At 40.0% G+C, this 72,089-nt stretch overlaps 1 long non-coding RNA gene across 1 annotated transcript; it reads left to right on the top strand.

Moving 5' to 3' along the window:
• The first annotated feature begins 52,717 nt into the window (after positions 1-52,717).
• LOC134168487 (uncharacterized) lies at positions 52,718-56,152 on the top strand. Its single transcript, XR_009966572.1, has 3 exons — positions 52,718-52,812; positions 54,053-54,431; positions 56,066-56,152. It is a non-coding gene; the product is annotated as an uncharacterized LOC134168487 (long non-coding RNA).
• The last annotated feature ends 15,937 nt before the right edge of the window (positions 56,153-72,089 follow it).

Genomic DNA, 72,089 nt, shown 5'->3' with positions numbered 1-72,089 from the left:
TTATTTCTGCTAAAAAGGAGCAACAAGTTGTCCAGCATCACTGATGTTTCAAAATGTCAAACAAAATACAATTTAATCCAGGTTCTGCCTGATTTAGCACCACAAACTCTACAAACTATAGCAAGTTTACCTGACAGAGAAATTAGGATATCATCTTGGGCTTTCTAAATGTGTTCCCTGGAGTGGTTTTTACTGTAATATCTGAAGATACATGTAGGTGCAATGCCAAGCAGTGCTGGAAATAAGCCTCAAACTGCTTTTTGTCTAAAAAGAAAAAAAGACATATCTTGACCTTATTCTGAAATCAGCACCAAACATTGTAGGTTTGCCTCCTTCAACTGAGATTCTTTCTCTTTATGCCACCTCCAATACACCATTAGGCATAAATTTCAGACTGACTTATTGGCTCCCACTATTACAGATAAATAAGAATAGAAAAAATATAATCATACAATCCCTGTTTATAGCCTCTGAATCTTCCTTTTGCTCAGAAATTGAGAGGTCCTGTCCTCCTCATGCACTGCACCTGTCCCACTATTTTTGAGATACTTCTCAAAAGCTTAAAGAAATCTAGTCATATTTTGACTCTTGTCAAATATGCCAAATCTGGATCAGAGAATACAAAGTGAATATCCAAAATCTATAGCTCTCCAGAACATTACAAACAGGAAAAGAAAGGCCAGTGTCACACTCAGGTGTCAATCTCTGGAAGGAAGGTTGACTTGTACTCCCATTACCCACAAGCCCTGCCCAGCCACTCTCAGCAAGCAATTCGGAATTACTTTTTAAGTGTAAGGAGCCTAGAGCATCCCAAGCCCAAGACAAATGCTGCACATGTTGTGTTTCCATGGCCTCCAGGGAAAGAGCACTCCCTCAGCACTGAGAGATGATGTCTGCTGGTAGTTTTAGAATGCAGGTTGACCAGGCTGAGGTCATCAGCTCCTCTGGAGCAGGGCAGTTCATGTTGGAGGGGTCAGGCTGGGGCGGAGGACTTTCCCCAGCGTTGGGAAGCTCTATGGAGAGAGCACCCAAAGGCCAGACTTGAGTCTCTGATGTAGCTGAATGCAGTACACCTATAATAATTCTCTCATACTGGAAGTTACCCAGTGGCCTACTCCAGCAAAAACCAGATGTTTTATTGTTGTATCTTGTCAATGTTAAACTGAACAAGAATGCAGCTGGGAAAACGGCTGGCAGATTGCAATGCCCCCGAGGAATCCTCACTTAAAAGGCTTTTGATGTCAACAATTTGGTGGCTCTTAGGTGTCTCTGCATATCTTTCCTGCAGCACAATAAGCTTTTTGTCTCACAGTACTTACAGGTGGTTTACTTTGCCTTATTTTAGTTTTAATGAAGCTCAGTGTTTCTCATAAGTGCACTGAACTTGGGCAAATATTTTCTTATTCATGAGACAACACTTCATACCCTTCTGCTGCTCTTTCCGACTGTACTTGACAGACATATGGGCATAAACACGTGTCTGTCACATCTTTGCTCCAGAAACAATCTTCAGAATGATCAGAAACTACAATTAGAAAAAATGTATCGCTATAGAAAACATACTACAACTTCTTGATACACACAAACAGCATGATTTCTCTGTGAATGAGGGAATTGTTTTTGAGTTAACCTTTCCAACACCCCTCTTTTCCTTCTGGGTTTGACTTCAACTTCACTCCCAATTTCTCTAATCTTATCCCCAGACAGTGCAGGGGGTACAGGGAATGAGGGCTGCAGTCAGTTCATCATATATTGCACGTGACAGGTTGCAGTCAGTTCATCATATTATATCTTCTGCTCCTTCCTCCTCACTCACTTTCCCTGCTCCAGTGTGGAGTCCCACCCATAGGATACAGTCCTTCATGCACTCTCCATTGTGAGTCCTTCCCTCAGGCTGCAGTTCTTCATGAACTGCCCCAGCATGGGTCCTTTCCATGGGGTTATAGGTCCTGCCAGAAAATCTGTTCCTGCATAGGCTGCTTTCCATGGGTCCGAGTTCCTGACAGGACCTCTCTAAGATGGGCTCTGCATGGGCCGCAGCACCCTTCAGTGCATCTCCACCTGCTGCATGGGGTCCACAATGGACTTCCATGGGTTGCGGGGGAAGAACCTGTGTCGTCGTGGTCTTCACCGTGGTCTGCAGGGAATTCTTTGCTCTGGGGCCTGGAGGACCTCGTCCCCATTTTCCTTCACTGACTTTGCTGTTTTCAGCCAGTATCCCACATACTGCCTTGTTCCAGAATTTGAAAAAGCTTATTTGACTCAACTTGAACACTATTCACTCTAGTTTTCTTTATCTGTATTAATAGTAGTAAGAGTAATGACAAGAAAAGAAAAGAAAGAAAAGAAAAGAGAAGTGAAGAGAAAGAAAAGAAAAGAAAAGAAAAGAAAAGAAAAGAAAAGAAAAGAAAAGAAAAGAAAAGAAAAGAAAAGAAAAGAAAAGAAAAGAAAAGAAAAGAAAAGAAAAGAAAAGAAAAGAAAAGAAAAGAAAAGAAAAGGAAGAAACCAAAAAACAACCCCCCCAAAAAAACCCGAAAACAAAACTAAAACTAAACCTTTCAGTAAACTGAGACAGAAGAAATAGATTTTTGTAAAACTTTCTTCCATGAAAAAAAGAAAGCATCAATGAAAATGTGTGCTACTACCAAAATATGGAAATAGAAATGAAAAATATATGAGAAGAAAATACTAAGAGGAAAAAAAAAAGGAGGTGTATTTTATAAAAACATAGAGTGAGATAACTAATAGAAATATCAACTCTAGCAGCAGATTCAATCAGATGGCACCTGGTCCATCAAAGGAAGAAATTCAGAGTGGCAAACACAAACCAGTGGATTTTGGACAATGCATTGCCTTCCAAAGCAAGCAGATCCAGAACAAATGCTTTGATCTTTCTCCAGCAGTTTTATTGATCTTGTTTGTCAGGATACAACTTCCCAGGTCATACCATCTGTTTAGAAACACAAAATCATAGGATGGTTTGGGCTGGAGGGGACCGTTAAAGATCACTTAGTCCAACCCCTTTACCATAGGCTGGAACACTTTCCACTAGACCAGGCTGTTCAAACCTGTGCCTGAACACTGCCAGGGAAGAGGTAGCCACAGCTTCTCTGGGCAGCCTGTTCCCAGAGGTGGTGTCACACCACCCTCATTGTAAAAAAATTCTTTCCTATGTCAAATCTAAAGACACCTGCTTTCAGCTTAGAACTGTTGCTCCTACTACTGTCACTACAGGCCCTGGTAGAAAGACTAATAATCTTACTCTTTGGGGGATTTTTTCCTTTATCTGCTGTTTTTCTTGCCTTTGTTTAAAGGACATACCAGAGGAGATTCCACCCAGTCTTTCTATTCAAATCTCATTGCAACTATATAGTTTTAATTTTAGAACGGGTTCAGTAGCAATGTTTCATATCTTTTCTAGTCCATGAACTTCATTAATAGTGACCTCTCTTGTTAGTTTCATTAACAGTTATTTTAGTTCATAATGACATACTACCATTCCTGTTTACCTATTTCCTTAACTCAAATCCGTTAACATCATGTTCATTTTGTAGAGTCATAAAACATTTACAACCTGCATTTACAGCACAGAATGTCTTCCATTCTTTATGCTTCCTACTGAATATTTTGGTTTATGCGGAATTCAGAGATAGAAAAATTGCACAAGGAAAGAAAAAAAAGGAAAGAAAATAAAAAACTCCAGTGTCCTGGGTTCAGCAGTACCAGTCACGTTTCTCCTTCGTGGTAGCTGGTGCAGTGCTGTGTTTTGACTTCCAGGCTGGGAACAGTGTTGGTGAAGCCGATGTTTTCGGTTGTTGCTAAGTGATGTTTACCCTGACCAAGGACTCTGTGAGGCTCATGCTCTGCCAGGGAGGAGGGGAAGCCATGAGGAAGCAGAGACGGGGCGCCTGACCCGGGCTAGCCAGGGAGGTATTCCATAGCACAGCACGTCATGCCCGGGGTGGGGGGTAACTGGGAGTTACCCAGAAGGACACGGGCTTCCGGGTGGGACTCGTTTCTTGGCTGGTCGTATCGTATTCTCTTCCCTTGTTACTTTCTCTTATCATTGTTGTCGTTGGCAGTAGCGGTGGTGATTTGTGTTGTACATTGGTTGCTGGACTGTTCTTGTCTCAACCCGTAGGAGTTGCACTCTTTTGATCCTCCTTCCCGTTCCTCCGGGAGCGGGGAAGGGGAGAGCCCCTTTGGGGGAGGGGTGCCTCGATTGCTGTCAGACCAGCACCACTCACTGGGAGTGAGTGAACAAGTTGCCTGACTGGGTTTAAACCACAACATACAGTACTGTGTTTTGACTTTTGGCCTGGAAACAGAGCTGATAACAATGATATTTTGGTTTGGTCAAGGACTTTGTGAGGCTCATGCTCTGCCAGGGAGGAGGGGAAGCTGGGAGAAAGCAGAGACCCAAACTAACCAAAGAGATATTCCATACCACAGCACGTCATGCCCAGGATGTTACTGAGAGTTACCCGGAAGGGCTAGGACAGCAGGGTTGGAGGAGGTATCGGTCAGAGCTTGGTCGGGCTGGGGAGGCAAGTTATTGGGTGGCTGGTGGTGAGGTGATGTATCCTCTTCCCTTGTTATTTCCTTTATCATTATCATTATTGGTGGTAGCAGTAGTGATTTGTGTTATACCTTAGTTACTAAACTGTTCTTATCTCAACCTGTGGGAGTTGCATTCTTTTGATTCTCCTCTCCGTCCCTCCAGGAGTAGGGGGAGGGAAAGAAAAGGGGGGGAGTGGGTGAACGAGTTGTCTGGCTGGGTTTAAATCACGACATCCAGGTACCTGGAGAACATTCTTAACAGTACTAGATAATAATTATCTAATTATCTAATTAGTAATCTGATAGATTACATAAGTATCAGATAAGTATTAGAGAACCAAATTAGATAAAGTTATACAGAAATTGAAAGGGGGGGGAAAAGTCCAATCACAACCCTTGCCCCCCCCACCAAAAACAAGGAAACAAAACCAAAAAATAAACAACAATAAGAAAAAACAACAACAAAACAACAAAAGAAACCACAGTCCCACCAAAAAAAAAAAACAAACCATCACACCAAAATCTTATTCTCAGTACGTATTTATGGCAAACAGGTAACTGTAACCCCAAGACTTAATGAATTAATGTGAGCTAAATGTTAATGGACTAGAATATAACTTTGTTACTGCAAAATATTAAGAATCTGCTGACACTTCATTAAAAACTTTGATGTCCACCACATTCCCACCATGCTACAACATCTAATTAACTGCAACAATCAAGATAAAGCGTGGATAAGCTTATTCATAAAACTCAGCCTTCTGAAAGAATGATTTCTGTTAAAGGCTCAATCAGCTCTTTATTATGAAATTTCTTGCCTCCATCAGTTCCCAGTTCATCCTTAATGCAGGGCCTCATGCTGAATGTCAGTTGTCATGATGAATGTGTATCTTTATTGTGCTTGCTTCAGTTGAACCTGAACTCTGCCTACTCATTTGCTCTACTTTTCTCTTAATTTTCAGATTTCTCAGTCATAACCACAGTGCTACAATACAATGCTCCTGACACTTCCTTCCTTTTTGCCAAGTTTCCGGCATCCTGTCAGAGACCAGTTCTGAAGCTTCATCTTTTTTTGCCCACCAACCGTGGGACAGATTCCACTGGTGTAACAGCGAGAGGCTGCTGCCCCCTGGCAAACAAGAATGGGGGCTCCTGACCTGGAGCACCGGCCGCTGAGCCACTCTCTGGGCTTGGGGCTGCCCTGACTCCTCCCCTAGGGGTCCCCCGGTGGGATGGCGGCAAGCAACTGAAGTTTCTCGTTTAGCTCAAACACCCCTGTCATGGTTCTGTGAGGGCTGGGAGTGGAGACGGGCAGGCCACCTTCTCACTTCGTCGGGCTGGGCGGCGAGCGGCAAGCGGGTGTAAGCTGCCCTGCAGAGGAGGCTGCTCTCTCCTCCCAGCTGGGCCTTGCTGGACCCTGCCTCTGCCTCGGCCTGTGTCTGACATGGTGGCACTAACTCCAATGCACAAAAAACCAACAAGCCCCTTTCTTTCCACATCATATCGTTTGCAGGAGTTAATATGTTTTGGTGTATGTCTTGTTCATGCAAATGTAATACAGCCTAGAAGGCTTACCCAGTAGAAAATTAAGTAAAAGAAAGAAATGTATTAGCTTTATCTATATCTATATATAACCAAGGTAGAGATCCAATGGCTATATACAACAGTAAGAAACATAAAAAACTGTCCTGAGTTCAGCAGTAGCAGTCGTTCTTCTCATTCTTAGTAGCTGGTGCAGTGCTGTGTTTTTGACTTTCACCTGGGAACAGCGCTGATAACACCAATGTTTTTACTTGCTGATCAGTAATGTTTACTCTGACCAAGGACTTTCTGAGTCTCATGTGCTGCCTCATGCTGGAGGAGGGAAAGTCAGGATGAAGCAGAGACAGGACACCTGACCCAAACCAACCAAAGAGGTATTCCATACCACAGCGCATCATGCCCACTACATAACCTGGGGAGAGTTACCTAGAAGACCCAGATTGCTGCTTGGGCGGGCTGGGTATCAGTCAGTGGGTGGTGAGTGATTGTATTCTCTTCCCTTGTTATTTCCCTTATCATTATTATTATTGGTGGTAGCAGCAGTGGTTTGTGTTATACCTTAGTTACTGGACTGTTCTTATCTCAACCTGTGGGAGTTACATTCTTTTGATTCTCCCTCCCATCCCTCCGGGAGCTGGCAGAGGAAGAACGCAGGGGGAGTGAGCGAGCTTCTGCAGGTTTCTGAGTTACTGGCTGGGCTTAAACCATGACAAAGACTTACAATAACAGTTGCACATTGCTATAAGGCAAAATAAGCAGTATGCAGCAAAGAAGCAGTGTTCCAGGAGGGTAAAGTAGTAATTAGACTTGGGGCAAATAAACATTTGTGATACTTTGTAGATAGGACTCATAGTATCACAGGAAAACTTTACAGATTGTGGAGGTCTGCATTATTTAGATACTTTATCCACTTTGATTTTTGGACTCCTAGGTTCTGTCCATACCATTCCCAAAATCTGTTTATCTGACATCACTAAAAGCAATGGAGTTCAGTTGAACTCTATGTGGGGACAACCTGTCATTAGTAATAACCCAAAACAACTCAATATTATTTCTGATTTTATGTTTTTTATTTAGCTCTCTACTTTTTTAATAGTTTTTCTTTAACTGATTCCTTTTTCAGATCATTTTTGCCCTCCTCAAACTTTATTGATTTATCAGTTAAGACTTTTATTCTACTGAAAAGGTAAATGAAAAACAAAACCAAACCCAAACCTACATAAAGCACTTCAATTAAGTTCCCATTTAAATTAAAATATGACATTCTGTGTTCAAGCTTCAAATATAAAGGTCAAAATTTTCAAGGTTGTTGAAAACCTAATATAGACAGCTTGTCTATATACTTGAACACATTCCAGAAAAGTTGTTTCGCCGTCATTACCCATGCATACAAGCAAACATAAATATGTAAGAGACAGCTGTAGTGCAGAAAGAAAATATTCCTCACCACTTTTCCCCTTCCTCCTTCTGTCATGGTTTAAGCCCAGCCAGTAACTCAGAACCATGCAGCCACTCGCTCACTCCCATCCCCCCTTCTTACTTCCCCCACTCCCGAAAGGGTGAGGGAGACAATCGAAAGAATGTAACTCCCACGGGTTGAAATAAGAACAGTCCAGTAACTAAGGTATAACACAAACCACTACTGCTGCCACCAATAATAATAATCATAAAGGAAATAACAAAGGAAGAGAATACAACCACTCACCACCCACCGACCAATACTCAGCCAGACCTGAGCAGCTGGTAGGGCTGTGTTTCCACCCCTGGGGCAGTCGGTTCCAAGTGAACTTGACGCCCCTCCAAGTAAAAGCAAACTCTGGCCTGCACTCTGCTTCCAAACAAATTGAGAAAAATGCATTGGCAATATCAGTTGTGGCATACCACTTGTCTGCCTTTGACTCCAGTTCATACTGAAGTTCTAGCATGTCTGATAGAGCAGCACTCTGTGGTGATGTGACATCATTCAGGCCACGATAGTCTACTGTTAGTCTCCAGTCTCCATTAGACTTTCTCACTGGCCATATGGGGCTATTAAAGGGCGAGCAAGTCCTACCAATCACTCCTTGGCTCTCCAGTCTATGGATCAGCTTATGGATGGGAATCAGGGAGTCTCGGTTGGTGCGATATTGCCGCCGGTGCACTGTTGTGGTTGTGATTGACACTGGTTGTTCGTCGACCTTCGGCAACCCCACAACAGAAGGTTCCTCTGAGAGACCAGGCAATATGGACAGCTGCTTCATTTCCTCTGTCTTCAAAGCAGCAATACCAAAACCCCATCAGTACCCTTTTGGGTCTTTGAAGTACCCTCTCCTGAGGCAGTCTATGCCAAGGTCGCATGGAGCCTCTGGACCTGTCACAATAGGGTGCTTTTGCCACTTTCTCCAGGTCAGGCTGATTTCAGACTCCAGTACAGTCAACTCTTGGGATCCTCCTGTTACTCCAGAAATATGAATGGGTCCCACTCCTTGACAGCTTGATGGCATCAGGGTACACTGTGCACTGGTATCTACTAGAGCCTTATACTTCTGTGGGACTGATGTACCAGGCCATCTGATCAGCACAGTCCAGTAAATCCAATTGTCTCCTACCTCCACCTGGCTGGAGGCAGGGCCTATCTAATAGTCATCACAACGTTGAACACTTAAGTCTTGTAGAAAGGGATTAGTCTTCTTTATCACAGGAGCTGGAGTAAAATCAGCTCTTCCACTCCATCTGGGAACCTGCTCACCAGAGACTGAAGCCACAGCTTTCATGGGATGAGCAGCCTTGACCTCTGTTCTTCAATTCATGCTCCCATTCCTCTAGAGCTGAAGTCAAGTTTTCCATCCCACTTTCTCATGTCTTCTCCGTGATCCTGCAGGTAAAACCATAGGGTGCCCTGTGGTGTATACCTTCTATATCTTCTCTCTCGAGCAGTAGGACACCTTTTGTTAGTAGCTGAGATGTGGGTTGGTACACATGGGGAGCTGGATTGATCAGATAGATCGTCTCTCAATTGTTTGAACTCCTGGGACAGTTTTTCCACAGCTGAAATGATAGAAGGGGTGAGATTGTCTTTGAACTCTTGGAGATGACAAATCATTTCATCCACTGTTGGTGGTACTGTGTCATTCCAGGTTATTGCTGCCAATGAGTGAGCATATGATGATGGTGCATTCTGTGTAAATTTCCACTACATGTGTAGTGTACATTCAACTTCATCTGGATCTGTGGATGCAGTCCCAGCATCTGGCCTGTGATAGATCAGGGGACGTTTAGGTTGAATATAAGAAGAAAATTCTTTCCTGTTAGGGTGGTGGGGCACTGGAATAGGTTGCCCAAGGAGGTTGTGAATGCTCCATCCCTGGCAGTGTTCAAGGCCAGGTTGAACTAGGCCTTGGGTGATATGATTTAGCATCAGGTGTCCCTGCCCACGGCAGGGGGGTTGGAACTGGATGATCTTAAGGTCCTTTCCAACCCTAACGATTCTATGATTCTATGATTTCCTCAGAGACTGGGTGCCTTTCTCTATTGTGGTCCAGTTGGCCGAATGACTCATAACATCGTCCTTGTATGGAAACCTTTCTTTCACAGCTGCCAAGAGCCACCTCCAACAGCTGAGGGACCGTTTCTCTCTTGCAATTGCTTTGTCAATTCCCTGTTCCCTAACAAGTGATCCTAGCTGCTTAGCTTCCCTACCTTCTAGTTCGTGACCATCTGCCCCATTTTCCCAACATCAGAGCAACCTGGTGATGATGTGCTCCCTTGGTTGATGGGCAAAATCTACATTCTGTAGCTCTGTTGAAGTCCTGTGTCCAGAAGTCACCTTTTCTTCTTCCTCTTCCTCTGATTCACATAATAACTCTTGCTCAGATGCTGTTCTGTGTAGTAAGTGCATTGGTTCTTCATCTTTCTTCCCTGCAGGGGTTGCTTTTTGTGCCTCTTGTTTGCTTTTCCCTTGTATACAGAGGCCACCAATATTGGCATGAATTGGTCCTTTGATTTAGCTGCAATGATTATCACTGTAGTTGGAGTGGCTGCAGTATCTGTTGTCAGGGTTGGTGCAGCTGCTGCGCTTGGGGTTTGAGTAGTACCAGCTGCTGCACTGTCTGTTGTTTTTGGGGTTTGAGTAGCTACTGTACTTGTTGCTGGCGTTGGTGTAGTTGCTGTGCTTGGAGTTGGAGTAGCTGAATTGTCTGTTGCAGTCAGAGTTTCAGTAGCTGCTGTACTTGTCCCTGGCGTTGGTGTAGCTGCTGTGCTTGGAGTAGCTGCATTGTCTGTTGTAGTCAGAGTTTGAGTAGCTGCTGTATTGTCACTGGGATTGGTGTAGCTGCTGTACTTGGAGTTGGAGGTAGCTGCATTGTCTGTTGCTTTACCATCAGATTCAGAGACATCTTTTTCCCTTCAAAGGTGTTGGATAGTGTTGAACAGAGCTCTGTAAGCATAGGCCGAACCTCAGCATGTTGCCATAATTTGTCCCCCTCTGGTTTGACCAGAATGACCACACACCTCATTTAAGTGTTTTACTAATTCTTCTCAATTTTGCACTTGTTCAGTGGTGAAGTTTGAAAGCACTGGAGGGACCCACTGGCCTAGATACTTGCCCATACTATCCCACACACCCTGCCACTCATGACTATCCAGCCTCAGTGAAAATCTCTTGGTCCTCCTATATCGTTGTCCAACCCTAGACAAGACCCAAACCTGACTCTGCTGAACTCTTGAGATCAGACGAAATGGTTATGGGTAAAACACACTCTGTGCTTGCCAACATGGTGATTCCCATCACAATCAGCAGGCAGGTCTCAAGGGTGCCTAAAGGCTATTCAAAACCTCCAGAACTCTCAAATGATGCTGTAAACAGTCTGGTGGAGGGGCTGGAAAGGTAAGGGAATGTCTCCTTCAGGGGTTGACCACCCAATGAGGGAAAAAAAAATGTGTAATTGCTAAACACTTCCACTATATACCTCCCAAAGTATAGAGGTGGTGACCACACTCGGAACGCAAGCCAGATCAGTTTCATGATCAATTAGTCTATTGTATTACAAGTCATTACCATAAAGTACAGAGAAACAAGAACCTTAGCCGAAACTCCCCAGTCAACAAACACTAAAATAACAAATAACAGCTATAAGTAGGATACGACATGCTGAAACTGTGAGATCAAGAGCAACAACTCTAAGAGCCAATAAATCAGCATTGTGACAAGTGACTATTAATCCAAAACAACAAATACTTACCATAGACAGGATTAGACACACTCTGGTCAGATCTGCTGTTATCTCAACACTTCATGCCCCACGTTGGGCAACACAAAGAACTGTCATGGTTTAAGTCCAGCAGGTAAAGAAGAACCATGCAGCCATCCCCTCACAGCACCGCCCCTGCTTCATACTCCCACTGCTCCTGGAGAGATGGGGAGAAGAACTGAAAGAATGTCACTTCCACAGGTTGAGATAAAACCAGTCCAGTAACTAAGGTATAACACAAACCACTGCTGCTACCACCAATAATAATAATGATAAGGGAAATAACAAGGGAAGAGAATACAATCGCTCACCACCCACTGACTGATACCCAGCCCGCCCAAGCAGCGATCTGGGTCTTCTAGGTAACTCTCCCCAGGTTATATAGTGGGCATGATGCGCTGTGGTATGGAATACCTCTTTGGTTGGTTTGGGTCAGGTGTCCTGTCTCTGCTTCATCCTGACTTTCCCTCCTCCAGCATGAGGCAGCACATGAGACTCAGAAAGTCCTTGGTCAGAGTAAACATTACTGATCAGCAAGTAAAAACATTGGTGTTATCAGCGCTGTTCCCAGGTGAAAGTCAAAAACACAGCACTGCACCAGCTACTAAGAATGAGAAGAACGACTGCTACTGCTGAACCCAGGGCACCTTCAGAAGAGCATCCTAAAGCACCACAATTTTGATGTGATTAACGAAACTCCAATATCATATGCAACTAGCAGTGCTTACTGAAGTCATGACAAATTAATTCCTTGTTTTGGGCTCTGGGCTCAGTTTTTGTTTTACCAGCATGTGAAGAGATATACATCACTTCAGAAAACAGCAATAGTAGCAGTAAAGGCAATAGCATGTGACAGAGAAGGTGTATTGAAGTAACGATTTAGCAAGTTCAGAATATGAAATGGATTATTTGAATCAAAAAGGGCTCAGACTTGGTTTGGATTTCATGGTTGTGCATACAAGGAATGGAAAAAAAAATCCTTGATCAAAATAAGTGGGAGGGGAATGTGTATGTGTCCTTAGCTCTTAACCCTCCAAGATAGGGTTAAAGCAGTCACTATGAGCTGCAGACAGTGCTGGCCAGCTGTCTGTTGAACTCATTACACTGGACAAGAGAGAGCATGGTAGGACCCTCAGGTGGGTCACCCTCTCTGTACACAGAGCACTTGTTTTCTTGGAGCTCTTGTGCACACATTCCCATGCTCACAAAGATCATTGGATGGTATAAATAACTCCAAATGATTCTGTGAATTGGGTGCTGCTTGTTCAAACAAAGACAACTTCTTTTTAGCTGTCTTGCCACTTTAATATATAATGGCAGGGCAAAAAACCAAAACAGAATGAGAAAAAAATTTGCATCTGCCCTTTTGGTTATTGTAAATGTTGGCAGAGTTTCTGGTCGTACTAAAAAAAAAAAACTGGGAGTTCCCCCTCAAGCCTTGTAGTATCTCTATCTTAATACAAATGGACTTACTGCTGTTAGCAATCAATATGTTGGAAGTGGTTAATGCATATATGTTGAGATACTGGAAGACTTTTGCCCCACCAGGCTAACAGGAGATAGTCAATCCTCCAGGCTTTCACATTGTCTGTATACATGCATTTCGTCAGAAATAGCTGGAAGAAAAATTTAAACCACATCTTGTTACTTTTTTAGCAACCTAAGGGAAGGAAAGCAAGTCTTAAAATGCTGGGGAGAAAATATCTGTAAGCAATACCAAACAAAAAGGTCTGACCCAGCTCTGTCTAGAACTGCCAGATTAGTTTTCCTTATTCCCTAGAAGCAAACTGTAACCCAACATGTCAATAGGATGTTCCCTGGGGAAAATGCTGTTAACTATTTCACTTGAAATAAAAAGTTAAGAGAGAAGTTATTATCTATTGCCAGTTTTACTTGTTGGTGCTATCCTTTTGTTTTATATATACAAGTGATAAAGTGTATTACAAAAATAAAAATTAACATCTTTGTTCTTTCTTCTGATGCTGCTCTAGCAGTGATTAATGAAACATTACCATGGCTTTTGTTAATTAGTAAATGACTCCTTATTTTGTATCACATGCAATTTCACATGTAACACAAGCTCTTTCAGTGTAAACTTGTTCTTACATTCGAATACCTAAAAATCACATATAACCCCAGTGCTTCCAGCTGTGGATGTTCTTCCTGGTACAAACACAAGGAAGTCAGTTAAATCAAATGCCCTTCTGCCAACACATTGGTTACAAAGAGTGCCACAGAACCTACAGCCTACAGCAGAAAAATCAATGGAGTGTGCATTCAAAAGTTTACTGTCAAACATGTGCCAAAATGATATGCAGAACTGTGATTGTATTTACTAGACACAGACATGGACTTCCGCCCACATGCTAAGTAACTCAATTGGCACAAAGGCAAGAACTAGCAATCATAGTAAATGAAGTCTTTTGATATATTTGTCACTCCAGGGTAGAACAACATAGAATCATAGAATCATTTAGGTTAGAAAAGACCCTTAAGATCATCAAATCCGGCCATAATCCATAAACCTTGCTGTGAGAACAAGTTCAATTGCTTAAACCTTACAGATTCCTCCAGGAAGGTAAAGTACATTGCTTTCAAAGGTATAGGACAAATGCTTATGCAAAGCATGATATACTGGTAACAAAACAAAATAGAAAATCTGTGCCCTGATGCCCTGTATCTGATTCCCAATATAATAAAATAAACAACAGGACAACCAAAAGAATTGATGGAGGGAAGCTTACAGGGTAGTGGTTGCTGAGTTGTACCTGGAGGCCGGTGACAAGTGGGTACAGCAGGCATCTATCCCTAGATGAGTGTCCTATTCAGTGATGGCATGGGCAAGGTGAAGGTGAGCCATCATGAGGTTAGAAGATGATGCTAAACCAAGGTGGGGGGACAGCTGATCTGGGCAAAAGCAGGGCTACCATCCACAGGGACAAGAACAGTGGGGATGAATGAGCTAGAAAGGATCCCAGCAAATTCAGCAAGGCCCAGATGAGGGATTGTACCCACTGCTCAACATTTTGAAGATCACAGCTGCATTCTGCATACAGTTTCAAGCCCCACAAGTCAGACAAGACATCAACAAAACGGGGCAAGTTCAGTGGAGGCCATCAAGCACTTGTCCTGCAAGATGAGGCAGTGGGACTAGAGCCGATTCAGCCTACAGCAGAGACAGCTTTAGGACATCTGAAAACACCTCGGTGCCTACAGGAAAGGGATCAAGGAGCTGAAGCCAGACTTTCTGCCAAAATGCCTGGTAGTGGAACAAGACAGAGTAGCATTAGCTGAACTGGAGAGGCTTGGCTGGAGATGAGGAAAAGTTTTTTTTCTCCACAAGGACATGAGAGGGGGGGTGGTGTGTGGAAGAGGTTGTGCCACCTTGGAGAATTTCAAGCTGCAGCTGTCTAAACACCAAGCAACCTGTCTGACCTCATGTATGAGTCTGAGACTGAAGGAAAGACCTTCTGAAGTGCCTTCTAACATGAATTACTCTTCAGTTCTATGATCTTTACTGATTAGTGACTGCACCTCTATTTGTCCCCATTTTTAACCTGATCCTTAAGCTTAACTAGTATATGACAGATTGCTGCACCTAATTTATCACAGGTCTATCAGACTGTGGGTAATAGGATCTATCTGGTCTGTGAAACATTCATTTAGAATTATTAATATGTGAGTTATTAATACCATGAGTTGTGGTCTATCTTCTAGAACCTGTTCACTAACAACACCATGAATAGTAAGCAGTGCCTTGCTGAGATTCAAAGCAGTGCTTGCTGGCAAGCTGTTTCGCTGAACTGCTCCAAGATAAATTGCTATAACGATCAACTCTTAATATGCAATTGTTTCCCCAATTTCAGATAACCCAGCTATGAGTTTCTTGGGTGTACTTGCAGGAATTCAAGGGCATTCACATTCAGCCAACAATTTTCAGCTGCCCCTCATTTTGTCTGATTCTGTAGCCTTTCATATGTCCCAAAAAGGCTTAGAATCTCCAGCCTCATTTCCTTAGAATGATTCTTTTTTTTTAACTTCTTGTTGTTGTTGTTTGGTGGTGGGGGTTATTTCGTTTGTTTGGGTTTTATTTGGTTGTTTTTTGTTGGGTTTTGGGGGGGTTTTGGAGGGTTTTGTTGGTTTTGTTTTTTTTTTTTTGGGGGGGGGGGGGGATGGTATTTTTTTCCTTTTTTCTCATTGCAGCTTTCAGCAGTTCCCAAAAATTTCCTGTAATCAAGAGGTTCATTTTATGGTCACCCTCTGTGTGTGTGTCTCTCTCTGATGGATCTGTAAGTATTAGGCTATGTACATCCTCGCTGGCAATTGGTTTGTCCCCAAGAACTGAAGAAAAGATCTCAAGGATGAATTTTTTCTCTTGATGTTTGCTCACTTTCAGTCCATATTGTTGTATGTCCAAAACCAGATACTTACATTTGGGAAATATTTGAGTAATAGAGTGCTTATGACAGAACTGATGAGTCTTTTCTTGTCTTTGAGACATGGAATTATGTGGGGGAGCTGGCACAGGGTGTACGAGTTTAGATTATCCCATATTAACCTCCATCTTAGTGTCTTCTACTGCATGCCATAACTGATCAGTAGACATGTGATAGTAGCAACACTTGTAGAGAGTTACCTCCAGCTGTGCAAGCATATTTAAGTCTACTTGGCTTCTCTGTTGGTTTTCCAGTTTTAGAAATCTGTAGATACATATTTTGTGGTGTATTTATGAAAGCTTTTGTCACCTCATTTGTAACTTTGGCAAGATATATTCTCTTAATGTTGGCTGTACACATTTCTGGGGACCCACAGCAGGAGGCAATAAAGTAACCAAAGGTTTTTTGCTAGAAGGCTCTAAAAATTTGCAGTGATCACAGCAGCTTAAACACAGAGACTGACCAAGAAAAATAGTTTATTAGCCCGCTCTTAAAGGCAGATAATTTACTAATACAGTGCAAAAAAAAAGCTAGAAGATTGAAATTACTTGAGCCATTACTAGTGGGAGAAGAAAAGAATAATTTTGATAACAGAGTCTGTGTTTTTGTGTGATAACATGGACCAGTATTATATTACAGCCAATGCCTTGTCCTTATTTAGCATCATGACAGGCTGATACTTCTACTTGTCTTGGCAACACCTTTTGACGTAAGGCTATGATGACATCCCTGGCTTACAGAGAGTCTCAGGGACTATGGCCAGACCATCCAAACTACATGTCTGACGCCTGAGGCCACCACATTTTTCCGAGCCTTTACACCCATGGTGGAATCACCTTGGAGAAGGGTCAAATACCCACCAACTACATGCTCATTCACCTTCCTCAGCGGGAAGGGAGGATGGGATGAGAAAGCTCATGGGTCAAAGTGAAGGCAGGGAGATTGCAAAACTACCTCAACATAGAGATAATCAATTTAATTTCTTGTCAGTTAAACTGAATTTAAACAGTGAGAAACAAAGATAAGAATTAAACAGGCTTTTCTAACCTCTTTGGAAAGAGTAAATTTTGGATTATGTTTTCTTTATCATACGCACAGTATTTCTCAGTTGTTCTGTATCCTCCAGGAATATATCCACTATTGACTGAAAAACACAACTGGATTATGGTATTTATTTTCTTATTATACATATTTGCACTAAGCTGTAGCTTAAAATGCGTAAAGAAAATGATTGGTTTTCTTTAGTCATGTAGTGTGGAATAAATGATGTGGAAATAGTCATATAGTAAGCCACACACTGTAGGAAAAAAGCAGTCTTACTGTTACACTGTCCATAATAAAGCACCATGGTCTTAATGATCCAGTTCTTAGGCAGAAACAAAACTGCTGATCACCTGAAACTACCTGGTGATGAAAATAAAAACTGCCACTGGGCTAGGGCACGCAGCCTGTCAGTGAATTGCTTAGAAAAGGAGACCTGGCAAATTAAGTCTAAGGTCAAGTCATTCATATGGGTACCCTTCTGTGGATGGGCACCTCAGAAATAGGGTGGCTCAAAGTGAGAGCGAGTTTGTAACCTGCAAACACTGCAGGACTCCAAAGAAGACAACTGGTTAATGGCAGATAGGAAGCTGTTGCTGTTACTGTAAGGGAAGTATCTGCAACTTAGATGTGGAACAGGCATGCTCCTATTGAGCAATGAACCTATTACTAAGCCGTGAATGTGACCAGTTCTGTTATTGCCATCACAATTCAATTAGCTGTTCTGCATGCGCTGCTTGGCTTTTTTTTTTTTTTTTGAGCTCAAAACTATTGCAGAAATCAGATACGTATGCCCTATCAGGTGGTGGCACATTAACTTGCTGGCCCATTCGGTCCTTGTGATCAGGATATGAGTGTCATTTGGTTTCCACTGTGTCCCCACATTGTCTCTCTGAGCTTATTTATAGATCTGAAGATGAGCTTATATCATATAACCTAACATGCTCACAAAGGTCGAGTGTTGAATGAAGACTTTAAAAAACGCAAAGAAATGTCATGAAATCTCTAGACAAACGTGTTGCATAATACAGTATGCTAAGACCTATTATTCAACACAAGTTTTATAAAATTTACGTTGTTGAAAGAACACTTATTTACATGAACTGAAAATATATTCATAAATACTTTGTAAACTTCAAAACCATATCTTTTCCTAAAAATAATATGTTAATAGTACTGTCTCTCACTCTCTCCTTTTCTCTGTGATCCTCTCTTTCCCCACCCCCAAAATTAAGGCTGAGAGCATCACATTCAGGAATAAGGGAAATTGAATAATATTAGGGAAAAGAGCAAAGCTGATAATGTTTATGGAGGAGGACAAAATAGTAAAAAACTTTTCCATAATATTCAGCACGTACAATCATTGCAATGGATTTACAATAAAAGTGGGATGACAGATACAAACAGATATTCTTAAGCAACTAATATATAGAGAAAGGAATAAAAAACATGGTAACAAGACATACAGATTGGAGCTGCTGAAGCAAGTCCAGAGGAGGGCCACGAGGATGATAAGGGGGCTCAAGCACCTCCTGTATGAAGACAGGTTGAGAAAGTTGGGTCTGTTCAGCCTGCAGAAGAGAAGGCTGTGTGGAAACCTCACAGCAGCATTCCACTACCTGAAAGGGGCTTACAGGGGTGCCAGAGAGGGACTCTTCATCAGGGACTGTAGTGATAAGACAATGGGTAATGGGTTCAAACTTAAACAAGTGAAATTCAGGTTAGTTATAAGAAAGAAATTCTTTACTGTAAGGGTCGTGAGGCACTGGAACAGGTTACTCAAGGAAGCTGTGAATGCTCCATCCTTGCCAGTGTTCAAGGCCAAGTTGGACAGAGCTTTGGGCAACATGGTCTAGCATGAGGTGCCCTTCCCCATGGCAGGGTGTGGAATTAGATGATCTTTAGGTCCTTTCCAACCCTAATCATTCTATAGGTCTATGATTCTAAGTTGAGAAAAACATTAGATAATCATTGGTTGATTAATATTTCCTTTTTAAGAGAGTATGAGTAAATTTTATTCATACAGTGAAGTCTTGCTCATGAGCTGTGCTGTGCAGAAGTATAAAGCTTTACTACAGAACACTGTAAGAAACTAAAAGGTTACAGCATGTCCTTGTGATTTATACAGGATTTACCATCTCAGGCCACTCATGACTGCATTACAGAAAAGATCTTCATCAAAAGCACAGTTCTGGCTGGGACTTTGTCCAGATACAGACTAAATAATCCTCTCTCCACAGCCTCCTTCCCAGTCAATACTTTGAATTATCAGGAGAGCTGAACAAGAAGTAATTCTGGTTTTCACAAAATGGGTTGCCTCCTGTCCCCTTTTTCAGAAGTGGCAGCCACTAAATCTGTTTGAAAAACAACAAAAATTTTTAGGTAATTTGATGCATATCAGTTTGTTCTTGGGAGACAATGTGGTCTCCTTGGTCCCTTGTGTGAATATCTTACCGTAATTGTCATCTTCCTAATCATAACACCTTCCTGGCCTTTGCTAATACTGATCGATAATGTGGGAATCTACAGGAAAATGCCTTAGAAATCCAGGCTTCAGAAGTCTGTTGTCAATGCCTTAGCCCACTCAAAGCTAGAACATAGAAACATGGGAAACATGGGAAACATAGAAACATGCGCTGCTGGATCTCGTCCTCACTAACAAGGAGGATCTGGTCGAAGCAGTAAGGGTTGAGGGCTGCCTTGGTTGCAGCGACCACGAGATGGTGGAGTTCAGGATCTTGTGTGGTAGGACTAGTAGAATAGCAAGCAGAATTGCAACCCTGGACTTTAGCAGGGCAAACTTTGGCCTTTTCAAGCAATTGCTAGGGGAAATCCCATGGACAAGGCTGCTTGAAGGTAAAGGGGCCCAAGATAGTTGGTTGACATTCAAGGACTGCTTTTTCCGTGCTCAAGATCGGAGCATCCCGACACGTAGGAAGTCAAGGAAGAGGGCCAAGAGACCTGCGTGGCTAAATAGGGAATTGCTGGGTATGCTCAAGTGGAAGAGGAGAGTTTACAGGTCATGGAAGGAGGGGCTGGCCACTTGGGAGGAATATAAGGCTGCTGCTAGAGGATGTAGGAAGGCAGCTAGGATGACTAAGGCATCCTTAGAATTAAACCTGGCAAGAAGGGTCAAGGACAGCAAAAAGAGCTTTTTCAAGTACATGGCAGACAAAACTAACACCAGAGGCAATGTAGGCCCACTGATGAACGGGATGGGTGCCCTGGTGACAGAAGATGCAGAGATGGCAGAGTTACTGAATGCCTTCTTTGTCTCTGTCTACTCTGCTGCAGGCAGTCCTGAAGAGCCCTGTACCCCTGAGACCTTAGATGAAGTCAGGTCGACGGAGCGGTTTGCCTTAGTCGATGAGGAATGGGTTAGAGATCAGTTGAGCAATCTGGACATCCATAAATCCATGGGTCCAGATGGGATGCACCCGCGGGTGCTGAGGGAACTGGCGGAAGTCATTGCTAGACCACTCTCCATCATCTTTACCAAGTCTTGGGAAACGGGAGAGGTGCCTGAGGACTGGAGGAAAGCAAATGTCACTCCAGTCTTCAAAAAGGGCAAGAAGGAGGACCCGGGTAACTATAGACTGGTCAGCCTCACCTCCATCCCTGGAAAAGTGATGGAACACCTTATCCCTGGTGCCATCTTAAGGCGTATCAAGGATAAGAGTGTTATGAGGGGCAGTCAACATGGTTTCACCAGGGGGAAATCATGTTTGACCAATCTCTTAGCCTTTTATGAGGAAATAACACAGTGGATGGATGATGGCAGAGCGGTGGATGTGGTCTACCTTGACTTCAGCAAAGCATTTGACACAGTCTCCCACAGCATCCTCACAGCTAAATTGAGGAAGTGTGGACTGGATGATCAGGTAGTGAGGTGGACTGTGAACTGGCTGAAGGAGAGAAGCCAGAGAGTTGTAGTCTATGGGGCTGAGTCTAGTTGGAGGCCTGTAACTAGTGGAGTGCCTCAAGGGTCAGTACTGGGACCAGTATTATTTAATATATTCATCAACAATTTAGATGAGGGAATTGAGTGTACTATCAGCAAGTTTGCTGATGACGCTAAGCTGGGAGGAGTGGCTGACACGCCAGAAGGCTGTGCTGCCATCCAGCGAGACCTGGACAGGCTGGAGAGTTGGGCAGGGAATAACTTGATGAAATATAACAAGGGAAAGTGTAGAGTCCTGCATCTGGGCAGGAACAACCCCAGGTTCCAGTATAGGTTGGGAAACGACCTGTTAGAGAGCAGTGTAGGGGAGAGGGACCTGGGGGTCCTAGTGGATGACAGGATGACCATGAGCCAACACTGTGCCCTTGTGGCCAAGAAGGCCAATGGCATCCTGGGGTGTATTAGAAGGGGGGTGGTTAGTAGGTCGAGAGAGGTCCTCCTTCCCCTCTACTCTGCCCTGGTGAGACCGCATCTGGAATATTGTGTCCAGTTCTGGGCCCCTCAGGTCAAGAAGGACAGGGAGCTGCTGGAGAGAGTCCAGCGCAGGGCAACCAAGATGATTAAGGGAGTGGAGCATCTCCCTTATGAGGAAAGACTGAGGGAGCTGGGTCTCTATCGTTTGGAGAAGAGGAGACTGAGGGGTGACCTTATTAGTGTATATAAATATATAAAGGGGGAGTGTCACGAGGATGGAGCCAGGCTCTACTCAGTGGCAAACAATGATAGGACAAGGGGTAAGGGGTACAAACTGGAACACAAGAGGCTCCACTTAAACTTGAGAAGAAACTTCTTCTCAGTGAGGGTGACAGAGCACTGGAACAGGCTGCCCAGGGAGGTTGTGGAGTCTCCTTCCCTGGAGACATTCAAAACCCGCCTGGACACATTCCTGTGTAACATTATCTAGGTGTTCCTGCTCCGGCAGGGGGATTGGACTAGATGATCTTTCAAGGTCCCTTCCAATCTCCAGCATACTGTGATACTGTGAAACAAGTTTGAAAACCACTGCAGGAAAAGAGAATATCACAGTGTCACAGAAACTCAAAAAAAAAAAAGAGGATAAAAAGAAGGGATACATCTTTTGTTAAGGTAATAAAACACAGGATACACGAGACATGAGCAAATCGTACTGCAGGTAATATCTGAGGAAAAGTTATTATCTTGAAGCTTTTGAAACACCTGGATCAACAGATACATTTTCCAACACACAGTCTAGCAAAACTCTGAAGTTATAATGTATTTCTTTCTACATATATTATTATCATATATATTACTATTTATAGTATAATTATTATACACGCTATCATTGTTTTCTAAATGCTAAATTTCCAAACAAACAGCAGAATTCTAGAAAAATGATAGTGTGGGGTGTTTTTTTTGCATTGTGACTGCCAAAACCAGTTTTCAAAGGCTTGGCAACCAAGCTCACAAAAAAAAACCCACACAGTCTTACAGACTGCTAAGAGATCCTTCTGTACTCATCCAAGTAATTCAAAACACTATTACATTAGCTAATATTTTCAGGTTGCTGAGATTGGGAACCAGTGGTCTGAAACCTGAAATTAGCTTCTGGTCTTACATCACATTGCAAAGATCTTGACTGCGTTGTTTTGCTGATAACACAAAGAGCTGCTAACATGTGGTCTGACAGAGGTTATCTGAAAGACATTTTTCAGCTTTCACTCAAAGTTCTCCAGCCCAGGATGTGATAGATGATAACACAATTACCTCACCCAGCACTGGGATAGCTGAGGATGGGTAGGATGCCCAGCAGATACTGATGTGACATTCATGAAGGAGCCCATGCACTGGCACAACGGGGGGGAACAGATGAGGCAGCTCTTCCTAATCTTGTGGATTTTACTGCTTGGAATGAGAATGAGCTCAAAAAGCCAACAGTTTTCATAAGGCTTGTGCAAAAAGCTGTGCCTGATTCATATCATCAAGGGAGCTTATTTCTCTGAAATATGGACTGAATGCAGCTGGCATTGACTCATTGTTCTCTTCTCCACATGGACAGACAGTTTTAACCCAAAGTCCTGCAAGTGCATTGTCATCTCTCTTCTCTAAGGCCATATCATGGTAGCGATGAACAAATAAAACTAAGTGAAATAAGGCATACCACCTCAAACCTGTAAGCCTGTTTTTAAAGGCTTAAGTTCAGTAACAAGAGAGGTATCTAAAGATGTGTGATGTCCTTCACCATTGCAAAGTTCTGATCTTACGTAGCAATGGATGAACCCTCCAGATCTTACTGTCACTGTGCCATACTTGGAAAGAAAAGCTGGAGTGGCTTATATACAATTTGTGTTTTCAGAGCAGATATCATTAGAAAAACCTCAATGGGTTGTATTACTCTGGGGGTCAGACAAGATAACCACAATGTTCATTTCTGGGCGCGGCTCCACGGAATCAGAGCCAAACCCCACCTTTATGAGGTCATTTAAATACGGCTTTAGAAGTCTGGGTGCTGCAACAGTTCATCAATTGTATGTTACTGACTTTTTCTGGATATTCTCATAGTGGGGGGAAATCAAAAAATTTTAGCCAGCACTGTCTTTCTACCTTGTAAATGGAGTGGCCAAGGTAAAGAGCTGTCTGAGGAAGGAGAATGAATGAAGTTATGAGCCAGATATAATTGCATGTATCTTTCCTGGTGTTTGTACTGCCCAGGTATTTTAGCTACATTTTTAAAGACACATTTCTTTTCTGGGGGAGTCAGTCATACTTTAACTGTACTTAATGCAGACATATTTTTGAAGGCAGAACAGGAGGGAATGGGACGATTTCTTTGTCGCCTGAGCATTTAAAAAGCACACTGAAGAAAGATGTCTAAAGAAAAACTCAAAAAGAAAACAGATCTTGCTAGCAACTGTCCCACTAAATCCACATTGTCTTAAAAAACCCTGCAAGTTGGAGCAGCAGATGTCAAGTACAGTGTCACAGATAAAGCGTGTTTATAAGAAAAACTACCAGACAGCTGTAAATGTAATCTCATTAATGAACCCTGGAAACCCACCCTGCAGCGTACCACTTATAGCCACAGCAGTCGACTTAGCAGGGAGATCTTCTGGCTGTTCATGGTGCAGGAATATCAGGATATGACAGTAGTCATGACTGTAAATACAGTGGTGGAAAATGAGGAAAGAGAATGGGCAAATTCCAGAAGCCTGGGGGAGAAAGTATCTTCTAAAAATTAAGGTATATCAGAGGTCTACAAGAAGAAATGCTAGTAAATTTAAAGAGATGCTGATGATCTTACATTTTGTCTAGGACTGCTATCACATACTAGCGGTTCTTCTCTTCCTACCTGCCTGTCAAGCAGGGCATGACTTTCCTTCTGCAGCAGATGTCATTGTAAAATCAGGGACATTCCTGGCTCGTGCTTACACAAGTCTCTGTAATACAGTAGAGCAAAGAGGGGAAGTGTTCACACGCGTCATATCTAGGGAAAAAAGGCTGCTTGGGGACAATGCAGTGTCCCTGCCCCTTGTTCCATGGACCTCACATGGTACCTCTCACAATATGCATTACAATATGTTTATAGTATGACTATGTCACAGGTATGACATCTGTATGGCAAACCAGTCATGTTTGCTATCGATCTATAAAGATACCAAGAAGCTCATTCAGTGCAAATTGCAAGTTTTGTTGACTGATTAACAGACTTTTCTTTCAACTTTTAAAAGGTAAGCCACTTCTGAGTAACAGTGTACCCTCAAACTCGTAACCAGAGACCCGAAAATAAGCTACCATGTGAATGACTGCGTGGATGTACAGTTAGATGAGTGGATGGACACATGAATGGATGGTATGTTTTCTTCATCCCTAACATCATTCTTCCAGCACTCTTGAGTCCTTTAAAAGCATAATATATCATCTAAAGAAACCTATGCCAAAATACAGAGTGTCCTGGGTTCAGCAGTAGCAGTCATGTTTCTCCTTCGTGGTAACTGGTGCAGTGCTGTGTTTTGACTTCCAGCCTGGGAACAGTGCTGGTGATACCGATGTTTTCGGTTGTTGCTAAGTGATGTTTACCCTGACCAAGGACTGTGTGAGGCTCATGCTCTGCCAGGGAGGAGGCGAAGCCGGGAGGAAGCAGAGACGGGGCGCCTGACCCAGGCTAGCCAGGGAGGTATTCCATACCACAGCACGTCATGCCCAGGGTGGGGGGTAACTGGGAGTTACCCGGAAGGACACGGGCTTCCCGGTGGGACTCGTTTCTTGGCCGGTGGTATCGTATTCTCTTCCCTTGTTATTTTCCCTTATCATTGTTGTCATTGGTGGTAGCGGTGGTGATTTGTGTTGTACATTGGTTGCTGGACTGTTCTTGTCTCAACCCGTAGGAGTTGCACTCTTTCGATCCTCCTCCCCGTTACTCCAGGAGCGGGGAAAGGGAGAGGCTCGGTGGGTGGGGGGGGTGGTGCGGCCTCGATTGCTCTCAGCCCGGCACCACTCACTGGGAGTGAGTGAACAAGCTGTCTGGCTAGGGTTTAAACCACGATACAGAGGAAATAAGAGAAATTGTGAGAGGCATTATTCTGTATTTTAAAAGAAAGGAGTTGTTCTTTGGTGCCATTAACTGGTGCAGTTCCATTGATTTCTTTGCATCAGCTAAAAATAACAGTTTTTAAAGGAAAAGGCTACTGACAGATTTAAGAAAAACAAACAAACAAGCAAACAAACCCTGTGTACATACATGTCTGAAAGTATAGAGAGGCACACCATAAATAATTGATATGGCCGGAAAACTGTTGCCAGGCTTTTTAAGTTTATAGAAGCCAGATCCTCAGGTAATTTTTTTTGTTTATGGATGGAGCAATCACAATGTTTCTCTGGAAACTAATCTTCATTTTAATCTGTATTGTGTGTTTGAATTAAGACATTTATAACCTCTAAAATAGCTAGTCTTCAAGTTACCATGTTCCAGGTTTTCCATCTCACAGGTCTAAGAACTGAAAATCAGGTATCAAATGCATGTGGATAAGGAGTCGATACTTTGATAACCTCCATGCTAGAAATTTTGGGTGCCCAAGATGGTGTGTGGTCATGCTTTCTCTCTGGAAAAGAAGTGGAAGTTGAATGAGCACCAAGACAGAAAGACAAGGAACATTAGAAGGAATACTGCAGGCTTGCAAAGGAAGAAGCAGGGACTTATTTGCACACCATACAATGAAGAAGCAAAATGTGAACCCTACACCTTTATTCTCATAACAGGTAGGTCTGCTTGATTTAGACAATGGTGCCAACAGCGATGACAGAAACATGAAGGAACATCTTTCATGTTATTGTTATATTATGTGAACATTGCATAATTACATTATGTGCACAAGTCCATGGACCTGATGAAATCCATCCACAGGTCCTGAAGGAGCTGCAGAGTTAAGTAGCTAAGCCACTGTCCACCATGGAAGTCCAATCATGGCAGTCATGTGAAGTTCCTAATGACTGGAAAAAAGGCAATATAACCTCCATTTTCAAGAAGGGGAAAACAGAAGAACAAGGGAACTACAGACCAGTCAGTCTCACCTCTGTGCCTGGCAAAATGTTGGAGCAGATTCTCCTGGAAACCATGCTATGGCACATGAAAAACAATGAGGTGGTTGGTTACAGCCAGCATGGCTTCTCTAAATGGAAACCATGCCTGACCAATTTGGTGGACTTCTGCAAAGGGGGTACAGAGCTGACAGGTAGCGGCAAAGCAGGTGACATGATCTACCTGGAACTGTTCAAAGTATTTGACACTGTCCTGCACAACATCCTTGTCTCTAAACTGGAGAGTCATAAGTTTGATGGATGGACCACTCAGTGGGCAAAGAATTGGCTGGATGTCTGCACTCAGAGTTGCAGTCAATGGCTCAAAATCCAACTGGAGACCAGCAACAGGTGATGTCCCTCAAGGGTCAGTGTTGGGACTGATCTTGCTTATCATCTTGTTGGCAACATGGAAAGTGGGATTGAGTGCTCCCTCAGCAAGTTTGCTAGTGGCACCTAACTGTGTGGTGCAGACAACATGCTGGAGGGAAGGATGGGATCCAGGGGGACCTAGATATGCTTGAGAGGAGGGCCGATACCAACTTCATGAAGTTCAACAATGTGAAGTGCAAGGTCCTACACCTGGGTTGAGGCAATTCCAAGCACATACACAGGTTGGGCAGAGAAGAGATTCAGAGCAGCCCTGCAGAGAAGGACTTGGGGATGTTGTTTGATGAGAAAACGAGCATGAGCTGGCTGCAGTGTGCGCTTGCAGCCCAGAAAATCGACCATACCCTGGGCTGCATCGAAAGAATTACTACCAGCAGGTCGAAGGAGGTGATCTTGCCCCTTTATTCTGCTCTTATGAGACCTCAATTGGAGTACTGTGTACAGTTCTGGTGTCCTCAACATAAGGACATGGAACTGTTGGAACAGGTCCAGAGGAGGCCACGAGGATGATCAGGGGGCTGAAGCACCTCCCGCATGAAGACAGACTGAGAAAGTTGGGGTTGTTCAGCCTGAAGAAGAGAAGGCTGCATGGAGACCTCATAGCAACCTTCCAGTATCTGAAGGGGGCCTACAGGGGTGCCAGAGAAGGACTCTTCATCGAGGACTGTAGTGACAGGACAAGGGATAATGGCTTTAAACTTACACAGGGGAAGTTCAGGTTAGATATAAGGAGGAAGTTCTTTACTGTAAGGGTGGTGAGGCACTGGCGCAGGTTGGCCAAGGAAGCTGTAAATGTTCCATCCCTGGCAGTGTTCAAGATGAGATTGGACAGACACCTTGGGTGAGGTGTCCCTGCCCATGGCAGGGGGATTGGAACTAGATGATCTTAAGATCATTTCAAACCCAAACCATTCTGTAATTCTGTGATTCTATGATCCTTGACTGGCAGCAAAATATTATCCTGACTTACAGGATTGGATGTCTGCTGCAGGCTCATTTGTTATGGTCAGGGTTACAGTCAGGAACAGTGTTTGAATGGTTTCAATAACATTATGGCTCTGCTTGAAATCAGTTGCAAAAATGCTACAAGGCTCAAAAAGGTTCACACTCACCTTCAACACATAAACTGTTTGTAAATCATTTAAAAAATACAAGTTTAAAAAAATCCTCAAATTGTTGGACTGCTTTTAGTGTTTTGACTGCCCATGTGTAAGTGACTCTAATAAAAGTGTCTTGGAATCTAGCTGAGAGAAGGAATATAAATATGCCATAATGCTACTGCCAACAAAAGTAATGCATCCTTTCCACCAAATCTGATTGTTCTGCACAGAAATAAACAAAGTATAACCGCACTGTCATCATTTTTACCTGAAATGTAGAAATCACAATGAATCAGCAGTTTAGTTTCTGTAGAACACACTTGGAATTCCAAATAGTCGTTATCTTTAAATCAATAGTGTTTAGCATTGTGATCAATATTTCAGATAGTTCTGTTGAAATAATGACTCTTTCTGCTACATTCATTAGCATCAGCCATTTGGCTGATTAAGGCTTTTTTCTGTTGGTGCTTTTGTTCCGTTCTATGATTTTTTTTTTTTTTGTAATTGCACCTGTGATTTCTTACTGTAATTTACCTATTTGTAAGTTACAAATTTACTATTGTCTTTTTGTATTTATAAATCAGTTCTTCTATTTATTTATCAGCCTTATGGTCAGAAAAATAAAGGATAAATATTCATTTACAACTATCAGAGTAGAAACAGAAAAATATTTTTAACCATACATCTTGATGGATGGCTGTGTAAGAGAGTAAAACGGTATAGCAAGTAAAGTGCAATATAAGGCAAGTCAAAAGCCCCATTGCATAACTTATTTATTTTACTGTAAATATTTGATTATGTGCAGATTTTTCTTGTGGCTTGTGGAAGGCTACCACAGGATCTAGCACAAGGTCTTCATTTGCCTTGGCTTTGGGAAAACAAGAATTTTCAATCTGAACCATGCTCATAGCTTAGTGAATGTGTCTCAGCAGCAGCAGTTAGCATGCAAATAAGAAGTCATCTTGTCTTCTCCAGGATCCTGCCTTTTTCTTTATACACTGCTCCCATCTTCCTGCTGACACAGCAGCAGTTTTACCTCCAGTTCTTATGAGAAGGTATAGAAAAAGAAGTAGAAGGAAGGAATTTCCGCTGTAGTTCATTGGGAGTCTTATCTTCTGGTAAGCTCTCCACAGGGAAGACTACAAAAACAGATAATAAGAAATGGGGACTACATACATGTTCCTCTTCAGTCTTCATCATCAGACTGCATGCCTGGGAGAGTCAACAGCACACGCTGTTTTAACCAATCCATTCTTTCTACATGCAGATTTGAAAATACAGTAATTCATATTTCTTAGAAGTAAAGCTGGGGCTCATTATGTGTGTTCCTATATCGGTTTGCCACACAGAGGCTGGTTTGGGACCCCCAGTTCACTTTTTACAGACCTTCAAGCTCTGCTTGAAGAACTGGCTGCAGAAAAAAATGCCAGATGCTGGAGAGGGACTCTTCGTCAGGGACTGTAGCAATAGGACAAGGGGAAATGGGTTTAAACTTAAACAGGAGAAGTTTAGGTTAGATATAAGACAGTGAGGCACTGGAACAGGCTGTCCAAGGAAGTTGTGAATGCTCAATACCTGACAGTATTCAAGGCCAAGTTGAACAGGGCTTTGAGCAACCTGGTCTAGTGTGAGGTGTCCCTGCCCATGGCAGTGGGATTGGGACTAGATGAATTTAAGGTCCTTTTCAACCCAAACCATTCTATGATTCTATGATTTTATGCCTTTGTCAGTGTCCTCCAGGAGACCCTTTAAGCATGGTAAGAATGCCATGAATGACAATAGTTAATTGCTGCTTTTTACTTACATTACTCTTGCAAAGTTACACACAGCTGAAACAACATATAAACTTTGATATTTTCTCCCACATTGTCATGATAATTTTTCTCTTCATTTCTTCTGAATGCCACCTTCACAGGTGAAGTAAAGGTGAAGGGTTCTCCTGCTGATGAAATCACCACTTGCCTTGCAAAACTTGTGTCACTAAGAGCAGGAGACAGACAAATCTTGGGTGACTTTAAGAAACCTTTTTGGGAGTTGACACACACACACACACACAAAAATTCCAATTTTTTTTTACATGTGGAGAACTACATTTTATATGATCCCAGGAAAATAGCACAATAAGTGGAATGAAACATGCATCTCATATGAGGTTTATATTTTATACTCAAGGAAAGGAAATGAATAGTCTTTGTCCTGTTATATACATTTTTTTATACATTAAACATTCAGAAGAAAGTTTAATGAAAAGTATTAAGCCCTTCTGGTAATGCTTTTGCATCAGTTTTCACATTAGATGACCTGCCTCTTGCGGTAAGGAATTTAACATGCTATTTTAAAATTAGTGGGGTAAACTACATTCTATAAGGGTTAAAGTGGAATAAGAAGAGTTTCATAAATTAACCTTTACTGGGGGAAGTAGGAAGAATGTGTTTACTACCTGCTTCTCACAGTGCAGTCAACGGACACAGAGTCTAGCAAGATGGGTCTAGGTCATTCTGTCTTCCCCACCTACCTTAGGACACTGGAGTAGGTTGAAGATCTGACCCAATTCCAGTGAAAAGAATGAACATACTTCAGCAGCTTCAGCAGACTTTAGATCAGGTCTTATGTGAATATTTCTGTTCTTCTGCAACTTTATGAGTTGGTGGCATAATCAAGAGAAAATGGAGATAAAGAGAATTACCCCTTTTTGATCTTGATAATGTATGTTTTTGCCAGACTCCCACCACCAGTCCAGGAAGACCAGGAATGGCTTGGTCACACTATAACATCACTAGTGCATGAAGAGTAGTTTTGGAGCAAAAGTCATAAAGGTTTTTCATGCCACCTGTTCTGCATTCTGTTGTAAGCTGCTGTGGTTAACAGACCTAGGAGTGAGCATTCGGCATTCAGGCATAAAACTAAACTGTGTTATTGTGGTGACAAGTGTTTTGTATGGCCAGAAACATAAATCTAAATGTAGATGTGATTGGCACATAAAGAAGCAGGCTTCATTTAACAGATAAGGCTGGACAGCAGAAAGGGGAAAAGTTTATCATTCATATTTCCCTGGATTAGACCCAGCATAGGAATGCAAAAATTGCTGTCCTGCTAAAATGAGAATAAAAAGAGGGGTATGGAACCTTAGGCATAAAGGAAATAGAACAGTTGCCTGAAGCTATCATTCCTTGCTTGTGCTTGCCAAGAATCCATTCCTATGTAAGGCATTGAAAAATGTCCCTATATATCCCTTCATTGTAGGAAAGCTATCTCAGCTAATTGCACTGTGTGGTTAAAAAAGAGTTGTAGTTTTATTATATACTTTCACCTGAACAGCAGCATGGAATAAGAAAAGCTTAAAACACTAAAAACCCCCAAATCATACTATGAAAGGGGGATACTCAGAAACTGTTATCTGCAAGTGAATCATTCTTTCACCCTGTTGCTGCCATAGCTTATGGGGTAATGTCTTCTCTGAATGTTTTTAAGGGTGAGGTTGCACTTTTTTAGTTTCTGCATAGAAAGAGAAAATAGGAAAGTAACTGAATGTGAACAAAAATGTGTCGAAGTATGGAATATCTTCCTGACTCCTCTGAAGACATGAGGAATCTGGCATGCACAATGAAATCCACTCACCCTCAAGACATTGTTCATGTAAATGAAATAAAATAATTTCTCATTTATGTTAAAAATTATCCCAAGAAGATATTTAGTTCAAAATGTTATCCTGCAAAAGCAGTTTCACTGTACAGAGCATGTACCTATTTAATATAGAAAAGAACTGAGATACAGGAAATTGGAAGTGTCTCACGGATGCATATATCCTATTGCCTCTCCTGAGAGCTCTTGGATGTGCAAGTTAATAGGTAGAAACCAGATGATTTTTTAGATAAAATTTTTATTTTATCAAGCTACTGATTTCCATCATAAGTATTTGCTTTTGCTTTTTCACTAAAGATATAATATCCCTTTTGGGAGAACAAAAACTGAAAAAGAAAAAACATATTGTATCTTTTTTGTATTTTTGTTGTTATTGCTTGCTACTGCTTATTTGCTGTTGCTGGGGGGGGGGGGGGTTTAGAACAACTATTACACTTCCTTGACAGCTTTAATAATAATGTATTTCAAATCGGTTACACGTAATCTTTTGCAATTGCACTTGTTATGGTAGTGAAAAAGGACAAATATAATTATCCTCACAGGGCTGTTAAGAATTTGCTGAATATGAGAGTGTGACTGAACAAGGAGGGCACCCAGAAAATGTTGATGAATGAAACATTTGTAGCTCAAAATTAAGTCTCATTTATTCCACAAACTCATGAAATATTAGAAAGTCTTATGACACACTGTGCCTGTAACCAAACTTTTCTTTGCTAAAAGAAAAAAACCTGGCCAGATACAAGAAAAAACATCCTGAGATGTAAAATTCCATAAGAAAATCAGGCCTTTTATCTCAGTAGCTCAGGAAAACAATTAGCTTGCCCTGGTAAAGCTGGAGAAGGACAGAGGGCAAAGGTAACTAAGGACAGTTTTGCAGCTCTTTTTTATTTTAGATCCATTTTTGCAACACCAGTAGGATGAATGTTTTGACCATGCATACCTCATGAATGTGTAATGGTATAAGGCATATCATATTTCTATAAGCCTTTTAATCCTGATGGATTGCAGGGTATTTATTTCAGCTCTAGACTTGATTCTCGTAGTTCCTGGCATCGAGGAATGAAGTCTCGCACACTAGAACTCTCCACCTGGTTCAGAGCACAGCAGCTCCTCCATGAACGAAATCATCTGCACTCTCACTATGCTATTTCTACATAGGACACAGAGGTCAGGTTGAGGTTTTACTGCCAGTATTCAGAGTCCTCTGAAACATTACACATAGCTACTCTAAGAGACCACATCTCCTTTCACAACCATGGCCTCCCAAAAGAGCATTATTTTCTGCTACTGTAAAAATGTCAGTCAGAAGTGGAATGTAGTGTTGAGGAGGGGGAAGAAAATGAAGTGCTAGAATTTTTGCCTTAAGTGTTAAAAACAGTTATTTACCACAAAGGACTCTGGTCTGTGCATGAAGATCCAATCTTCCTTTCCACAGGGACAGATAATGTGTGGGGAGGCTGAAAGGATTCTCACTGTCACTTCTGCCTCTGGAGAAGAACATCCCATTTCCTGGGATAAGACACTGCAGCTTCACAGGACAGAAGGAAAGACACAGGATAAAGACGGTAACTTTATCAAAATTCATAGGGTGGAAACACAGCCATGGAGTAATGAAAGTCTGTGTTTTATTGCTCTTGAATTAACCATCTTTAATGTCTCATGAGATGATTGGTACAATGAAAGTCACAGACATGCTTGAAGTCAGATTACATTTTCATTCAGTTCTTTTGCAATAGGTCTAGGCCAATTTCCAAAACTCAGAATTGCTCCTGTCACAGAAACAAGTAAAAATTTTGGACCCAGTCTGGAAGATTTTAATATTTGCACTAGGTCACAAAATAATTTTTTAATTTTTAACAAATGGTAAAACATTTTTACAAATAGTTTTGACATTTAAGACAGGAAACATGAAGTGAGCAAACTGTATCCTTGTCTCTTTCTTTTTAAGAAAACAGCAGATAGGCTCCCCAGCCCTACCCCTAGGAGCAAGTGAATTCCTATTGAAATGAATTAGAGAAAGAAGCTGCATAATTCAGCAAATTGTTATTAAGCAGGTTGCTATATTTTGTGCCAGACAGCCAAAATATCAGGGCTACCATTGTTTGTATCCTACCATAGTCTGTAAAACTTATCAAGGTCATCATCATTACAGTGAGTAATATAACTAACATGAACCATAGGCTCATTATGCTAGGAGCATTACAAGTAAACTTGATGAGAGAATTGAAATTTTTATTAAATTCGCCATCCTGTCAGATCCTTTTTTGTATCATATTTTTTTTAAAATCATATGATGTCAGGCATAAATTTGCTACATAAACTTTCCTGAGGTTGTGAGAAAGACTCAGTGTTGCTATTGCTTGTTATGGTGCATTGCTAGGCATCTAGGAGAAGCTGCTAGTGATCTCTTTCTCAGAGGCTGGCTTGCAGTTACCATGTTCAACATTGCAATGTCCTCTTTTGTGTTTTCCTTCCACTGAAGATTTCTGCCATGATGCTTATGCATATTTTACAGCAGACAGAAACGAGATTTAGGCCAAGAATCTTGTTGTTGTTATTTCTATTTTTATTACTAATAACTGATTCTGCTGTTACTTTTATTATTGGATAGAGGTACTGAACAGAAACCAGACAGATTATCACCAGGACCAGGTGAGAATGTTACTCTTACTTGCAGCTCTCATGCAGATACTTCACAGAAAAGTACCTTTGGGGACAGGCAACATGAAATCTAAAGAGGGAAAGCAATCATTTCCAATAAGATTTTTCCAGATTGGTAGGCTGTGCAGCAATGTCTGATGCTGTGGACATGGTCTTCAAGATCTTAGTCTACACATACATTTAGCCATTGCATAAATTGTGCTTACCTGCTTCTGTGATGATAATGAATTTGTATTTTTGAGTCTGTCAAAAAGAGAATGCCTGGGGCAGCATAACTTTCCTGGTTTAGAAACTAATTTAAATTCAATTGGAATGAAAAATGTGCCCCTCCTAACTTCAGCTAGCAAGCAATCTAACATTTAAACACAATTTCTGTAGTTGTTTTAAGGCCCCAAAAGGTATATTTGCTTCTAAGTTTGCCTTTTGAAGCTGATTTTTTTTCCAGGTTTAATTTTTTTTTAAGTATTTTCTCTCTGCTTTTTAATTTGCAAGTAGAACAGTCTACTCTGGTTAGCAGAAATTAAGTGAATGCAGGAATATAAGTAATTTGAAAAGATGGGAAACATTAAAATCACAAGAGGACTCCCTATCACAATACATGTGTAACTCCAGTAATTCTTTAGCCATATCTGCCTTTTGCCAGGATGATGTTTGCAGCTGAACAGGTTGTGTTTGTACTATACATACAGACATAGCAACACTTAAGGTCACTCCATAGGCAAATAATCTCATCAAATTTCTATGCTGTTGACAAAACTATGATAGAATTCTCTTTGTGATGAGGTGCAGTGTTTTTTAACTGCAATATGTCTGACAGTAAGAAGTTTCTTACTCTCAGACCCTTCTTGACAGCTTCTGTACTAAGAAGAGATGGGTGATAATTTCTACTCACTAAGCGTTGTAACTCATTCCCACTAGTTAAGGTCAGCAAGGTTGACTCAGCAGAGCAAGTAATGCAGTTGTTACATTAGCCTTGCATCTTAGCATGAAAAGCGCACACCACAGCCTTTCCATGAGAAAAGGTACAGCAGAAAATCCACTCACGACAACATCTATCAGCAATGCTGATGGGCTTCACAGAAGGTTTACTGACTTTTTTTCGTTCTCTTTTGCCTCACATGTACAGAAACAGTCATCTGTGATTGTGTGAGGACCCTGTGGCATTTCTATTTCAGTGAGTGCACTGCCTGAACTGTGTTCAGCTCTGTGGCCCCAAACACAAGAACATTGACCTGCTTGAGGACCACAAAGATAATCAAAAGGCTGGAGCACCTCTTCTGTGAAGAGCTGCTGTGAAGAATTGGTTCTGTCCAGCCTGGAAAAGAGAAGGGTCCAGAGAAATCCTGTAACAGTCTTCTAATACATAAAGGGGACTATGGGAAATCTGGAGAGGGAATATTTACAAGGGCATGCAGTGACAGGACAAAGGAGAATGGCTTTGAACTTAAAGCAAGTAGTTTTAGATTAGGTACTGGGAAAAATTCTTCACTGTGAGGGTTGTGAGACACTGGCACAGGTTGCCCCAAGAAGCTGCAGCTGCCCCATCCCTGACAGTGTTCAAGGCCAGGTTGGATGGGGTTTTGAGCAACCTGGTCTAGTGGAAAGTGTTCCTGCTCATGGAAGGGGGGTTGGAACTAAACGAGCTTTAAGGTCCCTTTCAAACCAAACTGTTCTATGATTCTATTTCAGAACTGGATTCAAGCTACTAAACTGCTTTAAAACATAAGAGACTTCTTCCCTTAGAAATTGAGGTTTATGTATCTCCATTTCTGCAGTTTGAATGACAGCACATACCTCATCAGCACCACCTTTTTCCTGTCTCAGGATACAGGTAGGGCCCATGGAAGCCAGTGATGGTGAGGTGGTAAATCCTGCAGCATCTGAGAGAGACTAAAGTGTAAGGTCAATTTATACTGATCAGAAGGTCTGAATACTTAACACCTGAAAACTGGGTTACATAGTCTCTCTTAGGATGTAGTTTAGATTACATCAACAATCCAACAAAAACCTCATGCATCCAGCAACTTAAATTTCTCAACACAAAGTTAAAGCTCATAGCCCAACTCGCTGCCAGTTCAATATTATGATGAAGTGTGAGACGATGCAGGAGGGAAGAGGAAGAAAATAAGGTCAAGAAAGGCAAGGGAAGACTGAGGCTGAAGCTCTGTTTCAACAGTCAGTGCTACACAGATTTTGTAAATGCATATATTAATAGAATGTGTTTGGTAAATACAATACACCAGGCATCTATCTTGGATGAAAAAGCTTCATGCAGCAAATGATCCATGTGGGCTCATCTCTATCCCCTGCAGCACTCCAGAAATGTCATGAAGCCTCCACAGGTTTGGGGATGAGCCAAGGCAACTGGATCTGAACATGAGACTCTCTCCTGACCTGTTGTGGTGGCAAATGAATATTTGAGAATTTATGGTATGAAATTACATTTGTTTAATTACCTTTTAACCATGCAGAATGGGAACAGACATAGTTAAAAGCCAGAAACAACTTGCAATGTTTTGTATTTTCTGCCTGAGGTGTGAAAATTGTTTGCAGCATAATAATAATAATTTTAAGATATGTCAAGATTAGAGTCATATTTAGATGTCAAAGCCTTATGGTCTTGCTGCAAGTCAAGAAATATTTTTTGTTTTTCCGAGGACTTCTCATCTCCAATAACCATGATATTAGGAGGAGTTACCAGCAACTTATTATTAAATTTCCCAGCTGTTACGTTCTTCAGAGCCTCTAAAATATTCTGTGTATTCCATGATGAAATTGTGTCAAAGACTTACTGCCACTAAGAATATTCTCTCATGTGCAATGTAAATAATCATCTTTCCTCCCAGCATAAACTATTTGCATGAAGGTGCATAGTGCTATGTAATGAGCGCTGTGCTAGCTAGCATCAACAAATGAATTATGCAATATGTTGCAACAATGGAAAAACATATGGCCACTTGACGAATTTCTCAGCAAGTGAAAAATTGCACAAAACAACTTTAAAAATGGATGATAATTGATGCCAGTTATTTTATGCTTGCTGACTATAATGTGCACCCAAGAAAAGAATATGCGGTTATAATGTATAGGTAGAATTGATGAGGGAAGTTCATATCATAGTCAGGCCTTTGTCAAATGAAAAAGCCCATTGCAGTCCTTGAAAATGTTCTTATTGCCAGCACAGTTCTTCAAATGAGACCAAGAATGCTATTGCCATTGATACATCTTTTATAGACACATATTGCTCTGGATGTCTCAAGACTGTCAATATTTTATCTTAATAGGGTGTGCTTAAGATAAGGCCCAGTAAATTGTGTGTAACTTTATTCAGTTGCTTTTCTTTAAAACTAGATTAAAACTGAACAAGAAAAGAAAAGAAAAAAAGAAAAGAAAATAATTTTGGTTAAAATATTTGCTTTCTTTTCATTAAAAATGTTGCCAAGAACCAGCAAGCACTGATTTAAAATCCCCCATGGTCTTTCCAAAATAAATTATTCTGTAATTACACATTCAGAGATTGCATCATGAGACAATTCACACCAAAAGGTAGAGAAAATGTGGCAAATAGATGTGAGGATACCCTGGGAGCTGGATTAGATGCTTTAAAACACTATTGTCTAAGTAACTCTTCAGCAAAAATAATTTGTTAAAAATTTAACAGCTTCCATGAAAGATTACACTTCCCTTTCTCTTTTCATCCAATCTTGCTGTGTAAACAGAAAGAAATATCCTTATAACTGAGAATTTTTGCCCATCAGCACCTCCCTTTTGCACTCTAAATAAAACATTATGAAATACTCCTTGTCACCATAAATTAAAACAAAACTTCTTCCATGCTCAACATTAGTGAAGTCTTCCTTCCTTCTGTCCTCTGCATTTTGTAAGTTGTCTGAACATTTCCTTTTCTGTCCAGACTCAGTCTGAGATGAAAAGGGTTTCAGGAACACAGGATCACCCCTTACTTTCCATGTACCTTAGCATAATTTCCTGGAAAATCTGCTTCACGATCTTGCCAGGCATTGAAGTGAGAGTGACTGGTCTGTAGTTCCTTAGGTCTTTTTTTTAATCCTTTTTAAAAAATGGAGGTTATGTTTTCTCTTTTCCAGGCAGTGGGAACTTCACTGAACTGCCAGGACTTCTGAAATATGATGGACAGTGGCTTGGCCATTTCACCTTCCAGTTCCCTCACGACCCACAGATGCATCTCATCAGATCCCATGGACTTGTGCATGTTCAGGTTCCTGAGATGTTCTCAAACCTGGTAGAATCACCATCCTTGGAAACTTTAAAAACCATATAGATGAGGCCCTTTTCATGTGGTTTAGTGATGGACTTGTGAGTCCTGGGGTAATAGTTGGACTTAAAGATCTTTTGCAACCTAGCTGATTCTATGATTCTCCTACAGCAGACAGCTCTTCATTCTCCCAGCCCCTGCCTTTGCCTTCTGCAACTTGGGTGGTGTGATTTAAGCACTTACAAGTGAAGACTGAGAAAAAAAGATCATTGAGTACCTCAGCCTTCTCCGCATCCCAGGTAACTAGCTCTCCTGTTTCCCTCCAAGGGGGCCCAGATTTTCTCTAGTCTTCCTTTTATCACAGATGTAGCTATTGAAGTTTTTCTTGTTGTCCTTGATGTCCCTGGCCAGATTTAATTCTATCAGGGCTTTAGCTTCCCTAACCTGATCCTTGGCTGCTCATAGAATTTCTCTGTGTTCCTCCCAGACTAGCTGTTTTACTCATGGATGATCTTGGGAGGCTCACACTAATATAATTGTAAAGTTTGTGTTCTGCATTGTTTGAATGGAGGAAAATAAAAGTTCTAATTTACAGACTGAAATTCAGTTTCTAGTGTAGCTGGATTTGGTCCATTACTTGCTTTCGAATGTAGACTCAAAGCCTTAAATTCCTAGTCAAATTTGATAGCAGCCAACACAGAGACTTCATCATGGCCCAAATAAGCTTGTAGCATGCTAGTCGAAGGGAAAAATCAGAAGCAAAATCACTTTTTATTGCAGATTGAGTCTCTGTGTATTATTTGGCTTCAGAATTGACTGGGTTAAGACACGGTAATCCAGCAGAAATGGTTGGATATGTGAATTCCAGCAGCTACCCGTTTCTCCAGAGTGAGGGATAATGCCAGACCAAAAGCTAATGTTTAAAAGTATTCTTTGTAATGGAAATGACCAGGCTGTCCTTTCTCAGTGATGGTCTCTAATCTTCACACTTTATGCTAGTGACAAAGGGTAGTTGCATGCCTTCTACAAATATGCGTTGGCCAGCTCTTTGAGAAGTTCCCACTTACAGCTAGCATCATTTTCTACTGCTCCCACTAGCCGCTTTTCAAGAAGGAGGTAATTTTTTATAGGCAGCCTGTCAGCTTAGTGGCAGCAATGATTGCATCAGCGGAGAATAAATTACATGGTTGAATGTTGTCAACCTGCTGTCAAAAGCTGCATTCAGTCTGTTGTGTCTCCCAGCTGCCTGAGACAGACGTGGCAAAAGAGGCAGGAAAAGTACTGATCCTGGCAGAGAAAAGGGAAGAAGGAAAGGCAGTAGCCAATCTCTGAGTCTTGCGAGCAATAAGAGCCATCAGAAGTAGGACCTCCTCTGTGTCATGGAGATATACCGGCAAACCCAGCAGTCCCCTTTACAAGGGCAGAGCAATTCATGAGTGAGCATGGAAGTCTCATAGATTTCAATGGAAACTTTCCTTTGGCATTTGCAAAGCTGAACGACTACTGACAAAGAGAACATTACAGCTCTGCTTCCCCCCCCTCTTCCCCAACCTTACTTGGCACTTTGCTGTAGTCACTAGTGTTATCTGGAGACAGGTTTGTATTTGAAAAGACTTTCAAGGTCATACAGTACCTATGTGTGACTTTTACAGTTTAAATGCCACAACAGATGTTAGAAAACACTATTTTCAAACACAATGTTGGTAGCCTACCTATCAGCCACTGAGAGATTTATATTTCTGTTAGTGTAATGTTTTCTATACACTATACAAGAAAGGATTAATATTTGTTTTGCCTTTTGAAAATGCAATGTTCATACACAATGATACATACATAATACTAGCTTTAAGTTGGAATTCCCTCTTTACAAAATTATATGTAATCAGATTTAACAACAAGTCATGTTAGCTTCAGGCTTGATAGTACGGGTTGCTTAAAACGGGGAATGAATAATTGTAACTCTTAATATAAAATTCCACTCTTTTTAGTTGCAGTTTGTCTTTTATCAACCCTGTTACACAGAAATCAGCTATTTACATGAGAGACTAAACGAAACTCTGTAATACAGATGAGAATTGTGTATTCAGGCTGATTAAAGGGGGAGTTTTCTGTTATGTGAAAAGACAAACTAAATGACCTTCTTGCTGTACACCCTGGAGGAAGCTTTGCAGTTAAGAATGAAAAGAATAAAAAAAAGAAAAAAATATCTTAAGAAAAATCTTGAAGGAGCTTTTTATATGATCAAAAGCAGCTACAGTAGGATTGATTTTCATAATTATACATGCACCAGAGCCACTTGTGGGACTTTGTATAATCTGTCCTGTGATTTTGAGCTGCAGTTCTAAAATCTCATAAATATTTTGCTCTACTGTTAGCAGTGAAGGAGAACAGAAATATCGGCATTTGCCAACATCCTCTTGGATATGGAAGGTCTATTTCATTTATGCTCCCTTAGCTGCCAGCCTAAAGCCTGCTGTGCAAAAACTTAGGTCTACACCAAGTTTTATGTACTATTTTCTCTAACACCAACATAGGTGCAAACCCAGTACAAAATTATTCAAACCTCACACTGATTTACACCGACACTACTTTGCAGTGTTCCAGTATGAAACTTACTTTACCTGCTACATCAACTCGTTCTACATTACCAAAGCTGAGAGACAGTTTTGCAGTGGAAGCAAAATGAATGACTCGCTACGTGGTTGTGCAGCACCTGATTTATTTATCTCAGGTGCTAGATAAATGAGAAGCAAATTTGTTCATATTAACCATTATAGTTAAATCTTTAGTTAGAGACCAGAAATAGAAAGTGTTATTTTAAGAAATAATTTTGTCTGAAGTTTCTTAATGAGAGAACAAACTGCGATCTGCTGACAAAAGTGATACTGTCCTTGTGAGTACAGAACTCCCTTGAACGATGAACAGACTGTTGTCACAGAGGTCGCATCTGCAGAATGAACACCTACTGTGCCATTAATTTTATATAAACTAAATATAAGTGACATAGTTCTTCATCCTCAGCAAGGACTTGCCATTGGAAAGACATTACTAACGTACAAAGCTCTTGTTTACAACTGTTGTTAAAATGTCAGTTAGACAAATCAGTCAACCAGCCTCCTTTATCCTTCTTTGCCTTTTGCTGTTGCTGCTGACCTACTGATGAGAAAAGAGACAGTCATTCAGGGTAAACAAAGGAGGCTTTCTGATAGGTACAAACTTCCTCTTTTCTTTTGTTTTCTAATGACAATAGAGGGTCTTGTTTTGAATCTGTGTGTCAGCAGCTGCAGAGGTGCTGAGAAGTTTTGTTCGGCCCTCCCGATCAACAACTGAGATGTTTACTTATCTAAAATCCGGAGACTTTAGGCAGTGACATAACCTGCAGGGATACAGAGCTAAAAGGAGAAAGCAGTTTCTGGAAAATTATAATAAATGGATGAATTTATAATGCTTACATAGATAAGGAGAAATAAAGACCCGTAAAACATGTAGGACTGATGTGAAACTAATTAGAAATATTTTAATATAGTGAGGATTGCAGACCAAAGGAGAAGAGGCTTCTAGTGGGAGAAACACTGAATTTAAATGTAGGACCAGTTCCTGAGGTTTGATTTTTTTTTTATCCTTTCAAACTATAAAGAAGATCTGGTGTACCAGAGCTGAATCTTGTGTCAGAAGTTTGAGAATAGCATGTGATAGGGGCACCAGAGATTTTTCTCTCTCTGAAGAGCTTTCTTTTGACCTCAACTGAAAGTGGAAATCCTGTCTTAGTAGGAAGTTTGATCTTATTTTGGTGCAAGGAAAAAAAACAGTTGTGGTGGTTTATAAGAATTCTCTTTATTTACTTTAATGTTTTGATTACTCCTGTGCACATGCAACATTTAAAAATCATTCATGATTGTACTCAGTATTTGGCAGATTTTTTGTCTTGAAGGAAAACATTTTATTAATTTTTTTCATCTCTTTTAAAATGCACTGTTGTTCCTTAATATCAAGAGCTAGGAAGTTAAAGTGTAGAGGAAAGGGAACTAGAGTATTTATGGAAGCAAACAGATATATTGTCAGAAAATATCCCTAAGATAAAGTTAGAATTTCTAAGGATTCTGTTCTTCACTTTAAAATTCTCTGCCAATTCTATTACACTAGTTGGTATCAAATCTAAAATAACCTCTCCTTGGTAGTTTCAGTCATGCAACTCAAGAACAATGAACCCATCCCACTCCAAGAATTCCACAAATGTTCCATGTTCTTCAGTCTTGTTTTTCTGGTACCTGAGAATATTAAATCCTTCAATCACATATTAGTTCTTTTAAGAAAATAAATATAACATGTATTTAAAAGCATAAGAAAGAGGCTTGTTTATTATTTCCTTGTCATTAGTTATACACAGATGATTCTTACCCTATTTCTTTTTTTCTGCTTGCTTTTTGTATTTCTGGAATAAGCAAACTGATTTCTCAGACACTTAGAGGGCATCCCATTATTCTTATCCCTATGGCAACTCAAAAGCTTCCCCTTTTTTCTGCCCAGGTGTTAACCATTAAAGCCAAAATTCATTAGGCTTTCCCTTGCTCTTTTTCTTTCCTTTTTCCCTTCCCTTTTCACTCATGTCATCCCTTATTTTCACATTCAGAGGTTTTTATCACCTGTTCCTCTCAAAATTGTTAGTTCTGTAAGATGATGTTTGAAGATATTCTTTCTGCTCTCTGAGAGGCATCTTCACACTATCCTTCCCTCACAGGATGCTATTGCTTGATGACAGAGTAAGCGTTACAGAACTGCCAACATCATCTGTGGAGCCAGAGCTCCAGAATTTATCAGTGCTGGCCTCAGAAACTGTCTCTAAGGTGGAAATATCAGAATGTGCACATATTCTTTGTTTCCCCATGCTCATGGATCCCTTCTGTTGTGTTTAGGGTCACTAGTAGTTTTGCCAGAGAAGGAAGTGTATGTGGCAAAGTTTCAGTGGTTCCTTGGGCTGGGACTGAAGGCAGTAACACCATACCCTTGACTAATGGTCAGTTTGGCAGGGAGTTACCTCCACCCTCCGTAGAAGACTCTACTTTTTGGGTGGCATCTGCTCAGTTTAGGCATTTGTGGGTCTAAAGGGGACCAAAGATAAGACTATTTTTCCCTGATAAAAAAGACAACAGTTCCTTTGCTCATGGGAAAAAAAAAAAAAAAAAAAGAAATCTTTTGCCTGCAGAAGCTTCAAGCACATACTTTGAGAGAGAATTACTTTCCCACCCATGCTATGCTCTCCCTCCTATACTGCTAACAACATCACAGTTCTTGATGCATACAGCCCAAGGATATTTGCATGAATAACTCATAAAAAGCACAATCAGCCTCCTGAGAAAAGCAATGTGTATTTTCTAATGTAACCAAATAGCTTGACTTTTGAATGTTTTACGTTTGCAACTGAAGCCCTGTAAGCAATGCTAATTATTGCCAGTAGGCAAGGTATTTATGATCAGAGAATTTAAAATTTACAGGCTATTTCCTTATGGATAACTGACATAAAAAAGAACAGATATTTAAAGAGTGTATTATTCTAATGTGGTTATGTTCAAGGTAGGACACATACATACAATATGTGTCTCCTTTTTTTATTATTTTTTAAATATATAGCTCTAAGAATGTATAAAGCTATTTGGCATAGAAGATCAAAGATGCAGTAGCAAAGATCTGTCTAGCTTCCTGGATCTCCATTCTGGTCATCCAGAGACATAGGGTACTGCTTCAAAAGCCATTTTTCAGCCAACAGTTGAAGACAGGCACAAGCGCAGCAGCCTGCCCTCTTTTTCTGTCATCAGCAAAAGAAAAGAAAAGCCTTTTCTTTCAGTTCTCAAATATCAAGAAACAGGTGGCTTTCTATGTATATTATGACGACTTTCACTGGCATTAGTAATACTTCACAGGGCCAAAGCTGATGAAGATTTCTGCAGTTTTATGAAATAGCAATATAAATGCCACAAAGAACAGAATATGGATGGAGGTTTGATTACATCCCCCTCCCCAAAATACTCTCTCATTGAAGCACTGAATGAATCACAACTTTATCCAGATTCCAGGGATGCCACCTTACCCTCAGTGAACCATCTTGCAAACATGGACCATGACAACCCGAAATCTGATTCTATTGTACATTTTTACACATATTTGTGTCCAAAACAAAGGCAGCACAAGCTACCGCACACATTGTTGCTACTGATAATTCTATCTGCTGTGTGTTTCTGCATGAAACTAAAGGGAGATGCACCCTGTTTTAACAGAAAATGAAAACTTGACGCACTCTGTACCAGTCCTCCTTGAGGAGCACTGCTAGCCTGGCTGCATAAAAACCTCCTTGAGACTCATCTTCAGTGGTTGCTCCAGACTGGCAAAAGACAGAGCAGAGAAGGGTAATACAGACTTTCTTTTCCTCAAAGGTCTGCATGCTGCTGGGCAGCCTGTGATACTGGCATCACAGTTGATGTCTTTAGAGATCCCCTGGTCAGGTATTAAAAGTGTTCATCTGATAGAGCTTCTGAACTTAGTGGTAAATGTGTGAGCCCTCGAGGAAGATATCAAGAGGGTAATGGATGTGGCAGCCAGTCATATTTTAGTCTTGCATGGCCTGTGTTTATGCTTCATATCTTTTGTGTTACAAGTGTTGCCAGAGGTGGTAAAAAAAAAGTAATCAAGATAATCCCTCTAAGAGACTGGGAGAAGACAAATTGCAAAGCTGATTTTCAGAATGGTTTGGGAGATCTTTCAAAATCTATTTTGAATGCGCAGGAAAAAACATGCTATTCAACAGCAGCAGGATTAATGAATCCTACATCCCCTCAGTCTTGCATTATAGCCCTTCTGTGCCATGCCTGCAGCCCAGTAAATGTGATGTTTCAGCATTACTAGTAGCATTATTTTTGTATTGCACGGTGTCAAGACTTTTCTGGCTATGTCTAGCCTAAGCTATTATAGCATGCCTAGCCATGACAGCAGCTGTCTTGCAAGCAGGTAAGCACAGCCTCAGTTTGATGTTGTTTCTCTTCAGATTATGGTCACAGCAGGTTGTTATGTTCTGTTGACTGAACTACCCATGACTGTGCAGTAAAATGTGGTGTGGCAGACTGTTGAGACAGGATTGTGCTCAAGGTCCCAGCACAGGTCACAGCAGTTGATCAGGGGTTGCTAAGGCACGTGGGCTTGCATTGGCTGGGTAAAGACAGTTTTAGAGACAACAAAGAAAACAGAAAAACAATTACTGGGAACCAGTGTGGGGGAAAACGAACATGTAGGTAAGACCTTGCTCAGAAAACCTATAAAGATTAACTCAGTAGGCCCAAGGCCAAGAAGGAAGATGTTATCAGCATCAATGTCTTTATCCTCTCAACAAAAAGTAGGAAACCCCCATCATTACTATCACACCCCTCCCAGCAAAACCCCAGGACACTGACCCTAGGACCTGTACCAATCCCCAACAGGAATGAAACAGTGAACCATGGGACTTAGGGAAGCATTTGAAGGGCAAGCATAACAGCAAAGGGATATGGTAAATGCTAGGAAGGGTTTCTATATCAGATCTAACTGCATTGAGGCTTTTCAGTATTCAATCACATCATTTTGATGGGCATAAGCATACTTCAGGTATCACACTATCATGATAAATTACATATTCTGCAGATACACATCCCAAACTCAAGACATTTTCTCAGACATTTTGTTTTTCTTTTTGTAATTAATGAAATTAAGTGTTTTAATGATGATTTGTCTAAGTACACTGAAGTAAGATGTAGATAACAAACTATGAACCAATCCCATAATTATATAATAGGCTCCTAAATTAAGACAATATACTCCTGTTCTTTCCACTGAAATTTGACTTGCCCTCCATTTGTTAAAAAAAAATAGATTTCCCAAAGCTTCTTAACTTTTATCAAAATGTTCTGCAATGTGTTCATTTTAAGCAAAACTATCTGCTCTTTGAGACCAAAACATATTCTCATTCGAGCAAAATTATGAGTTATCTCTATTTCAGATCACATGAGATCTAAATTGTAAGTAAAAGACAGCTCATCTTCATTTACCCCTTTCTGACTGCAGGTATAATATAAACATTATTTAGTGCATTGTTATGGATCATTCATGGACAATGGTTAATGACAACCTTAAACTCAAGATGAACATTTTCTTGTCTCATCAGTTGAGCAACAAGAACTGACAAAACCAACATTAAATGTATAATTAATAAAAAGGCATCCTCATCATTGTTCTGGTGATTATTAACAGAAGATCATATCCTACAAGAACTGGAAATGGTGTAGGCTAGATAGTGGATCACACTTGATCACCAGATGACAGAGGCAATACAAATACCTGAAAAGGGCTGGTTCCATTCCTATCTATAGTTATGTTCCCTCAAACATATGGACCATAAACACTTAGCTCTCCTTTAAATCCCAGATGGGTGTGCATCTCTTTCATACTATGAAACAACATGAATCTATCAAGGGAATGTCTGAATGGTCCCCAAATCTGAAGAACAAATTGGCCACATTTTTCTTTATCCTTTCACCTCAATATTATTGCATTTTTATAAGAAGGTACGCATTTTCTCTTCCTCAGCAGTGACCATTCTTATTTCTTTATCATTAAGATCTCTTACTCTCTGTTATTTTACTTGTTAAGCTTGGAAATGCTGATACTGAAGAAAATTAATGATGTATCAAATTCATCATGTCCTAGAGGCTGTATTTATGTATACTTCATGTGTTAGTATTGATTAACTTTGTTTTCATGTTGTCTAAATGGAGATATAGCTGTATGAAATAAATACCCTTGGTAAAGCTTGGCATAGTGTGGATACATATTATGTTAATGTCCATTGCTCTAATTAATGACTGTTAAGACATCATTTTGGTTATATTACAGAAAATAAAATTAAATACAGAAAAAGAGAAGAGATTTTACACCAGTTTAGCTATTTCATGCTATATGCCGGTAGCAAGTTGAGATATTTTAACATGAATTTTAATATCATATTTTACAGTGACAACACAAATTTGACATACAGTAACACCTAAAATATTTTCCAAAAATTGCCCCTGTAAAATTTTATTATCATATAATCACGCAAGTTGTGGAAAAAAAGTAGCTCATTACAGAGTAGCTTATCGGATTCTGGTGTTGTCAAGGATACCAGTATTTACAGTAAATGCCTTCATAAGCAAGCCCTGATTTTTCTGTAACACGAAATAATCACAGTCAGAGCTACATGTTTCTACAATAAAATAAATGTCTCTTTAAGCCCCATAAGCTTTTGAAATCATACCATCTACACAAGAATACAAGTAATTTTGAGATCTACCTTGCTTTCATAGTGCTCTGAATTCTACCTAACAGCTGAAAGAGAACATTATTTCATGAATAAAAATTGATGTCTGAGCCTGTGCATGCATATCTGCTACTAACAAACGTTAAGGCTTCCATTCATCATTAAAACAGTGGTACTATTCACCAGTATTCTGTTTTCTGCATCCTCACATCTTATTTGCTAGAAGTCTTCCTACCCAAATTCACCGATGTCCAACTATCAGCAAAACTTCTTCTGAACTATTAAATATTAGGAATTCTGTCCTGGGTTCAGCAGTAGCAGTCATGTTTCTCCTTCGTGGCAGCTGGTGCAGTGCTGTGTTTTGACTTCCAGGCTGGGAACAGTGTTGGTGAAGCCAAAGTTTTCGGTTGTTGCTAAGTGATGTTTACCCTGACCAAGGACTTTGTGAGGCTCATGCTCTGCCAGGGAGGAGGGGAAGCCGGGAGGAAGCAGAGACGGGGCGCCTGACCCAGGCTAGCCAGGGAGGTATTCCATACCACAGCACGTCATGGCCAGGGTGGGGGGTAACTGGGAGTTACCCAGAAGGACACGGGCTTCCCGGTGGGACTCGTTTCTTGGCCGGTGGTATTGTATTCTCTTCCCTTGTTATTTTCCCTTATCATTGTTGTCATTGGTGGTAGCGGTGGTGATTTGTGTTGTACATTGGTTGCTGGACTGTTCTTGTCTCAACCCGTAGGAGTTGCCCTCTTTCGATCTTCCTCCCCGTTCCTCTGGGAGCAGAGAAGGGGAAAGCTCCGGTGGGTGGGGGGGGTGGGGGTGAGGGGGGCCTCGATTGTTATCAGCCCGGCACCACTCACTGGGAGTGAGTGAACGAGTTGCCTGACTGGGTTTAAACCACGACAAATTCCCACGTTCATATCTAGAGAATTGACAGTAATTCTGACTGTAGCTACGACCATTCAAAATGAATCCAGTGCAGCTTAACTAAAAGACAACAAAAACCTGTAAAAGAGCAAAGTCGTAAAGCAGCACAAGAATCCAAGGGGAAGTTCCCCTTAAATCTCATACCTGACTTATAGTAAGCTGAAGGACAAACCAATTCTGAAAGATGAGCACTGCTGACGTTGTGGTTACATTCACTTCTTTAACAAAAAAAAAAGTTTTACATGCTTTTTCTACAGTCAGATACTCCTTTTCATCTCTTCTATGCATTGCATCTGCACTTGAGTTAACACAGCTGTGTGCTTAGCAATGCAAAGAACTAATATAACTGAAAAATAACCTAGAAAATTGAATGGTGAATGCGATTGTCTTTAATAAGAATCACGGAACAGCACAGGTGGGAAAGGAACTGGAAAGATAACCTGGTCCAACTTTTTGAGGGAAAGGGAGGGAGACTAGGTGAAATTTCCTAGCACCCTGTACAAATGCATCTTGAAAACGTGCAGCAATGGGGACTCTACCACATCCCTGGGGAGGCTGTTCTGATGAATGCTTGTTCTTACTGTAAAAAATTTCTTTCTTATGTTGAGATGAATCCCTTCCCAGTGCAACTTGCCCCTTGTCTACTATGTGTGATTCCTTGTGAAGAAAAATTCTCCATCCTCTTTGTAGCTGCCCAATATATGCTAGAATATCATGATGGGTACCCTCGACTGGGGTAAGGACTACTGAGCAACATCTAAAACATCAGTATGTTGTTAGTGTTATTCTCAGACTAAAGCCAAAACACCAGCTACTAGGAAGAAAATTAACTCTATCTCAGCTGGAACCAGGGTAAGGGAGAAAAGACCTAACTCATTGAGTCTTCCTTCACAAGACAGGTTCTCCATCTCTTTCATCATCTTTGTGGCCCTTCTTTGGACCATTTCCAGTCTATAAAAGCAGAAAGTGAGAACAAATGAGAGACTTGAGAACACTGCAGAGAGAAACATCCATCCACTTTCAGTGGAAGCACAAACTTATAGTCAATTAATGTGACCTTGACTGTTATAAGAACATATTCAGGAGATATTTGGAGGAAATGAAAATTGAAAAGGAAAAAAAAATAAAAAAGAAAAGGAAATGGAAACCAGGAAGAGAAAGGAAAAGAAAAAGAGAAAGAGAAAGGAACATGTTCGTAACCTATAAAGTTACTTTTTAGAAGTCTACCTAAAGCTACTGACAGTGAAGCATATCACAGAAGTAGTAGCAATATTTCTGCAACATGAACTTAATCTGTTGTGGTAACTCTGTTCTTCCTTGTTTAGAGTCCAGACTAACTGGCTTGTTTGTAAATTGTCCAGTTTTCCTACTTTCTAAAAGAAACTGATTACAGGACATGTGAATGTCAATTTCCCTCAGACAAGAGTGGAATAAGTCTCTTCTTGACTAAGTTGACTGAGTAGGGAAGGAATCTGCTCTAAAAATTACATAATGTTAGAGGACCTTCATCACTCTTTTTAATTGTATCACAGCCTGAGAATGTAATTTTACTCCAATGTTTAGACAATGTGCTTACAAACTAATGACCTTTCTTCATCGATGCATAAATCGGAACATAATTTGTGTTAGCCTTATACAAAAAAAAATTAAAGAGAAAAGCAGTTTAAACTATATTTTTTGTACTCTCAACTTAATGGTTTTCTTAACAAAATGCTATGACTTTTGTTTGGTTTTGTTTTTTTTTTTATAAAATCAAACACGGTCAAAAAAAAACCCTATACTTATCTGTTCTTTCTCTACACAAAGATGTAGAAATCTTCCTTGCCTGAGAAGCATAAAATATTCATATCTCCCTTCATAGATTTTTGAGAAGTGAAATGAAAAGACAGATAAATCATAATTTGAGGGACAAAGTCTTTGAAGCTTGACCCCACAAATGCTCATCTACACAACCTAACGCATAATTTCATAACCCAATTAGCAATTATGGCAGAGCTTCGCTAGGGACATTCTTAGTGCCATTCTTAGAGGCATTCAGGCTTTTAAATCCTGAAAGAGAACCACCTCTATGACATTGCAACAAATAGAAATCCTTCTACGACAGCTTATTATGTATGGCACACAACAAATTCTATAAGAATCTTTGGAGTCAGGATATGGAAGTCCTCCAGCAGCCACTGAACTAGGTTTTGATTTCAATGATGCTGTAGTAATTTGTACCAGCTGAATGTCTAGCTCATTGTCTTTTGTAATTTAATTGCGCCTGCAATTTCAATTAATTCAGTCTAAAAGAGTTTCCTCAATATGCCTTTCTGCAATTCATCTGCTAATCAGCATTAATGCAATGTTACCACTTTGACCACTGGATTTCTAGGCGTCTTGTGTAGTTCTAGTAATGTCATGTTTGAATATTCATCCCAGATGTTTCAACAAACTTTCTTTAGAGGAAGAACTTCAAAACACTGAACAAGTACAACTAATCACTTTTTTTGGAAATCTATTAATGAACATAGACATGTCTCACATAAGTTCAGTGGTGATCCTTATCCTACCTTTTGTGACATAGAGCAATCCAATACCTTGCATATTTGTTACATTTTTTAAACGCAAATAATAGTATGAATATTTTCTAATATTATTAATATCCTTCCTTTCATCACAGCCATCAGGTAAAAAGAGATGGTATAGAACTGTAGGTTTCTTCATCTGATAAAAATACAAACCAGAAATGTCAGATTGAAATTCTGTTATACAGTTGCACAGTTGTACATAATACTAGAGTTGCATTAGAAGCAAGAGAACAGAGAAGGTTTAATACATGCAGCCGTATCAGCTGCTGTTCAGGCTGATTTCCTGATACGTTCCCTAATTTTGTTCGTACACACCTCAATTCTTGTGCTTCTTTCAATCTAGAGGTAAATTCTTCTATTTGCACTGATGTAAATCCAGCCTAACGGCACCAGCTTCAATTAATTCCTTGTAGTTTAGGCAAGAGATCCATAAAATGGTACTAGTCGTTTGTATTTATAAAAATGGTTAATAACACCTTTCTTTTGTTTGTGTGTATGTGTAATCATTTTACCTTTAAAAAGTGACGGAGAAGTGTAGTGATCCTAAGTTTAAAGTGGCATGTGCACAAGAGCTGAACTAGACAAGCTGAAAAATAACATGTAATAGTAGATTTTTCTGAATAAAGAATATGAAACATTAAATAACATAATTAATGTCAGAACATTCACCATTTTCAGTCCATTAGAGACAAGAGAAAGAAACATAAATTAAATGCTCTATATATCAAACAGCCCAGAACAAGGGAGGATGTCTGTGTTTTTGCAGTGGGCTGAAGCTGAAACTGTGGAAATAAAATATCTTAAAATGTGCAAGAAAGAAGGCGACACTGAGGAAGAATTAAATTCTGGATCCTCATCCAGCACAGATGTCAAAACTCATCAAATACAAAGAAGTTTTGTTCCTAAAATCTGTCTCTAGTAAGAAAACACAGCAGAGGTGCAGGATGATAAAAAAGATTTTAACTCTACATAAAAATTTTGGAAGCCATTTAAAACAAAAATCTGAAAGTTTAGCTCATGTTGTTCACTGCATTATACAGCTGTTCCTAGCTACTTGCTTCTTGATTTAAGTGATTGCCTATAGGAACTGTATCTTCAATCAGCAGGACCTCAGAAAATTTAAGACGTCTACCGCGTTTTGTCACTACCCGTCTCACATACAAGACTGGGTAAATATAAGCTTTAATCATGGAATTAATATTTTAAGTACACTGTTTCTTAGGCTACTACTGTGAATTGTATGGAACAGTGGAAATAAGGCAATCAGAAAGGCTTCAGATGATCAAAAGGCTTCCTGAGGCCTAAAGCCTTTTGAGTTAGCGTGTAGTGCACAAAATTCTGATCTGCAGGGCAGGGGAGGTGCTCATGATCTCCAGTGTTGTGTAATCCTAAATTGTCATCTTAGGATAGTTTGTTTCTAAGAATCTTTGCCTGGTGCAGGATGATTTCATTTGTTAGCCTTTTATTTGTCTCTTTGGGTTCATAAGGTGAGTGTCAGGGCCCTAAAGTGCAGGCTCTGCAGGCTCATCCGTCTGTGCTACAGCCCAGTTGTGATGGCTGGGGCTAGACAGCTGAGGCTTAAGAGAGCCGAGAGAAGTTTCACTGGGGCCACTTCCCTTTGCTCAGGATCTGTGTTCAGGCTTCAGAGCTTGATTCTGCCTTTAGCTTGTTGTAGGTATGCGTGTGCCAAGGAGCCTACCTCACTGATCTTGACACTGAGGTGATGATTTGACCTCCTGGCTCAGCTCTGAACCTGACTTGTCACTGTGGGTTTGACTGGTGATCACTGAACACTTGGCTGAACCTTGCTGTTCTCAGGAGAGATGATCTGTTCAGCTTCCTCAGGTGCTACGGAACTGCTTCTCTTTGATGAGGACAGTTGCTCTGCTTCCCTTATGCTCTCCATAGGCTCCCAGCAGCTGTGGATGCTTCATGGATATTTCATAATTTTATGTGACAGAAGAGTATGATTTATTCTGTAAACCTTAAGCATGAGAGACTGGAGTGCTTTCTGGAAGTGGTGCTGGTCAAAACCATTTCCTTACCCCCTACATCACCTTCCAAGGATGTTGTATATAGTATCTATCCTGCAGTCCAAGCACTTGCTAACCCACACTGCTGAGCTAGGTGTACATCAGCTATCTTGGTCACTGCTCCAGCCCAGTGAGACAGAGCTCAGACAGGGCAAGACTCTCTATAATTCCTAAATAACTTGCTCTTGTTCTCTGTATTGCACTGTGGGTATAACCAGCTGAATGAAAACTGGATCACTGTCTTACATGACAAAATCCCATTTGCAGTAGCTGACTCCTTGCTCAAGCAGGAGTCAACACTCAGGCGCTGAAAAAAGAGATGGAAAACATTTAGGCTTGAAAGAAAGCTCAGACTCAAGACAAGAAAACTATAAAGTATTAAGACATATTATCCACAGAAATTTGGGGGTTTTCTTAACTTGGAAATGCCATGCTGTGTACTGCCCATGATCCAACTGGTTATACTAGGTGATGATAATGATTTTAGTTTTTCAGCATAGGAGTTTTTTTAATTTGCTGAAAGATATGTCAAGTCTGTGTGGTTCTATGACCCATGTCATTAAGCACCAGTTCTTCCTATTTGTACTGTAAATTATCATGAGCAGAGACGGTGCTCATGCTGTGTTGCTTTACAGGCCAGCTGGTTCTTAAATGTGGCTCCCCTGTGCCACAACTGCTAGAAAACAAAAATATTTTTTATTTATTTTTAACTGGTTTTATTCCCACAGTAATACAGGGGAAAAATAAAATAAAAGTAAGTTATAAGAAGACAAAACACTGTTTTAAAAAATGGCAATATAGAAACAGTACTGAAAACTGAAGGACAAGGGCTCACTTCTGTCCTTCTCTTAACCCTCTTTTTTTTGTGTTTCCCTCTTTCAGCTACATCGCCCACTACTCTCCCCCAAAGTTATCAAGATCCCATTTCTGCAAGTGAACTGAGGCTGAAGCACACCTTTTCCTGCACAGAGCATCATGGTGTCTACCTGCATGGACACCTACATCAGCAGAGGTAGGACAGGACCAGCCAGATGGAAGGCAGACAAGTCATCCAAGTGACAGTGGGAGAACTTCTGGTGGATGGTCCCCCTTCCTGACACAACCCTCTACTGCATTCTGCCAGGAAAGTACTACATAAATATATGCCACTGCCTCAACCTGCAGGTCTTCTGGAAGTTAAAAGGAGTTTTATTATCGGTTTAAATGGGCAAAGATTTAAGACAGTGCTGAGAACTCTGACAGTCCCACCACTCTTTTATATGTAAATCCTGCTAAGTCTCTTTTCAGACTCTTGCAGACAGCTCAATGCCTCTATTTAAAATGTTTCCCTTTGGAGGGAGGCAATTTTTATACTTCCTCAGTGTAGAAGGGAGACGAGGATAGCTTGACATTTATTCTGAAACTACTGCTGCTGACTGCTGCCCAGGATCAAATACAACAAGTGAATAATCAATGTCCTGGATTGTGCCGAACTTTTACTGTACTCATAACACTTTTTTCAAAAATGACCAGTGCAGCAGATTCAGATTATTTTACTCATATGAGTATGCAAGGGATATCTCATTGGGAAATGCAAACGAAGTATTATTCACTACAGTTAACAATTAACAACCTTTTGATGATGGCTGTGGTGAATCATAGAACAGTTAGGGTTGGAAACGACCTTAAAATCATTTAGTTCCAATCCCCCTGCCATAGGCAGGGACACCTCACACTATACCATGTCACCCAAGGTTCTGCCCAACCTGGCCTTGAACACCGCCAGGGATAGAGCATTCACAACTTCCCTGGGCAACCCATTCCAGTGCCTCACCACCCTCACAGTAAAGAATTTCTTCCTTATCCAATCAAAACTTCCCCTGTTTAAGTTTTAACCTGTTACCCCTTGTCCTCTCACTACAGTCCCTAACGAAGAGTCCCTCCCCAGCATCCCTATACCCCCCCTTCAGATACTGGAAGGTCTTCACACAACCTTCTCTTCTCCATGTTGAACAGCTTCAACTTTCTCAGCCTTTCTCAGCCTCATTAAGATGAAACATCTTAATGCTTTACAAACCTGCCACAGACACACCTCTTATATTCCCTCCCTAGCCAGCTTTATCTTCTCCTATTAGCCTTTTAAATGGTAAGCTCTTTAATATGGGGACTTCATATTACTTTGTATGTCTCCATTTTTCTTGTGCCGTAGACACAGTTCTGGCAATTTGTCGGTATACATATAGTAATAAAATGAGGTTGTATTTATACAGTATGGATCTTTTCTAAATTACTGTAACACAGTCATTATCAAGATCCAGCTAAGCCAGAAGGTCCAGAATTTTGATCTTTTCTGGCCAATCTAGTAGTTTTCCACACTCACTTAAAAAATTCTTCCTACTGCAAAGGCAAAAATGATGTAGTATATAAATATATTTATAGTCAAAATCCATAAAGCCATTAACCCACAGGAATGTTTTAGCTGCTAGATAATTTTTGGCCTCAATTGATACATTAAAAATTGCTGATGCAGATGTAGTCTGGGGAGACATCCTATTATCCTAGATGATATTTTATTGTTACAATGAAAGTTTTAGCCTTGGATCTACACTTCTCTGTTATCTAGAGGAAGTGAGGTGAAGATTAGATTTGAAATCAGCCTTCATGTCTTGGTATTTTTTGTATTTAGAGGTATAACTCCTCTCCAGAAATCTATACCAAAATGTCTCCCAAGGCTGAAGTTTCTGTAGTATGAACAAGAAATTTGCTTTTGCAAATTCCAGCAATTAGTTCCTAAAAATTTTTACTAGACATTATGTTTGTGAGATGATACAGGAAAGAATTTTTAATGATAGTAAAACAAAATGTAAGTAAGTTTAAGGTTTCACCAAAGCTACCTATTGATATGATTTCTTGCAGGTGATGACAATTTGCTTTGAAATCCTTATAAACAGACTGAGCTCAGGAGCTGCAGCTGAATGCAGTATGAAATTAATCAGGTCATCTTGCTCTGAAATAAATCTCCTCATGCTAAGGAATTCTCAAGGATGGATGGGTGGACTATTTCTGCTGGTGCTATACTAAGAAGGTAATACACACAGGAGGGATCAAGGAAAATGAAATCTTGGCCAGTTGTGCAGTTCTTATTGTCTCCTCCACACCATCTAATGGTAATAACAATTCCTGATTCATCTCCCCCTCATTTCCCTATAACCTGCACTGAAGCACTGAAAGAAAATAGCTTCAGGGAGACAACAGAGAAACATAGAAAGGCAGACACTACTTGTTCAGGATCAGGTCCAGACCCTGACATATATTGTCAGTGCCTGACAACAATCATAGTCCAGGAAACACATTCAGAAAATAATTAGTATTAGTGTTTCTTATACTGCTTTCCTCTGTTAGACAAGTTGCAGAAAGTTATGCACAAGTACTTTATTTCATCGTTTCCATAGTGGTTTTAGATTTATATATCAAAGTTCTTCCACTGGCATATTTCTGAATAGGTTCTGCTGCTTTCTTAGAAATAAATGCATTTATCAAATAAAGAGAATTACAGTTCCTTGACCTGGTTTATTTCTTAACCCATGGACTCAAAACCTTGAATGACCATGTCTTGTCAGCCCATCCCAAAAAAAGAAAGTAGTAATTTTCTTCTGAACCTAGAGTTCCTCCCTGTAAACAAACCACTCAAGCACAACACAGTCCTGCAAAGGAAGGAGGAAACAAGCAAGCATCCAGACGTTATTTTTCCTGAGTTAAAGAAGATACTAAATTTGTCTGTAAACTAAATTCTAGGGGTTTACTAGCCTAGAATTCCTGCTCAAAGCACCTTTCATATGAAAGGGATGTGTTACTTACCAGAAAAGGGTTTTTACTAAGGAAGAGTAAATGATACTGTTATTGTGTAAAGACTGAGTGAATTATAGTATTCAGAAAAGCTTCCTATCCTTTGAGTTTCCAATTATAATTCTTACACTTACACACAAAGTGGAAGCTTTTATTTCTTGTTATTTTCTTCAGGCACTACTCCACCACCAGTACAGCTAAACAATCTTTCCTCCACAAAGCCATCTACTGAACTCCAGGTAGTTACCTGCCTAGAGGCAACACGAAGTTCAGTAGCAGAAATCCTTCTGGTACCTCTCCAAGCCAATGCAGACTGAAAATGTTCATTCACCCCAGCAATTTCAGATAATGGCTTTTCTATTTTATGAAGAAAATAGCTTTAAGCATTTCCAAAATTAATTTGGATGAGTCTGCCTTTCCCTGTCACCTGCAGGGCAAAAAAAAAAAAAACAAGGACTAATACATGGTATCCTGCAGATGGAGAATCAAAATGTTTCTCCATGATTTGCGCATCCAAAGCTGATGCTCAAAAACTGCCTTCTGAGATCCTTTTGGTCATCTATCACACAAAAGCAAACTCTTTTCTTAGCACTGCTGAGTCAAGTTCAGGGCTCCAAAACAGAGCACTTATTTCTTAGGACATTCTCTGCTTTACTCTGGGTGGCATTTCCCACCCTGGGCTCCCCACATTGTAGCATTTACACTGGATGGTTTTAAATCTGTCTGAAATATCCAGCTTTGGGAATTTTCAGCTAAGCTGGAAAGACATGAAAGTACTTCTAGTGAGCTTAACCTAGAGAGAAGAAAATGCTCAGAAATGAGATTGTGAGAAATCACACAATTCTTTCTTCCACAGTTCAGAAACGGAATGCACTTATAGAACAGAAACTAAACAATGAACTGTCAAGGTGAATAATGGTGTAAATAGGGACAGGAGATACCACAGAGTCATCTAGTTTCCTGAGGACCCTGTCTTTTCTACATAGAGGAATAGAGTCAGTTGAATATGAAAAGACATATTAAGGGCACTGTGATATAATCTCCCATAGCCTTCCCTGCCTTAGGGTACAGACACCGCCCCACACTTCCTATGGGCTGCATTACAGTGCATCATTTACTGCTACAAGGCCATGCTACAGGGCAAACTTGCATAATTACAACAGCTAGTATTTGTCCTGATATGTCTTTTTCTCAGGCTATCGATTTCACCATAGTCAGGGAACATCAGATGATATACGATACTCCAAACTAATTTAATCTTACTTCACGTTTTGTGACTGTCAATGTCCTTGTTTCCAGCATGCTTGAGTTGAAACTTAAGGAACTGAGATGATCCATGGGAAAGAATTGTAAAAAGAAATAATAGTAAAGGGAAGGAAAGGATAAAGCCAGGGATGATCAATTATTGCATTGGAATCACCAGTGTTGCAAAGGCTTCCAAGTGTGAAATCATGCATCACCAAATAGAGGCTTCACCACAGCCTCCATTATTAAGAATGCAATGCTAGTGTCAGTGGATACTCAGAAGCTGATTGGATAGTTTCCTCTTCTCCTGGAAATTGACTTGGCTCTTCTTTTCCTAAGCATTTCAGAAAATAGGACTTCTACCAAACTCAGCTCCTGTATCAATTTGTTTGCACCTTGCCATGTCCAGACTATAGGCTATACTGTACCTTTCATCAGCATCTCAACAGCAGTCTTTTGCCTGGACTTTAAAGCCAGAGCAACTGATTCAAAAAAATCCATAATTAAATCCACATGAAAATCTCATGCATTTAAAGACTGAACATTTACAACGAAGCCAGTGGAAACCATTTTATAATGTTCCTACGTTCCTTTAACATTTATGGTAAAAAAAAAAAAAAATTACAAAATCAGTTAAAAAAATTATAGGAAATTAATTTATGTAAATAAATGCACTCTACAGTATTTAATGACACAGGCAAATACTATCAAAAGTCTGTACTGCTAGCCATATACATTTCTTTCTTTTGCCTCTTGCACTGTAAAATAATCCAAAACAACAGTTTTTTTACTACAGATTCTGGACATTTTAAAATAGTTCCCAAATTTTATTGCTGTTCAAATTATTTCTTTGATGAAACATTTGAAAAACTTTTGAAAAAGCAATTATGTATGCTTTTCAATGTCCAGTGGACTTTTGGAGAAGGACATGAATTTCCAGCTATTAAATAGGTCAGAATAAATCCTAATGGAATTTGGATTTCAAGTCATCCTTTGCTAAACATTTACTAAATAATTTTAATCTATGTTGAAAAAGTAGTTCTGTAAAAAAAAAGCTGTTCAGATTCTGGTGGCACATGCAAATATGTGGCACAATGGATTTAATACTGCAGATGTTTCTGCTTTTGTAGTCCTATAGAAGAAAACAACTTTTCTGAACCAACCTATGGTTTCAATCTGACTGTGTAGCAATATCACTGAATAATGTAACATGCCCTCTAACATGAAATTACTTCATTTCTCCCATCCAAATGCACATTATCTAGACATTGATATAATCTGAAAAACCTTATCTCTCCAGGCTTGGTGATAAACAAAATACCATCTCAGATCTGGAAGCTATCTTATAGTAGAATCATGTTCAACTATTCTTAAAGTATCTATTTGGGGAAGATGGGGGGGGGGGGTGTGTGTGAAATAAAAAAGAAGGAGAAATAGGCCCGAAAAAAGTCACAAAAGAATGTGGGAACTATACTGTCTTTTGTCCTAAGAGTTTGAAAGATTATGTAACATTCATGGCAAAAGAGCAATGATAAGTGTACACAATAAACAGCAACTTATACACCAAATAGATACATATCTATATATGTGACTTGTACGTGTATGCAAATACGTGTATTTCTATATGTATGTAAGCATACTCAGAAATGTATGCACTCACATTTATGTAATTATACGTATTTAGACACATATAAATACATATTTGTATCATTATTCATATCTAGATTTGTTCATAGACAATTTAGACATATAAATGTGATTATATATTATTATTTTTTACAAATATTTTTATGTCTGTATATAATAGGCTTACTTACATTTCATAAGCAACTACAACAAAATTTCTCCTTCTGGTGTAGAACAAACTTTAGGGTGCACTTCATGTTCCCAGTTTGATACTGAGTGTGAGAGTGATTCTCTCAGGTACCTGTGAACATCTATTTTATTACATGCAAATGGAGCAAAGTATCTGTACATATGGACTGAAATAAACCTGTATAAAAACAGCTAAAAGAAAATGTTATTGGTACAACATTTACAGTGTTTGCTTTTATGAAGTGCAGGAAGCTCCAAACCATTTAAAGTCTAAATAATTGCCGTATCCTTCAGTGGTTTCTCAAGTAGAAAATACTGCTGAGCCTCACAAAGCCAGCTAGGGCATGACATGAAGGAAATATTTTATTCTTTTCATTTGTCAGAGGACAATTCCCAGTTTCTTTTCTGTACAAACTGAGCATGCAGAATGCCAGTACTAGTGATCTACTCATTAATACTGCAAAGGCATCATACAGGAACTGGCACTTTCAGCTAGCAGAAATACAGACAGGGCACAGAGCAGTTTCTCAACAGTATAGGCAGAAGTCTTAACATTTAACCTCAGCACAGACCACAGAAGCAGAAAAGTCTTTTTCACTGGTAACCATCACTTATTCTACAATTCATGTTTCTGGTGAAACAAAAAATAGAAACTGCACAACATCTTGGATATAGGTCTCTGGAAGAAGCTATTGCAGAACTATATTTTTCTGAACTACCTCTGAAGTCCAGTTCTCAAAAAAAAAAAACATTTCATGAAACAATAACCCAGAGATATTCTATGTTTGGGAAACAAACTGCAAAAAGCATCAATGGAACTGATACAGGCATCAGCAGCCTCCATCGAAAGCAATAAATGAAAACCATAAATGTTTCACTTGTGTGTGTGGGCTTAACACACCAAACAGCAGGCATATCTGTGATGGTTTAGCCATGGCAAACAGCCATACTCCCACCCAGCTGCTCCCTCATTCCCTCTTCCTAGTGGGATAAGAGAACTGTGGGTCAAGTTAAAGACTGAAGCATTGTTTACCATTTACTATCTGATGCAAAACATATTTTGCACTGGTAATTTATTTTTGTCCCCAAATAAAATAGATCTGAGCAGTGAGAAATTAAGACAAATATAACCGGTTTTCTGCCTTAAATCCATTCAAGAAGAGGTGCCTCACACACAGCTGAGGGGCTCCTGCACTTGAGTCTGCTGGAGCTGGCTAGAAACAGATGGAACTGCTATGATCATCCCAGAGCAGTCCCATGGCCTCCACGGCCTCATTCCACAGAGAATATATCTTCAGTCCCACCACTACTTTGCCTCACATCTTATTGCCTGTCAAATGCAGACAACAACCAAGACAATGAGGCTATGATCTCATTGGCATCACAGACTTGTGGTGGGACACCTGTGACTGGAGTGTTGGAATGGAAGAATCTAAGCTCTTCAGGAAAGACAGTCAGGGGAGACGAGGGAGGGGTATCACCCTATACATCAATGACCAGATGGAGCACATAGGACTCTTCCTGGGGATGGATGAGGAGCAGATCTAATTTCTATTACTCTTTCCCGTATCTTTCTCAAAAGTTTGCTATACCCATTCAAAAAAAAAAGAAAACCAAGTGTTAAATAAATCCAGTATCTAAGCAGTATTTACCGTACTGTTTGCAATTGTAGTGTATTCCCCTTACACTTTTTACTCATCAGTCAATCACTATTTTGAAATGAACAGTGGCTTTAACCATCTGGCCTTGAGTGTTATCCACAAATTTCTTTATGTGATTACGTTTTATTCTACCATTCATCACTTCATGTCTCATTTTAGTGCATATTATGTTGCATTAAATTTACCAGTGCTGAATTAAACTGCTGATCGAGTTGTCCAGTGACCATACTATGAACTCTCTCATCGCTTTGTCTTGCCTTGGACAAGCTAAAGAATATATAGAAGTTGCCATCTTATTGACTGCAGCCTTTTTGTCGTTGCTGTTTGGGTTGGGGATGGGGTGAGGAGAGTATTAATGAATTCAGGAAGAAAAGCCAGATCTGACACAGGCTTCAGCCGTAGCTGCTGCTGAGCTAAAAAACAGTCATTTGTCTTTGGGCTTTTTTTCATGCCTCTTAGCTTTGGATCTATGAAAGCACTTTACATCTCATCTATAACTATGCATCTTGTTAAACAGTCATTTGTGGTGAACTTGGCCAGAAGCTTGTTTCCCTTCTCCCCACCATTGTTCTGATTACAGTAATAAATTATGAACTCCAGCTGAAAAACACACAGGTCCATGTGGCTTGAATGGCAAATACTGAAAAATATGAGGGATCAGTAAATTATTTCAGAAAAAAGTTTCCATTTCAGCCAATCCTGAAAATTTCCTGAATTCAGTTTGAATTTAGTTGATAATTTCAGCTAAGAAAAAAAAAACCTGCAATTTTTTTTCCTCCAAGCTATCAGGTGAAATTGCTAAGAGCCAACATGGCCTCAACTACAACCATACAAGAAACACGTTTAGTCTGCTGATTTCTCTACTTCCAACTTGCCTGAATTGCAGCATCCTCTTTTCACCCTCCTGTAAGACAGGGAAAAATGAAAGCATTATTCAGAACACATGAGAAATATTTATCTTATGCTTTTTAAAGGATTTTTTTTCTGCTTTCTAAAGGAATGAGGAAGAATTTTCAGAAATCCTCTGATGATTGCTGCATTATATATGTAATGAATTCTACCTTTCCATGTATTCCTTCAAAATTCAGGACGTATTTTTTTTTTTTACTGTAATTCTCCATAGCTGGAAACAAATATGGTTCATCATTATGCATAAAAATACTGTTTTATAGTATGTATTTATTAATGTCAAACATCACCTAGACTACACACATTTACTTTGCATTAGCAGATAGGAAGTAGGGAGTGAACTTGGCTGTGAACTATAAATAGACAGGCAAAAGAAAAAAGAAAACAATTAATTTTTGATTGTAAGTACTGCACAAGACTGAAAAAATATAAAATTCTTAAATAGCCAGTTTTGAAGAAAATTATGAAAATATCATTCAGTTTCATGTTCAGAATCTCCAATTTCTTATTTTTGGAGTAAAATATGTTTCTCTGTTAACTGCTAGGTACAATGTCAGCTTCACTCCAAAGCTTGAGATAAAAAAAGTGAAGAGGATAAATATTAAATAACAAATTAAACATGCAATCTAATCAAGTTACTGTCATTAAAAATGTTTCACCTAGGCTATCACTTTCAGGAGGATTTGGGGGTTTTAATAGAAACAAAAAGATCTTTGATGATGAGAACCTAACAAAAAAGAACTGATATCACTTTTTCATAATCAAATGCATCAATGAGTCTTGGCTTCACAGAAGTTAATGTGGTGAAAATATAAATATAGTTAAATCTAGCAATTAGGAATATATCATACTGAAATGCAGGAGAGTTAAAATTTATAGGTAGCTGCTAGTTACAGTGTTTAGAAGAGTGTAAACGGATGGGTGGAGAGTCTTTTCTCATTATGAGTAAAGAGGCAAGAATCTGCTGAATGACTCCTAAAAGAACATGCACATAAAAGTTGAAATAAGAAAAAGAGAAAATAAAAATCTTTCAGCAAAGTACAAAGCCTAGACTTCAGGTCAGGAGGGCTGGACTTTGGCAGGAGAAGCAGGTAGGTGAGATCCACGACAGACCACTCTGAAATGCAAAGGAGTTAAAAGAAAAATGGCAGACCCCTAAGGGGAGTATCCTCCAGGCAGAAGAGCAGTCCACCCTGATGTGAAGGAAGACAAGCAGGTCTGTCAGGATTTAGCTAGAAGTGACATCATGACAGAACTCCAGGACAAAAATGCAACATACAGGGGTGGGAGTAGGGACAGAGGGTAAAGGAGGAATTTACAAAAGTTGCCTGGGCATGCAGGGCCAGTGTCATTCAAGCCAAATCTCAGATGGATCTAAGAGGTTGAAGGGGCGTCAAGAGCTTCTACAGAAGAGTTTTGACAACAACTTTTGTAATAAAACAGTGAACAAAGAAAATGTGGGATCATTGCTGAAAAGGCTGAGTGATTTAGTGACAGCAGGCACAGGTGGAGCTGAGCTGCCCTAACCTGAAAAGATTCAAGGGGAAGGAGAAGTACCAGTGGTGGATGAGGGCAAAGTCACTTGTGAGAACTCACAGAAGTGAGTATGTTTCAATAGGCCATACCCAGTGTGCTCAGGCCTGGCTGATATCCTTGTAATGCTCCTCTCTATTGTCTTTAAAAGATCATGGAGTTTGGGACAAATTTTCAAAAAGAAGGGCTGTTAATCACACACACCTTCAAATAAGCCAAAGAGATGACCCAGAGAACTATAAATTGGTCAGCCTCATATTCAGTCTTTGTAAAATCATGGATTGGGTCCTCTTTGCAACATACTTCTGGGCATGCAAAAGAGTAGAAGTGGAATGGGAACAATAAGCATGGATCATGCCTGACTCAGCTCATTACCTTCTGTGATAAAATGACTGAATTTGTGGATGACAGGGAAGGAGTAAACTTGACTTGGTGTCAGTTTGGCTAGGAGAGAGTTAATTTTCTTCCTAGTAGCTGGTACAGTGCTGTGTTTTGGTTTCAGTCTGAACAATGCTAATAACACACCAATGTTTTAGTTGTTGCTAAGTAGTGCTTACCCTGATCAAGAACTTTTCAGTCTCTCAGGCTTTGCCAGTGAGGAGAGCCACAAGAAGCAGGGAGGAAGTACAGCCAGGACAGCTGACCTGGACTAATCTAAGGGATACTCCATGCAGGTATATAATATATGGTCAGTACAGACACTGTGGAGAGTTGCCTGGAAGGGACCAATCACTGCTCAGGGATTCTTTGCATATTGGTCAATGGGTTGTGGTGATGAGCAATTGTATTGTGCATCACTGCTGTTCATAAGTGTTTTTGTTTTATATCTCTCTCTCTGTTATTTCCTTTTCCGTTATTACCATTAGTAGCGCTATTAGTATGATCAGAGGCACGGCACACCGGCTGTGAGAGGTGGGGCTGTTCAGCCTGGAGAACAGAAGACTCTGGGGAGACCTTAGAACAGGCTTTCCGTTCTCAAAGGGGGACTATGAAACGCTGGAGGGGGACTTTTTACAAGGACATGTAGTGATAGGACAAGGGGGAATGGATTTAAGCTGACATAAGGGAGATTTAGGTTAAACATTAGTAACAAATTTTTCACTATGGGGGAATTGAGACAGGTTGCCCCTTAATGGCAGAGGGATTGGAACTGGATGATCCTCTAGTCCCTTTAAGAGACTTTAAGGTCCCTTCCAACCTAAGCCATTCTATGATTCTATGATCTCAGAATGCTACATTTGTTTAAAAACATAACTTTCTTGATATTGGCAATCTGTTCATTTTATTCCAGAAAATAGAGTATAGTTCCAATGAAACTTTTCAAGAAAAGCCACACTGATTTAAAGGCTTGCTCTCATTTCAAAAACCCTGATTTTTCAAGACTGCAGGTGGGTTTTCAAAACATTTTCTAAGTTTTAGGTGGTTTGTACTGTGACTCATTTGAAAGTCATCACAAGTACACAACAGCTTAAATAAATTTTATGTGGTATCACAATGAATATGATGGGAGCACAGAAGTACTTTGACCTGCAAATAGGCAGAAGGGGAATCAAAGAAATAAGGAGCATTTGTTGATGGCTAAAACAACCAGCCTCCTGACTAATTATTTTTCACATGTTCCAATCACCCTTGATTAGCAATATCAATTCGAATATAAAGTCAATTACATTAGTGTTTTTTATCAGAAATTCAGGAATGCATGCATTTATGGCCATACTAAAAAAACTTTGTGTAATAGCCTCAGAGGTACTGAGAAGGAAACTTCTCCTCCTGCCCATAACATTTCAGTTTGTAATCCCAAATATATTTAAGTTTTCCACAGCCAGTATAAATAACATGGACAAGATTTTTAAAATACTTTCCTACATACCCACAAAGGCAGACATCTCCCTGTTGGACTCACAAAATCATGCTGTTAAAAATGAAAACTCATTAAAATATCATGTCTTTCATTTATTACTTTTTGTCCCTCTGTCCTGGGTTCAGCAGTAGCAGTCATGTTTCTCCTTCATGGTAGCTGCTGCAGTGCTGTGTTTTGACTTCCAGGCTGGGAACAGTGTTGGTGAAGCCAAAGTTTTCGGTTGTTGCTAAGTGATGTTTACCCTGACCAAGGACTTTGTGAGGCTCATGCTCTGCCAGGGAGGAGGGGAAGCCGGGAGGAAGCAGAGATGGGGGGTCTGACCCAGGCTAGTCAGGGAGGTATTCCATAGCACAGCACGTCATGCCCGGGGTGGGGGGTAACTGGGAGTTACCCGGAAGGACACGGGCTTCCCGGTGGGACTCGTTTCTTGGCCGGTGGTATCGTATTCTCTTCCCTTGTTATTTTCCCTTATCATTGTTGTTGTTGGTGGTAGCGGTGGTGATTTGTGTTGTACATTGGTTGCTGGACTGTTCTTGTCTCAACCCGTAGGAGTTGCACTCTTTCGATCCTCCTCCCCGTTCCTCCAGGAGCGGGGAAGGGGAGAGCACTGGTGGTGGCGGGGGGGGGAACAGCCCTCAATTGTTGTCAGCTCGGCACCATTCACTGGGAGTGAGTGAACAAGTTGCCTGACTTAAAACCACATTTAAAACACGACAGTTCTTTTTGGCGCCCAACGTGGAGCACAAGGGGTTGAGATAAGAACAGATCTGACTGGATTAATAGTCACTCGTCACAATGCTGATTTATTGGCTCTCAAGGTTGTTCCTCTTGATCTCACAGTTTCAGGATATTGTGTCTATCTTACTTCCATCCAGTATTTGCTGTATTAGTGTTTTTCAAGTGTGGGGCTTGACTACCACCTTTGTTTTCTTCCACCCTATTCTTCTTCTTGTGCACATACCTGTTCAATTGGCAGACAATCAAATGTTGTCTTTCTATAGGGAGAAATGTTGTTAAATATTGTCTTTCTCTAGGGAGCCAGAATTGTACTTAAAGGTATTAAGAGTTTCATTCCTGCCTCTGGTATTTGTTATATTATTATATTTATTACATATTCATTTATATTATATTGTATTATACAAAATGTACTATTAATGTGAGAAATTTATCACAGTTTTTTAATCTGTCCTGAATGCAGAAGGAGGTACTCTCCTTTGCTTCTTTCCTTCATCTTTCCAGGATTGTATCCATCAGATATTATTCTCCTTTCCATTATCATGGTGCAGCTGAGAAACTAAAAGGCTGGAAAGAAAAGGAGCATCATGGCTTTGAGGCAAAGCAGCTTCACATCCTGCTTCTTCAAAATCACTCACGTTTTACAAGTTAACTTTGTAGAATTTTCACTATATATCATACATGAAGCAATAATTGCTTTATGAATTAAAACATGAGAATCCATCTCCTTTGGGACCAGATTACTTGCCTGGCAATGCCACCACGATGTTCAATGCAAGAGAGTAACAAATGGGACTGAAAACTGTATTTGTTCTTGCAGGATGGTCCCAATGATTTCCACGAGACTGCTTTATACAGAACGCATTCCTCAGTGTGAGAGCATTGGGATTTTTATTCCCAAACCAGCAGCAGTATGTATCATATCCTAAGGAGCACAGCTTGTTGACTTGGTAGTTTAGAAGTTATTTTTCTTCTTCAATTCTTTGAATTTCCTTCAAGTGGCAGTTTAAAACTGTCCTTGTAACCAATTGCATCGTCATCAAGGAAGGTGAAGAGAACTAGATGAAGACACTTTCACTCCTGAATCTTTCCCTATGTTCCTATGATAAAAAACCATCAAGTATCAACAGCGAACAAAATAAAAGCAAGCACAAGGTGACTTACGGTTATTCTAGAAGAAGGTTATTCTACAACGTATATATTGTAGATTGGTCCCTCCCATTCTACAACATATAACATATTGACATAATTTGTAGTGAATAGTGTAGTGAGTATATGAACCACTGCACTTTGTCAGAGGCACTTAGACCAACTTCATCATCTGTATCTATCTTATCAAGTACTCTCTATCATTAGTAATGGTTAATATTAATTCAGACATTCAAGAACTGTTTTCTCAGAAAGAAAACTTGCAATAAGTTCACTTAACACCCTGTGCATCAAGGTTAGGAGATGTGCATAGTATCTCTGGTATAAACAAACAAAACAATATCAAACTTATTGATGGAAAAGTATTCCTCCTTTGAATTTAGAATAGACTTCAAGAAGGGAATTAAACATTTTCCCCATCTGCAAGAATTCTTGACTTCTTTTTCAGTGGCTTGAATCAAGTCAAAATTTCAAACCTTAAAAAAAGCTTGAAAAGCAGAATTCCTGTAAAATCAAGTCAAAGGGAGTCAATTAAATACTTTGTTTCAATAATTCTGAAGACTTGTGATGTTTCTTCTATAGTACTTGCTATAGATCATGTTTCAATTCCAAATAAATGTATTTTGTGTGTTCTCAAAGCTGTTCTTTAAATTGAAATGTGCATCTTTACATTTTTTTTGGTAATGGCAATCTCATTGAAAGGAACCTTTATGCCAAATCATTTTGTGTTTTAATGACTCAAGTATTTTCCTCTGAAAAAGCAATCTGAAGAATATTCAGCCAGCTGTGCTTTTATTGATGTGACTGCAGGATACCTTCTTGCAAGGCTGGTCTTCTGAAACATCTACCCCATGATCAAAGGATATTGAAGGAAATCTTACATATCAAGTAAAGTGGGAGGAAATTTAAGTACGTTCTTTGTGGCACAGGCTTTGCAATTACTGTATCATATCTTGGCATCTTTAGAGTTTAGAATCACAGTGCTACCAGGTACCTAAAAAGTTTTGTTATTCCAGAGGTACATATGTGCTACAGTTGCACATCTCTGCATTGTTAGCAGTCTCCAGGGTACAGCTTCATTTACTAAAATGTGGGTAGAGCACATCTAGTCAGCTCACCAAGAGTTCTGTAATCAAATGCCATTCACAACAAAATTGCCCAATCACTTCTTTGAATAGCTGATCATGTTTGATAAATGCTTATTGTGTTTGAAAATAGAAATAGGACAACTACACAGAAGAATAACACATTAATGGTATGATGATGTTACCATAAAGGGCAGAGTCAGGTAACTCTGAGCCATTATCCCACATCAGGTACACTCTGAAGTAGCATTGCCCTCTTTGCTCTTTCTGACTCAGTTCTTCAAGATTTATCTGTCTCTTCAGGAATTATCTGTATCTTTTCAATTTCCTTCTCATTTTCTTAAAAACTTAAAAAGAAGACACTACAGCAAAAATTACTCCAGCTTTGTCCTCAAATATTTCTTTCTTCTTCTGAATAATAATCATCCAAACAATCTTCAGGAGTAACTTAATAGCATAGTAAAAATGTCTGAAAACAGGCTGAGAGCTGAGCTTGTTCAGATGTCGGAGACTCCTTAAAGCAGCCTCTCTGTACCTAAAGGGCGCCAACAAGAAAACTGGAGAGGGGCTCTTTGCAAGGGCATGTAGTGATAGGAGAAGGGTTAAGGAATTTAAACTAAAAGTAAGTAGATTTATCTTAGATATAAGGAAGAAATTGTTTCCTGTGAGGCTAGTGAGATACTAGAACAAGTTCCCAGGGAAGCTGTGGATGCCCCAACCCTGGAAATGTTCAAGGACAGGCTGGACAGTGAGCAAACTGGCCTAGTTAAAGAGGGTTGCAACTAACGAACTTCAAGGTCCCTTCCAATCCAAGTCATTCTATGATTCTATGAATTCTTTAAAGCTCTATCCTTCTGCTCAGGTTTAGAAGATAACAGAAAAAAAAAAGGGGGGGGGGAGGGGGGAATAGAGCAGTTAACATTGTTGCTAGTTTGCTGGAAACTGAAGATCTGTTCTAGGAAAAAAACCTGCTGAAAATAGGGATTTTCAGTGTTCCTTTATGTCTTCAGTTTTGTCTACTGAATACTGAATGTCTACTATATCATTGTTACGGATTTTCCTTAATCCAAGTGTAAACCATTAAATAATTGAAATATTAATCACCCAAATAATTCAAATAGCAGAGTTGCATGAATAATCATGCTTTGTAGGGTGTTTTCTCACTTCATGGGTCAAATACTGATAAAATTGTTCAGTTCATTGGTAATATCGACTGATAAAACAAAAAAAAAAAAGCCCACGAGCCTAAGAAAATAATAAATTTCCCTTTTTTATTATGGATCTCATCAGTATCTCCTTGGTTTCTTGTTTTTTTCTAGTTTTCTCCCCAGAGAGAGGACAATGTTGTATACTTCCGCATATAGCAAACATAATAAATAGCCAATTAGAATAGGAATATAAAAGGTTAATTCCACATCAGAACATGGCAAATTTGCTCTAGTTTTTCAAACCTTCAAATTGATAAAATGTTCAAGTTATGCTTAAGCAGTAAAGAAAAAAGTGAGGAGATGATCAGAGTCTGCTGGAAGTCTGCTAATTAATGATCCTTTCCCATACTTAAATCACTCTTAATTTAATTCTCAGAAGCATCCATAGTTTAAACATATATTTGACTAGACAATTATAAAAGATATTAATAAAAGAGTTGTAGATCCACGCATCAATCTTGCATATAGCCACTGATTAGAGGGATTTAGAAAACCTGTGGAAAGATATAGAGAATTATGGAAAGAAATATGACTGGCTAGACAGATCTGTACTATAAACATTTTGTATTGAATAATTATAATTAAGGGCTTCATAGACCTCGTGATGGTGGAGGTTCTCAAGTCCAAGTTTATACACTAGAAAGGTACCCAGAAATTCAGACATTGAAGTTATTTGAATAGTCATCTTGGGTCTAAATTGGTTGCTAATACAGGAAAACATCTTTTTCCTGGAAACTTAAGTCTTTACAATATTCAAGAATCACATAGTGAATCTCTGTTCCAGACAGAAAGGGCAGGTTTGGACAGCATGAACATTTATAAGCATATATGTTACTCATATTTCCTGCCTTAAGCAATATTAACCATACAGGAAACCAGGATTCACACTGGGATTTAGTGTCTCTGATCATGGCTCTAACATAATCTGGGTCAACAAGCTAGGTGCAAAGGACAGAACCACAAACAAACGCACAGAAATACAGAACAAGAGAACTCGAAGGCTAAAAAATGTTTGTCTTTTGAACCGGAACTTTAGATTTCCTTTTAACCAAAATGTTTCAACTCTTCCAAATTTGAAATCTGAGAGAAATTGTATTTTTCCTAGTAATACAGTTGTTTGTTTTTTTTCCACATCCTTGTGCTTATGAATTGTCTGCTTAAGGACACCTGTAAAAAGGACACCTGAGCACTTAGCAGTGCTAAAGCTCAAGGGTAAGCGTGTTTTTCCTTGACACTATTAAGATATGGATTTAGAAAATTTTTTAGTATTTTTTGCAAAACACAAAATATTCTTCTAATTGGAAATTTCAGAGAGATGCTGATGATACATATTCATAGAGGCACTGATGATTTTAAAGGAAACAGCAATAAGCAAAATTTAAGCAGCCAGACTCCTTCCTGTTTGGAATTCAAAGCTAAAATTCTCCGTGGTTCCAGTGAGGATAATATAAGGCCAACAGCAAGTGCTTTTGAAAATTTCATCTTACAAAATCCCTGCTAAGTACATGACTATACCATACAGAAATGTTACCCAGTGAATTCCTTGGCAAAGCACTAGATAAGTAATAGAGGGGTAATAAAAGAAAAAATATCAGTGAACAGCTAGAGAAGCAAAGGGTTTCACATCTTCCAAGCATTACAACAGGAATGTCTTTCATGTGCAGAATCCTAAAGTGCATCTTTCTGTCATTTTTCCCCATCCAGGTAAGTACTTCTTTCATCAGCTGCAGAGAGCTGAAACATGCCTTACAAAAGTCCCTTCTGCCAGCTGTTTTGTGCACTGCAGTCTGCAGCACAAACTGTATATGTGCCACTAGTTCATTGTAGGCCACGTTTTGTTCTGTTCTCATCACTCATTCTGGTCTGAAGAAATTGTTTGTATCCAAGGCTACC

Source organism: Pezoporus occidentalis, unplaced genomic scaffold (assembly GCF_034315485.1).
Source record: "Pezoporus occidentalis ecotype Australia unplaced genomic scaffold, CSIRO_AGI_Poc_V1 ctg311, whole genome shotgun sequence".
Classification (NCBI taxonomy): Eukaryota; Metazoa; Chordata; class Aves; order Psittaciformes; family Psittacidae; genus Pezoporus; species Pezoporus occidentalis.
Note: the sequence above shows the minus strand (reverse complement) of the source record. Positions and strands in the feature narration are given on the sequence as shown.